Source organism: Magnolia sinica, chromosome 17, assembly GCF_029962835.1.
Source record: "Magnolia sinica isolate HGM2019 chromosome 17, MsV1, whole genome shotgun sequence".
NCBI lineage: Eukaryota > Viridiplantae > Streptophyta > Magnoliopsida > Magnoliales > Magnoliaceae > Magnolia > Magnolia sinica.
Window position 1 is genome coordinate 19,681,813 of NC_080589.1, and position 72,089 is coordinate 19,753,901.

At 39.2% G+C, this 72,089-nt stretch overlaps 2 protein-coding genes across 3 annotated transcripts; one reads left to right on the plus strand and one right to left on the minus strand.

Moving 5' to 3' along the window:
• The first annotated feature begins 10,285 nt into the window (after positions 1–10,285).
• LOC131230682 (protein NETWORKED 3C-like) lies at positions 10,286–21,776 on the plus strand. Of its 2 annotated transcripts, none has more exons than XM_058226595.1 (3): positions 10,286–10,487; positions 15,505–15,619; positions 20,584–21,776. In XM_058226595.1, exons 2-3 carry the CDS (start codon positions 15,529–15,531, stop codon positions 21,216–21,218), a joined length of 726 nt encoding a protein of 241 aa, XP_058082578.1. In that variant the 5' UTR covers positions 10,286–10,487; positions 15,505–15,528; the 3' UTR covers positions 21,219–21,776. The 2 variants fall into 2 exon arrangements, with proteins under 2 accessions (XP_058082578.1, XP_058082577.1); XM_058226594.1 differs by having other exon boundaries at positions 10,400–10,491; positions 15,512–15,619.
• A 12,061-nt stretch (positions 21,777–33,837) lies between these two features.
• On the minus strand, positions 33,838–56,306 carry LOC131231700 (protein REDUCED WALL ACETYLATION 3-like). The gene is made up of 17 exons (XM_058227984.1): positions 56,082–56,306; positions 55,948–55,990; positions 54,463–54,554; positions 49,025–49,162; positions 48,866–48,922; positions 48,703–48,775; positions 47,938–48,096; positions 45,712–45,861; positions 45,338–45,593; positions 45,123–45,244; positions 44,899–44,985; positions 44,693–44,781; positions 44,525–44,587; positions 44,359–44,415; positions 34,610–34,706; positions 34,325–34,488; positions 33,838–34,242 (listed from the first exon to the last, which is right to left on the minus strand). The coding sequence occupies exons 2-17, from the start codon at positions 55,978–55,980 to the stop codon at positions 34,032–34,034; spliced, it is 1,848 nt and encodes a 615-aa protein (XP_058083967.1). The 5' UTR covers positions 55,981–55,990; positions 56,082–56,306; the 3' UTR covers positions 33,838–34,031.
• Positions 56,307–72,089: the final 15,783 nt, after the last annotated feature.

Below are 72,089 nucleotides of genomic sequence, written 5' to 3' on the forward strand. Positions count from 1 at the left end.
ATCAAAGCATGAGATTTCAAGATATTAAAATGGATGCCACTACTCCTAACAACATAAATTGAACATGTGTGTGTGTGGTGCCGGACTACCAAAAAAAATCAAAAGATCACACATCATACATAGTGTAGGAAAATTCAATCATGCATACAATCAATGAAGAATATGTAAAAGTTAGATGCAAGAATGTACATGCAACACAATTCTCATGCCCAAACAATTTGAAAAGCAATCAAAAATCAATTTACGATTTCATGCATAATGGGTATACTTATCGTATAGATTCCTATCTAGGTTTTACTTTAAATTATACATGCACATCAATCTAGCATCCAAAATCATTAAATTTATCCTAAAATTGGTACTTGGCCACCTAGGGATAATGGTTATCACCTACGGATCGTCGAGAGCTTGTGGAATCGACCTAGGGTTACCAAACTCGCGAGTCGATTGTAGAGATCCTGAGTCAAATGTACTTGCATGTTAGAATACATGCAAGGCATAACTTAACACAATGGGTTTCTAAAGAAGAAGAGTGATTACTTACCCAATCATTTGAAAATCGTGCTTGTAGTTGTGGATATGGGGTTTCTTGAGGAAAAAGGGAAGAGGGGTTGCAAGATTCTATCTCCCTTGGGCCCCACCCTTCTCTCCCTTTGTCTCTCTCTCTCTCTCTCTCTCTCTCTCTCTCTCTCTCTCTCTCTCTTCTCCTTCACCAAGGTAAGGCTTGAAATTCGTATGGGAGAAGGGGGTGCCCTAATGAGGCCCTTTTATAATGCCAGATTTGGTGTAAATGGCCTCAAAGGTTGGGTTTTTACTATACTAACCCTATAAGAGGGTTTTTCTAACCTCTAGGGCTCACTATGGGGTGTACATATTGATATACATCGTAGGATAGTTAGCCCTAATGATGATCTACGTATGGACATGATCGGCCCGCCATTTGGATACGCCAATCTACAGATATGATTAGAAGTCTGTTCAACGGTCACTGATGGTCGATCGGGGTCACGGCTATACGGATATGAGTAGGAAAATATCATTAATCGGTACTCCAATTTTGGTTGTACATTGACGGTCTAAAAGCCACAACTTCGCATAAGAGTGGACGACTCAATTCACTTAAGTTTCAACTTCTTCTTGTAGAGTATTTGCACTTCTCATGTACTCGTCCTTCAGCTCAAGTTGAGTGGTTCTGGACACTACCCAGGTCCAACCCCCGCGATGGATGTCGAGCCTAGTAAGACGGACATTGTTCTATAGTTTTGGAACTAGTGGCCCACTAACGAGCGATTTAGAGCTTGTTTGGAAAATCAGGGCATTTCTAGAATGAATTAGGTAGTGAGATTTCTCGTGGGCAATGATTAGAGTTTGGATTAACTATGCTCATAGTGTGGCCTATTTATAACTAGTGAAAGTAGAGATTTGATCATGATTACTTTAAATCGTCTGTTTTAAGCTAAGGCTGGGGCGAGTCTCACTTGGCAAGTGCTGGTAGGACAGCATGGTTCATCCATTTTTGGACATCCTCTGGGCCTGACATCCGCGTAGGACCGCAAGCCCAGCAAGACCCAGGGCCTGGCTAAGTTTCAGAATTTTTGGTCATTCCTTGGGTGATATACGGCATGTTCAGATAATCACCAAGTATGGTGGGGCCATCTGGCTCTACAGCCCGGACACAATTTGATTTATTCATGTCAATGACTTAATTTGGAATTAATTAATTCATATTAGACCCACACGTGCGATCGATTCATTCGGTCCTGGGTCAGTTCGCACATGAGTGCCACGGGACACTGTTCCCTTTTTGGACGGGGCGTTACACAAATCAACAATTCCAAAGGTACAACATGAAACATAAAGGTATGAGGATCGATCTGAAATAGGTCGTCATCCAAACACCGAGTATGATCACTCAGTTCAGAGGTGCAAACTTGTCACAAAAAACTAAATTAACATAAAGGAAATGACCCATCACCCAATTTCATCCATGCACAGGTCGTTCGAATGGCACTCTGGCACGAAACTATCAGCCATGTATTTGACGAGGTTGTTTGAATAACAATCTTTAACTTCCATTGGTGCTCACTGGTCACTACGGGGAACTTCATCACCCTAGCATAGGCCGACAACTCGGACATGGTGTCCCATACCACTATGTCTGACTCATGAGTCTTTGTAGGATTGTAATGCAATAACGATTATAAATGAACTTATCCATAAGAATGAGGTATCCTATATTCAATTTGGTCGTATCATACATGGTGAACATATATGATCAGTTGGCCGTTAGACTAATTTAATTGACCTGAGAGAACTCAGACACAACAAGCATTAGGTGCAAGCATCCTGTATAATCCAGTTACTGTCGGTCGTACATGTTCAACTCGGGTTGATCAAACAAGCATATGGTGGCCGACCTAACTCGAGCCACCCCTGAATTCGATGATTTGTTGATTAAACCGACATCTTAAGCAGTTCTAAATATCAATCAAAGACTAACTATTCGTCATACAATAACAACAAAATTTAACATAAATCTTAAATCTAACAATTTACTCATTCAAGCATTTCATCGAATATGTGAGCATCAATAACACAATGCAATTACTTGGACCTTTTATCGAACATGTGAGCATGTGAATATCAAATAACACATTCACCATTTGGACGATTCAAATCGGGGCCTCAGGTCCATTACAATGGTGGGGATAGAGACCGTGATAGGTTCAAGACCCCCCCATTTTTACGGACGAAGAAGACAGAGAGGAGAGAGAGTCAAGGAAGGGGGTTGGCTCTCACAATGACATGTTGATATATGCCACTTTTTTTCTTTTTTTTTTTTAACACAGTGGGCCTCACCGAGATGACATGGCATATCCATCATGTCCATCAATTTTGCCTAATCATCTTAGGGCATGGGCCACACTAAAGGAAGCAGTGAGACTTGGTTCCCACCGTTGAAATTCAAAAAATCAAATTGTTACTTGACAACCATTGATGTTGCTATGATGTATAAGGCTTTTAGGTTCCCTTCGGATCAACTGAATCTTATCTATACATCCCTTTATACTATGTCCTCTAACCAAATGTATGTATGGTTGGAGAGTACTATTCCTAAATAGATGACTCTAGTTTAATATAATTTATTTTTGCGTTTCTTTCCTTTACAACATTGTAAACATATTTTAAAAAGAAAATAAAAATTTATGTTTAAATATGCTTACCTTAAGTTTTTTTTTTCCACATTACAAATATTTTGAATACGTGTGCTCACTTTTATAGCAAATCTATTGATTAGTTTAGCTTAAGAATTGACCCAACTATTCATTTACGTACTCAATAAAATAAAATACTTTTATTCAAACTTTTTAATGTATTAATTTAACTTTTAAATAATTTCATGCTTCAAATTCTAGTTTGTGTAAATATAAATATACAACTTATTACCGGTAACTAATTTACAAGTTATTCGACATTAAAACTAAGTTATTTGTAAATTCCAGCTTACATCGAAACAAGATTGTGTATGACTTTCTTTTACCAACAACTTAAAAATTTTACAACCTTAGTTTGTTGGATGGTTTAAATAAATTCCTTAGTTGTGTTTTATTTATTTATTTATTTTGGACAGACTTTTTGGACCATGTGTAACGGACGTTAGATTATTTGCCAATCTTCACTAAACGGAGGATATTAAATATAAAAGATACCGTGGAAGAAACGAAAATTTGTTTATGCTTCCCGACACTCACTGCTTAAATCTATTGTTTATTTATCCATGTTTGTATTTGTCCCTGGTTCAATTTCAGGTGGGCCAGAATAAAAGACAATTTGAATATGGACATCTCAACCGTTGAAACATTGTTGAAGCTGACCATGAAGTGTTTTTTTTTTTTTTATTTGTCAACAACCATCATCTCAAACTTTTAAATGATGGGCGTTCAATCCGAACATTTCCACGTGGCGTTTCCCACCTAAAATTTTCGCAGTGCTTTGTTTGTAGACTCCGGTATATTTGGAACTGCCTGTACTGATGAACGGGGTGGATTATGTACAGATATCATAGTGTGGCCCGCATATTTGGACGGTTTACATTCACATTGCCGGAAGTGGACCACTCGTATGGAATACCACGTACGACTAGATTACACACATCTAACAATGCATAAAAAAACATAATAATTAATATCTACTTCACAATACTTCAGTCACGAAATCAGTGGTGTTCTGTGGGCCCCTCCATGGTGTATATGTTTTATCCACGCAGTCCATCCATTTTTCTGGATCATTTTAGGACATGGTCCCAAAAATGAGACAGATTCAAATCTCATGTGGATCACACCGTAGGAAACAGTGATGATTGAACGCCCACCACTAAAAACTTCTAGGGATGATATTTGTGTTTTCCTTTCATTCAGGTCTTTGTGACCTAATCAACAAGTTGGATGGCAAATAAACATTACAGTGGGCCCTAGGAAGCATTTAATGGCGGGGTTCAATCACCATTGTTTTCTTGGGGTGTGGTCCACTTAACATTTGGATCTGTCTCGTTTTTGGACTCTTTCCATAAGATGATATGGAAAATTATATGAACAGCTTGGATAAAACGAATATATCATGGTAGGGCCCACAAGCACTGTCCAGTAGCCACCCCTCTACTGGCAGCATCAGCTGGATTACCTCATTTTTTTGGTTCATAACATAAAACGCATTGAAAAAAATGAATAAACCGTTGAAAATATACATCATAGGAGGATAGGCATGTTTACATTGATGATTGTTTGGTCCCTTAACATGGGCCCTAATTCAATCTAAACCGTTGAAAATATACATTGATAGGATGATAGGCAGGCGGATTTCCTGCAATAGCTTTACATGATCTCCTGGGTGAAGCTTGCTTGTGAGAGATTCACTTCATTCATCTATTTTTAAAATATTAAGTTATAACATGCTAAAAAATGATTGTAGCACATACACACCCAGATCTATAGCTCAATTGACAGACTGAGTGAAGATACCTCATTTCAACACTTGAGGTCTTGGCATCGATCCCTAAGAGAGGAGGGAGGAACACGGAGTGTGTGCTTAACAAGCTAACTCAAAAAAAATAAAAATAATAAAAAAGTGGTTGTAGCACATGGAAAAGGGAAGGGGATTGTGTACTGAGTAAACTCTGTGGGGCCCAACGTCATTCATGCATTGTATCGACTCCATCCATCCGTTTTATCATATAAATTTACAGTTTTAACTCAAAGAATAAGCATATTCAAAGCTCAAGTGGACCACCCCACCAGAAATAGTGTGAATTTCTTGGGGGGCCACAAATGTTTTAGATCAAGCTGATATTTGTATTTTCCCTTCATCCATGTTTGTGTGTTCTCATGAACAGTTTGGATGACAAATAAGCATCACTGGGAGGAATACGGAGTGTGTGTTTAACAAGCTTAACTCAAAAAAAAAAAAAAAGTGGTTGTAGCACATGGAAAAGGGAAGGGGATTGTGTACCGAGTAAACTCTGTGGGGCCCAACGTCATTCATGCATTGTATCGACTCCATCCATCCGTTTTATCATATAAATTTACAGTTTTAACTCAAAGAATAAGCATATTCAAAGCTCAAGTGGACCACCCCACCAGAAATAGTGTGAATTTCTTGGGGGGCCACAAATGTTTTAGATCAAGCTGATATTTGTATTTTCCCTTCATCCATGTTTGTGTGTTCTCATGAACAGTTTGGATGACAAATAAGCATCACTGGGGGCCTTAGAAAGGTTTCAACGGTGGAAATCAATAACTCCACTGTTTCCTGTAGTATGCTCTAATTGAGCCTTTGACATACTTCAATTTTGGGCTCAACCCTTAAAATGATATGGAAAAACAGATGGACGGTGTGGATAGACCGCATGAATTCCCAGTGGGCCTAGCAAAGTTTACTCAGTACGATAAAAGGTTACTCAGTAACTTAGTACGCAATCGGATTTCAGGGAAAAGGTGAGTTAAAAAATGGCTACCGTTAAAACCTTCCCTCCTCATTACATACCATCCGTACCATTTATAAGATTATTCCTATTGAGATGAGGTGAGAAAATAAAATTTAGCTGATTCAGGACTTTGACATACCAATGTTTCAACGGGGGACATTTAATCTTCAGTCCATTTTTGAGCTACGTTAACATTAACAGACGGACTAGATTTCTCACAAAAATGATATTCTAATGACTAGAATTCTTAGAAACATGTATAAGAAAAGCCTCCGGCAGGGAATCCGCGTCCGGATGATTCTAGCCGTCTAAGTCAGTCGCTTTCAAAGTATCGGTAAAATCAAGAACATTCAGCCCTAAACGGTCAGATAATTAATGGGTACCCAGCTGACGTGTTTAAGTCACTAAGTTCTGTGGGTCCCACCATGAGGTATGTGTTATATCCAAACCGTCTGTCCATTCGGCGAGCTTGTTGTAAATCTTTAGACCAAAAATAAGATAGATATAATTATCAAGTGGACCACACTACAAACAGCAGTGGTGGTTTGAACGTCTACCGTTGAAACCGTTTTGTGGGTCACATAAGTTTTGGATCAATAAGATACTTGTTTTTCCACTTCATGAAGTTCTGTGTGATCATATGAACAGATTGGATGGGAAATAAACTTTATGGTGGGCCCTACGAATGTTTTAACGGTTAGAATTATTGTCCCACTACTATTTGTGGTGTGGTCCACTTAAGCTTTGGATATGATTCATTTTTGTGATCTTACTCTAAAATAATCTCTCCAAATAGATAAACGGTGTAGATATAATACATACATCATTGTGGGGCCCATGTAACTTTGATCTACTTTGAACCGTTCGTACAACTCGGAGCTCGAGTGGCGTTAGCTCTCGTCTTCGCACGACACGTACACACACCAGCCAATCCGCTTCCATTATTAAGATACTGTCCATCCCATGTGAACGGCCCCGATTAAAGCATCACCCTGCCACGTCTACAATAGGTAGATGGCTCTATAATCTTCAGTTTCATTCTCAAATCTCAAACTTCCAAAGGAATAAGATATCCTTAATAAGCGTCCATACCGTGATTGTGGATGGTTTTAGATCCACATCAATCGTATGATCTCATCCATCAGATCAGTGGACTTCAAAGACACTACAGCAAACAAAAACAGTTGATGGTCGAAATCAGCCATTCATGACAGGTCCAACTATATGAACGGTCCCGATTGATACATCATAGTGCCACGTCTGCTTCGGATGGATGGCTCTACAGTTTCCAGATTCTTCCGGCTGTGTGCCATATCATGTCTCAGTCATTTACAACCTCACTAAAAAGGCGCCAGCTGGCACAATTTCCGACCGTTACAGGCGCGTATTGAAAGTACTGTGTAACTCAGTACGATAAGCGTACTGAGTAAACTCTGTGGGGTCCACCGTGATTTACGTATTTCATTTACTCAGTCCATCCATTTTAATAGATAATTTTATGCTCAAGCCAAAAAATGAAATATATCCAAATCTTAAGTGGACCTCACCACGGGAAACAGTGAATTGAAATTCTACCGTTGAAAATCTCTTGCGGCCCACAGAACTTTTGAATCAAGCTGATATTTGTGTTTTCCCTTCATCCATGTCTGTGTGATCTCATGAATAGGTTGGATGACAAATAAACATCAGCCATTCATGACAGGTCCAACTATATGAACGGTCCCGATTGATACATCATAGTGCCACGTCTGCTTCGGATGGATGGCTCTACAGTTTCCAGATTCTTCCGGCTGTGTACCATATCATGTCTCAGTCATTTACAACCTCACTAAAAAGGCGCCAGCTGGCACAATTTCCGACCGTTACAGGCGCGTATTGAAACAGACAAAAAAGGATACTTCAAGATATTACACTTTGCTGTGTAATTCTACAACTTGGCATTACAAAATTACCCTTCTTGATGTCTGAAATTCTGGAGCCTGCCACCGATCAAGTCACGTGACATTATTTTCCCTGTTATCGTGTCATTTTCTACATGTGAGGCCATGATTCGGTGATCCAAGCCGTTGACCTTATTAGAAGTATAGCTGATGGGGGATGTCTAAAAAATCTTCGAGATCGGATGATTATAGCTTTTCGATTAATAGGTAGTAATGAGATGATATATTCAATGGAAGGTTGAGATCTACTGAGAGGTTTTTCAGTTTTCCCCATCTACGATGAGCTCCATCATGTAAATGATCTGGATCGCTGAAATATGTCCCCATGTGTATGGAATCAGTTTGGACAAAAGGGATGGTGTAATTCATCTGTGACGGGAGGGTGTATGTATTATCAAGAATTTTGTTAAACACATACCTGAGTGGATCCTGGCCGTCCACATTCAATATCCAAGCTTTCCATCAAATGGGCTAAAACAACTTTATATAAGGTGGGCCATAGTATCCTTGTGTACACCGTAGCGGACGGTACAGGATAACTTGTCCTGCTATGAATACAAAATGGACAGAAGATACACGTATCAAATGATCATGGCAAATCTGATCAGTGGCCTTCAAGGCAACGGTAGAAAAAAAAAAGAAAAAAAAAGAGGTTGATAGTGGAAAAACAACGGTTAGGATTTCCTGATGTGTGATTTTTGAAACATTGGCCATCCATTATATGTCATACTAGATGGACGGTCCCGATTAATACATCAGCTTGCCACGTGATGTGAAGGGTGGTTCTACACTTCTACTATATTTTGGTTCTACAGTCCGTGCATGAAAGTGCTTCTCGCATGGATCAGATCAAATCGTTCGTGATTAGTCTTTAATCCACAATCACATATTTTGTATGAAGGGGATCTTACACACGTCTAGATGGACCATTGGTTACCATCCAACCAATGCATAGATGTAATCATAACAAGTATGTATGAGATCCAACCATCCAAAAGGTTTGCCTCATCATGAAGACCATCGGATGCAAAAATCAAGATAATTCGTTAATCATATGCGCCACACTGTAGAAAACAAGGGAGAAGTGTTAATCGGATCCTAAAACACATCTGGGCCATCTAATAAGTGGATCGGCCTGGTTCTTACTCTAGGGATTCTACAGATCGCGTCCAACCTATCGTACGGTCTAGATGTTATACAAGCATGACACGTTGGCAACGATGCATTGGCTGCACTAGTTGGACGATCAACAATCTGTTGAACTAGTTGTGTTTGAGAACTTTTCTCTTGTAAGATCCTAAAAACAAGAGGAATCAACGGTTCCCAGTCGGCGAGTAAAGGACACGGATTCCCTGCGAGAGCACAATGCATGAAGTTCCGTGGTTGGATGCTTGGTTAGGCCCACCATGATCTTTATGTGAAATCCACTCCGTCCATATTTTTTCTCTAGCTCATGTTAAGAGATTACAGGAAACAGGAAAAGGCCGATTCAAAACTCAAGTGGCCACACGACAGGAAATAGTGTAGATTGAATTTCTATTGTTGAAACATTAATGGGCCACAGATCTTTTGTATCAGAATTATATATATATATATATATATATATATATATATATATATATATATATATATATATATATTCAGTTCATCCCAGTGGATATGACCGTATGAACGGTTTGGATAGCAGATAAACATCAAGGTGGACCCTGGGAAGGTTTCAACGGTAGGCAATTCCTCTCCACTTTTCCCTGTCGCGTAGCTGACTTAGTTTTGGATCCACTTTTCATCTCATGACCTGAAATGAGCCGGTAACGGATGGACGGAGTGGATTTCTTAAGAACATCATGGTGGGCCACACCTAGACTCCCACCTGCGGTCGGGTCCGAAGCAATCCACATCCACTTATTTAGACGGTTAAGATGGTCCAATCAAAGTAACTTTTGCTCAATGGTCCAGATCATGGTACATGACTACACGAGTGCCAATTGCATGGTTACAATCTGCAGGCACGAATCAGCAATTGTACACATTTCATTCATGCAACTGAAAGTATACCGTTCAAGTCGTGGGCCCCAAATCCGATTGAAATCTGAACAGAAGAATCACAAACGGTCGATCGGTGAACATCTGATCCACGGTTAAGGTTAAAAATGCTCAACGGTCCAGAATGGACGGTTAGAATTCACCAATTTACAGAGAATAACCTAAACACATTGGTCCCACTGTTTGGACGGTTGGATTTCGGCTAAATTAATGCCGCGTGTGTAATTACTGAGTGCATGCGTGGGAACCATCACAAAGAAGTTAAAGCCCAGTAAATAACAAGCTCACAAAAGGGCATTCCGGTCATCACGAAACTCCCCCCTCCATCGATTTCCCGAGCTGACACGTGTCAGAATCCTATTGGAGAGAAGCACTGTAAAACCGTAGCTGCAGTCTATTTGAACTACGACTTGAGGAGAGTGCGTCATTTAAAAATCAAACAGCCTCTCGATACAGAGAGAGAGAGAGAGAGAGAGAGAGGCTTCTTTCCTTCTTCCAAGCGAAGGAAAACCAGAGCAGAGCAGGTGCGTTTTCTTTCTTCTTCTTCTATTTCTCCTACACGTTTTTAGATGCTGACGTGGCGTCTTTTCGCCGGTGAAAACAGAAAGGAAAATGGCTTTGTTTGCTGGTTTAGATCTTTGTTCTTGTGTTTTTCCGGTCGTAGTGTCAGATTCCGGCGATTTTTGTTTTCGCTTCTAGTAGATCGTGTTTCTGCGGGATTAGTCATGCCGGGGGGCCGGAACACGTTTCAGATATCAACACGTGTGGCGAGTCACGTGTCTAGACGTCTAGCAAAGAGGAGAGGACGGATGTTTGCTAGACTTCTCCACACGTGGCTCGTCACACGTGTGGACTTGGAGTTCTTCCTTATCAAGATCCGGGCGCGAGGGCACAGGTGTCAAAGTCGAAGAGTCCAAAGCACGTTTGGCTTTTAGTTCATGATCTCCCTACCCTGTTTTCTGGTGTATGGCATTTTCGGTGCACCCTACCGGACGTTGATTAGTTGGGGCCCACCGTGATGTTTGTGAGAAATCCACCCCGTCCAGCCGTTTTGCCAGCTCATGTCAGGACATGAGCGCAAAAACGAGGCGGATCCAATACACAAGCGGGCCACACGATAGGAAATAGCGGGAAGGGAAATGCTTTCCGTTGAAACCTTCCCGGCTCCATCTTGATGTTTACGTGCCATCCAAACCGTTCATGAAGTAATTCCCACTGGGATGATCTCAAAACACATATTAGCGTGATCTAAAAACTTACGTGGCGGCACAAACGTTTCAACGGTGGGCGTTCAATCCCCACTGTTTCCAGAAGCGTGGCCCACCAGGTCCGGCCCACCGTGATGTTTGTGAAAAATCCTCTCCGTCCATCCGTTTTTTCAGATCATGGTTGGACGTGAACACTGAAAAGAGACATATCCCAAACTAAAGTGGGGCCACACGACAGGAAATAGTGAGGGTTGAACGTCCACCGTTGAAACATTCTTCGGGCTACGAAAGTTCTGGATCGGGCTAATATTTTTGTTTTTTCAGCTCATCCCAGTAGGAATGAACGGTGTGGATGGCATGTAAAAGTCACGGTGAACCTGGTTTCAACGGTAGCCATTTTCAATTTTTCATAACCATTTTTTCCCGTCGTGCGCCCACTTGAATTTTGGATCAGCCTATTTTTTGTCTCGTGTACTCACATGAGCTGGCAAAGCGGAAGGTGGCCCACCTACCTTCTGAGCAGACGAACTTCCTGCCTTCGGGACTCGCAGCTGGCGAATGCTCCAGATCTCTGACACGTGTGCTTCCGTCGGACCTCTGACACGTATTCCGCCAGGCAATCTCGATGAATCACGTCACTTATGCATCGGTTTCCGTGCTATTTTGAATCGGGTTGGACTGAAATTACCAAAATGTCCATTTCCTTTCGGGAACCGTGATAAATCTCCTTCTCGGGAGATTTTCAAAATTTGAGTTTTTTTTACCTCTCGAAATTATCTTTTAAAATATTTATTTTAAATTAATTAATAATTTTAAATTTTAAAGATACGTTAATATAGAAAATTTCTTACGAGGTTAAACCATTTTCGAGTTATTTTCGCGATAAAAGCACGGTGTTTTTAATAATATCGTGATATTATCTACTACGACACGTGCTAATCGGAGCAAGTTGGAGGCAGCTCGCCACCCGTTTTCTCAAAAACGGTGATGACCGCGGATTTCCTCCGAAAGCCTCTCGCAGGAAGTTCCTGCGCTGGGATGCTAGGTGGGGCCACTGTAATGTTTGTGAGAAATCCACCCGTCCATCCGTTTTGCGAGCTCATTTTAGGTCATGCGACCAAAAAAGAGGTGGATCCAAAACTCAAGTGGGGCCATATGAGAAGCACACGTGTGTAGCATCCACACCATCCAGATTATGGGTGATGGATCCGTAACTTTAGAGTCACGCAGAGCGAGTTATTTCAACCGTCCAACTTGTGGCTATCAAATGGATGGTTAAAAGCAGTGTTTTTTGGCCATGCTTTAATCCAAAACCGGTTCAACAATTTTGACGTTTTGGATTGCCTTCCAAGTTCCAACTATGCCATGGATGGTGGTGTACGGTCCTGATTTCTGGAGCCTCTGTGGAGTCCACTGCAATGTCCGTGAGACATCCGCTCCATCCATCAGTTTCGTCAGCTCATGTTTGGATATCCTCCAAAAACGAGGGAGATCCGGAAACTCAAGTGGACCACACCACAGGAAACAGGGGATGAAAACACCCACCGTTGAAGCTTTCCTGGGCCTCACCTTGATGTTTAAATGCCATCCGATCCGTTCATAAGGACCACCCCGCAGAATTTAGGGAAAGGACAAAGCATCATCAGAACTTATGTGGGCCCAAGAAGGTTATAATGGTAGGCGTTCAATCTCCACTTGAGTTTTTACTCTACTTTTGAGCTGATGTACTAGCCTATGCTGGCTTAACTGATGGACAGCGTAGATATCACGCACAAATCGCGGTGGCCCATCTCTCCCCAGTGACCGTCTATCATGACACGCTTTGGTAAGCATAGTAGGGCCCACGGCATAGACGGCCCCGATTTGTACCTCACCCTTCCACGTGTCTTGCGGGGAAAGCTGGTCAACCGGCGTTGATGGTGGCAATGGCAAATTGTACACGTGGTTCCACTATGAATACGGAGGTGTAATTATTTTCAACTTCTAGGCCGGCTCCTCTACAAATGCTTGTTGAATGAGACAATGGCTGCCTGTGGGGCCCACCCAACCTGTCTCTGTCCATTGTTTTCAACGGTGTGGTGTGGCCCAACTGTCCTTACTATGGGGCATCCCTTCATCATCAGGGGAAGGGCTCACGTAATGGACGGTTTGGATGGCACATGCACGACAACATCGATCTAACACAGTAACCATCTAGAACCTCTATCTAAATTCACCTGGTGGGCCACCACGTGATGATTGGATCGGCTTGATTTTTGGGGCATCTGAATTTTGTGGTGGAGCCTTAAGTAATGAACGGATTGGATGCCACACCCGCACCCTGCAGGGGAACTGGCATCAAGTGTCCACTGGATTCCATCACTCATCTGGTCCATGAGTATGAACCATCACATATCGCCAGAGTATCATTTTTTCCTCAAATAAAAATCCCTGCACAGCACTACGTGTGTGTTATGAATGACACTGGGGCCACTGAGTTTACTCAGTACGCTTACCGTACTGAGTTACTCAGTACACAATCCGCTTCCATGTACGACACCCAACCTGTCTCTGTCCATTGTTTTCAACGATGTGGTGTGGCCCAACTGTCCTTACTATGGGGCATCCCTTCATCATCAGGGGAAGGGCTCACGTAATGGACGGTTTGGATGGCATATGCACGACCACATCGATCTAACACAGTAACCATCTAGAACCTCTATCTAAATTCACCTGGTGGGCCACCACGTGATGATTGGATCGGCTTGAGTTTTGGGGCATCCGAATTTTGTGGTGGGGCCTTAACGTAATGAACGGATTGGATGCCACACCCGCACCTTGCAGGGGAAGTGGCATCAAGTGTCCACTGGATTCCATCACTCATCTGGTCCGTGAGTATGAACCATCACATATCGCCAGAGTATCATTTTTTCCTCAAATAAAAATCCCTGCACAACACTACGTGTGTGTTGTGGGCTCAAGACCAATGCTGGTCCCCTCATTAGGGCGTGTTTGGGCAGTGGGATTAGAAGGGATTAGGTGGGATGGGATTCATCTGGTCCCGTGCCAATTCCACTCTATGTTTGGGAAGAATGGAAAAGCTTGGAATTAGATTAGATGGAATTGCATTGGGTCCCGTGCCAATTTTACTCACTGTAGGTCCCACCATGATGTGTGGGCTATATATCCACACTGTCCACCCATTTTTAGAGACTATTTTAAAGCATGGGCCAAAAAATCAGTTAAATCTAAAGCTCAAGTGGACCCCACCATAGAAAGCAATGGGGATTGAATACGTTGAAAACTTCTTTGGGGCCACATGAGTTTTGGATCTACTTCATTTTTAATGAAAGATTTAGATATAACACGTGTGTTAGTTTCAATAATTTCAAATGATGGTGGGTATATCCATTTAATGTACCACCATATTACCAACAAAGCATGGCATTAATCTTATCCCATGGTAACAGGGGACAATCTAGCCACGGGTAATAATTATGTTTTTTGAATCCCATCCCACCTAATCCCTTCTAATCCCACCGCCCAAACACGCCTGTGCCAATTCCACTCCACGTTTGGGAAGAATGGAAAAGCTCGGAATTACATTAAATAGATTTGCATTGAGTTCGTGCCAATTTCACTCAATGTTAGCAAGTTGTTGTAGGTCCCACCATGATGTGTGGGCTATATCCACACCGTCAACCCATTTATCGAGATTATTTTAGAGCATGGGCCAAAAAATCAGGTAAATCTAATGCTCAAGTGGACCCCAACATAGAAAGCAATGGGGATTGAATACTTACCGTTGAAAACTTCTTTGGGGCTAATTAAGTTTTGGATCTACTTCATTTTTAGGCCCATACCATAAAATGAGGTTAAAAAACAATTGAACAGTTTAGACATGTGTTATTCTCAGTAATTTCAAATAATGGTGGGTATATCCATTCAATGCACCACCGGATTATCAACAAAGCAGGGCATTAATCTTATCCCATGGCAACAGGGGACAATCCCTGCCATGGGTAATAATTATATTTTTTGAATCCCATCCCAGCTAATCCCTTCTAATCCCACCGCCCAAACAGACCCTTAGGAGACACAATCTGGTTGATTGTGGACCGTTGGTTAATCCTTTCAGTCCACTTTTGATTCTTTCACATGAAATGATGGGCGGACCGGCCTGGTATAATAGGCTGGGCCCGGACACATGACCATCGCGGCTTGCATGTTGATCAGGCAGGTCCCACCATGGCATGGCCCAAAATTGAGGGTGCCTAAGTCCATTTTGGTTTCATTCTCGTGTGACCCACATAATGAACGGCTCTGATTTGTGTCCTTTTGATTGTATGTGTAGGTAAAAGGAGGAAAGGGAGAAAAAATGTTCTTGAAGAAGCCTCCCTCACACTCATGGTGGTTTGATAGCCACAACAGTCCCAGACGCTCTCCCTGGCTTCAATCTACACTTACAGGTTTCCTTACTCTCTCTTCTTAAATATTTATAGTGGTCCACTAGCTTACACGTGGCAGATGGCGAATCCAGACCATCCGCAAAGTGGGTGCTTGTGGCATGCTGGCCCACATTTGAAAATCAAACAAAATGTAGAATCCTATCGACATGAATGGTGGCCTTCAAATGGATGGTTGAGATGAAACAGGGAATCAACGGTACGAACCATCTGATGGGTAGGACCATTTAAAAATAAAACCAAATGGACTATTCTAGCCATGTGGATAGTGGACTTCAAATGGGTGGTTGAGATGAAACTGGGAGTCAACAGTAGGAACCATCTTAGGACCATTTAAAAGTCAAACCAAATGGACTTATTCTAGCCATGTGGATGGTGGACTTCAAATGGGTGGTTGAGATGAAACTGGGAGTCAACAATAGGAATCATCTGATGACTAGGACCATTTAAAAATCAAACCAAGTGGACTATTCTAGCCATGTGGATGGTGGTCTTCAAATGAATGGTTGAGATGAAAGTAGGACTAGGACCCACTTGACTAGGGTAGATTCAATCCCACCTCCCCACCTGACATATATCAGTTTGATTTGGGCCACGAGCACTGAAATCATGGTCATGGAACTAAAACCTCTACTTAGGTCAGGCACACAACAGCTGGATACCGCACGTTATTTTTCCAACCAACATGTCACACGTGCAAGGTGTAGGAGTTTCGCCCCACATCAGACCGATTCACTCATCTCGTGAGCCATCCTGTACGTTGAGTCAGATCCTCGTCCATCTATTTATTTCAATGGTGTGGCCTACCTAGTGAGTGAACCAGCCTGATTTTCCTGCGAATGATCCTCAAGGCAGGGCCCCACTGCTTGGATGGCTTGGATGTGCTGGTCCATTCTCTTAGAAAAAAGTCATTATGAAAATTTGAACTTTTGTGAAGGAATTGGTGTTAAAGACACATGTACGACATCCAGGCTGTTCATCTGATATCCTCCGTACAATCATAATGGTGGGCCTGTGAGAGAGCTTTTGGGTCTCATCCATTACAACCTGAAATGGATTATCCATCCATACAATCATGGTGGGGGTGGGCCAAAATGAGAACTTTTGGCCCTTGAATGTGGACTCTTGGTCTACTTTTCTGTAATTGGTTTCCTTTAATCTCCGTAAGTCCTCTGATCCAATGGCTATGATTGCACAATTAGTTGGATCTTCAATATGGTACTTGATCAACAGTTAATTTTATCAAATCAATGGTTTAGATCTCATACACGTGTGTCATGCGTGGCTAATATCTCAAAAAACAAAAGCGTGTCATTTGTCCGTACAGGGACAAGTGCTAATATCTAGGAAACAAAAGTGTCTAAAATCTCTCTTGGTTTTATCTTAGGGTCCTTTGTTAATATAGCTGTTCTTTGTTTGTATATGTGGCACCATCTAAGCTGTTCATGCTGAGCAAATGTGTGGTGATCGGGACTGTTAATCCTGCAGCCATCCCATGGACGGGCCATAGCCAGAAAGTTGCATTGATTGAAAGATCCAATCATTCTAACCATCGGCTGAAAAATTAGAAGCATGAAAGTTACATTGATTGGAAGGGGCTCCGTGTCGGTGGATCCCTTATTGTGGGGCCCACTGTAATGTATGTTCTTTACATCCACACCGTCCATTTTGACAGGTCATTTTAGGGTATGATCCCGTAAATGAAGCATATCCAAATCTTAGGTGGAACACACCACAGGAAACAGTCGTGATTGAATCCCCACCATTAAAAACTTGATGGGGGCCACCGTAATATTCATTTGCCATCCAACCTGTTGATAAGGTCACAAAGATCTGGATGAATAGACCACACGAATATTAGCTTGATCCGAACCTTTTGTGGCCCACAAGAAGTTTTTAATCATCAATTATCACGGTCTCCTGTACTATGGTCCACCTAAGATTTGGATCTGCTTCATTTTTTAGATTATGCCCTAAAATGATTTTTCAGAACAGATGGACGGCATGGCATGGATATAAGGCAGATACATCAAGCTGGGCGTCAGGGATCCACCCACCTCGTATCCACCCTATAGATCCAAGCTAACAGGATCTTCCAAATGGTTGGATTTTGCGACCATGGTCCATCCTGGCATTTGGACATTTTGGACAGGTGTGGTGATCCATTTGGAGAGATCATTTTAGGGCATGAGCCAAAGAATGAGGTTGATCCAAAGCTCAATTGGACCCCACCACAAAACAGTGGGGAATGAACACCTACCATTAAAGACTTCCCGAGCCATGGGATGTTTTCTTTCAAGCTGATATTCGTGTCTTGTCGTCCCTTCGTCTATGTCTGCATCTATTAGCTTAACTTATTACCGATCTTGTCTTGAGGCTACCGTGGGATCTGCTCAAGGACCTATTGGTTTAGGTAAATATCTAATGTGTTCCCCGACTGGAGAGGTCATTTTTGGAGGAGAAACTATGCGTTTTTGGGATCTCCGCTCCTAGTTGGAACCTCCAAGGGGTCCCGATGGTTTGGATTTGAGTAGGCTGAAAAAAGACATACAAGCTTGGCAAGAACGACATTAGGCGGAGAGATCATTTTACGGCATGAGCCAAAGAATGAGGCTGATCCAAAGCTCAATTGGACCCCACCACAAAACAGTGGGGATTGAACACCTACCATTAAAGACTTGCCGGGGCCACGGGATGTTTTCTTTCAAGCTGATATTCGTGTCTTGTCGTCCCTTCGTCCATGTCTGCGTCTATAAGCTTAACTTATTACCGGTCTCGTCTTGAGGCTAACGTGGGATCTGCTCAAGGACCTATTGGTTTAGGTAAATATCTAATGTGTTCCCCGACTAGAAAGGTCATTTTCGGAGGAGAAACTATGCGTTTTGGGATCTCCGCTCCCTAGTTGGAACCTCCAAGGGGTCCCAATGGTTTGGATTTGAGTAGGCTGAAAAAAGACATACAACCTTGGCGAGAACGATGTTAGGCGGAATATATGATATTATGGCAGAGTAACATTTCACAATTTAATGAATCCTCCACTTATTTGATGGGATGGTTAAGAGATAATTCTATGGTTAAACTCTTCACAACTTATCAATGGATATAACCCTTTTGGTACGGATAGTTTATTAGTTTGGGCATGGATGTTCCTATTTGGGCATCTTGTTTGGGCTACTGGATTTATGTTCTTAATTTCCTGCCGTGGATATTGGTAGGAATTGATTGAAACTTTAGCATGGGCTCATGAATGCACGCCTTTGGCTAATTTGATTCGATGGAGGGATAAACTAGTGGCTCTTTCCATTGTGCAAGCAAGATTGGTTGCATGAGTCCAGTACTCAAAAGAACTCAACTCGACCCACCAAGACTCTATAATATTTATATAGTCTAAATATTAAATTTAGACTAGAAAAACTCAACTAAGTTACTTCACTTGAATCCATAGGCCGAGACTTTTAAAAAAAAATAAAAAAATCTTAATATTAATATTACTATGAATTCATCAAGTTTCTAGCTTTAAAAACATTTTTCTAGTTAAAATAAATAAATAAATAAACTCAACTTAGATAGTTTTTAGCTTTTAATCATATGATGGATTAAAAATAACATGAAGAAGGTTTGATCTTTGTTTTTCTTAATTCAAAATAGTATGATATATTCATCTTTTGAAGTCAACGTGTGTGTTTTCAATCTCAAAACATAAATGGTTACCCTGTAACCTAATGGGTACATCAACACACTAAGGGCGTGTTTGGGCGGTGGGATTAGAAGGGATTAGGTGGGATGGGATTCATCTGGTCCCGTGCCAATTCCACTCCATGTTTGGGAAGAATGGAAAAGCTTGGAATTAGAGCAGATGGAATTGCATTGGTTCCGTGACAATTTCACTCAATATTAGCAAGTTGTGTAGGTCCCACCATGATGTGTGGGCTATATCCACACCATCCACCCATTTTTCGAGATTATTTTAGAGCATGGGCCAAAAAATCAAGTAAATCTAAAGCTCAAGTGGACCCCACTATAGAAAGCAACGGGGATTGAATACTTACCGTTGAAAACTTCTTTGGGGCCACATAAGTTTTGGATCTACCTCATTTTTAGGCCCATGCCATAAAATGAGATTACAAAACAAATGAACGATTTAGATATAACACGTGTGTTATTCTCAGTAATTTCAAATGATGGTGGGTATATTCATTCAATGTACCACTGTATTACCAACAAAGCATGGCATTAATCTTATCCCATGGCAACAGGGGACAATCCCAGACATGGGTAATAATTATGTTTTTTGAATCCCTTCCCACCTAATCCCTTCTAATCCGGGCGGATTGGAAGGGATTGGAAGTTAAATCCCGGGATTGGCCGGGCGTGCCAAACAGACTAGGTGATCTGATCGGATATAGCAATCCCATGGATCTTAAGGCAATTCACTAACAACACCATCATTACCTTTAAATCCCATCCAATCCACCTTAATCTGTTCAAATTTGCCCGGGACGTGTTTGGTTCGAGAGATTGGAAGGGATGGGAAGGTTTAATCCCGGGATTGGCCGGGCGTGCCAAACAGACTCGATATAGCAATCCCATGGATCTTAAGACAATCCACTGACAACACCATCATTACCTTGAAATCCATGCCAACCACCCTAATACCATTCAATCCCTTCCAATCCACCCGGCCAAACGGGCCCTAAGGTTCCATTTCAAGTCCAACATGGGTATGGGTGCAATACGCATTGGTGGGTTATAGGTAGTTATAGGTACAATACCCCAATGTGTAGCCCGAACTCGGCCCATTGACACCTAAACTCATATCCCTTTCTTTATTTTCATGGAAATGCTATTTTTATGGAAACTATGTTTCATGAATTTATGTTTTGACGAATCCAATCATTGTGTCGGGTTTTTTTTTTTTTTTTTTGCATTTGCTCAAATATTGGCGATGGTGTATTTTCCCTCCTCAGAGCTGGATGAGAAGACAAAGGCGATGCTCAAACTGGTTGAAGAAGATGCAGACTCATTCGCCCAACGTGCCGAGATGTACTACAAGAAGCGGCCGGAACTAGTCAACATGGTTGAAGATTTCTACCGTACTCACCGCTCATTAGCCGAGCGATACGACCAGCTCAGATCAGAAGCAGGGCCAAGGCTCACGTTGACGCCATCCATCTCCCCTTTCTCAGCCAAAAACCAATCACAGAAGCTAGGAACGCAGTCTGACAGATCCTCCTCTAGATCCTCCATAGCCTCCTCAGATTGCTTCGATTCGGAGGAATCCGAGGTTGACGACCCCGATGAAGAGGAGACCCAAGTTGGAGGAGGGGATGTAGAGGAAGTTTCTAGCAAGGATGGGGAAGTGAAGAAGATGAGAGGAGAGATTGACAGACTTAAAGAAGAGAATAGAATTCAAAAGGCAGAAATGATGGAGAGAAATGAAGAGAAGAGAGAGGCAATAAGGCAGCTGTGTTTGGCTATGGACATATTGAAGGAAGAGAATGTTAGTTTGCGGAAATGTCTCGAAGACTCAAAGAAGAGAGGTGTGTTTGAATTCAGCAAATGGAAAGGGGTTTTCTCAGGGAAGTTTTTTAGTGGACGATGAGGATTTGTGGTGAGTCTGAACAAAGTGTAATATTCAGAACAATGAGGATTTGTGGTGGGTCTGAACAAAGTGTAATATTCAGAACAATGAGGATTTATAGGGATAGGGTGCTGATGCATCATCATACAAATGGGACCGATGGTTGGTTGATCGAGGCTGTTGATTTTATGGGACCTGCCGATGATTGGTTGATCGATGCCGTTGATTTTATGGGACCTGCCGATGATTGGTGATGACCCAAAACTCTTCGTAACTGTTTCTCCTCCTATCAACTGTCTATTTGTATCCTGCCTATAACAAAGGGTTGTGAACTAGTAAATCTGGGATAGTTTTGGGTAATGGCCAATCCCACAATAGGGCCCATATGAGCAGTGGTCTGGATCATAAAACCATGGGACCATTATCAGAACTTTATATTCCTCTTAGAACATAGGTTGTATTTCATGATATACATAGGTAGGTTTATATGAGCAATATTTTTTTAGGATTTGGATAGTAATGTTGTAATTTTCTGACTTTTCTCTCTCGTTAGTACTAGATAGAGCAAATTTTATTTTATTTTTCTAATTCAATATGAGATTTCTAATTAAGAGTTAATCTAATGACCTCCTTTTGTTCTAGCTCTTGTTTTAAATAAGCTTGTTTGGTAAAATCACTTTTTTAAAATCAAAGAAATCTCTAATTTGAAGTAAATATTAGGCAAAATATTCAAATAAAACTTTTTTTTAAGAGTGATGTTGTCATTTTTAAAGATTACATAGGTAGGTTTATATGAGCAATATTTTTTTAGGATTTGGATAGTAATGTTGTAATTTTCTGACTTTTCTCTCTCGTTAGTACTAGATAGAGCAAATTTTATTTTATTTTTCTAATTCAATATGAGATTTCTAATTAAGAGTTAATCTAATGACCTCCTTTTGTTCTAGCTCTTGTTTTAAATAAGCTTGTTTGGTAAAATCACTTTTTTAAAATCAAAGAAATCTCTTATTTGAAGTAAATATTAGGCAAAATAATCAAATACAGCCTGTTTGGCACACCCGGCCAATCCCAGGATTTAACTTCCAATCCCTTCCAATCTGCTCGGCCAAACAGGCCCTTGGTGGAACTTAACATAGATGCACCCTGCCCCAAATGGCAAAATAATGGCTAGCTACAATCTTTATGTTTTAAGACATTTGGGTCATCCATTATTCCGGACATTAGATATGAATTGTCTGTCATATGGACCCCACCTTTAACGTAGAGTCCAAGTGAACCAAACCTTCAAAGTGGGTTGTCCATCATGTAAAGCCCATCTTCAATGTGGACCTCATCATTAGGGGTTGAGTTTTGATGTTGACTGTCCAATATATGGGGCCCACCTTGATGTAGGCCATCCATCATGTGGGGCCCACCATCAATGTTAATTGTACTTTTTGTGGGCCCCTTGAGTCCATTACTCAACACACATCATGTGGACTCCATATTTGATGTTTCTGTTGGGTGGACCCTACCTTCAAAGTGGATTGTCCATCATGTGAGGCCCACTTTTGACATCCTCCATCCATCATGTGGGGGGTGAACCTTCTATGTGGATCCATCCGCCATGTGGGCCACTTTAGATATGGGTTGTCCATTAGGTGGGGCCCACTTGATCTGAACCATCCATCATGAGGGGCCATATATCATGTGAAGCCCACTCTATCCATTATGTGGGCTCACCTTGATATGGACCATTCGTTGTGTGGGGCCCACCTTCAATGTGGGCCCATCTTGTCCATCATCCATCATGTAGGGCCCACCTTTGATGTGAACAGTGCATTATGTGGGCCCACATGTGGACCATTCATCATGCGGGGCCCCACTTTTAATATGGGCCATCATGCAAACTCGCCTTTAATGTACACCATCCATATGTGGGTCCTGCCTTTGTTATAGACCATCCATAATGCAGGGCCACATTTTGATCTAGGCCATCCATCATGTTGGACCCACCTTTGATGTCCACCACCCATTGTGTGGGTCCCACCTTTGTTGTAGACCTCCATCATATGAAGCCCAACCTTCAATATCGATCATTGTACATGTGGGCCCACCTTTAATGTCAACCTTCCATCATGTGGTCACACATTCAATGTCCACCATCCGTCATGTGGGACCCACCTTTGATGTGGATCGTTCATCAAGTGGGGCCTGCTTGATGTGGATTGTCCACATGCAGGGCCACTATTTGATGTTGGCCTTTCATCATGTGGAGCTGCACTTTGATGCAGGTCATCCATCATGTGGGGCCTACCTTTGATGTGGACCATTCTTCTATGGGGCCCTACCTTCAACATAGGTAGTTCATTATGCAGGCCTACCTTGGAGAGATGAAGATGAGTATTACTTGAAAAGTTCAAAGACAAATTTGTCCAAAAGTGGAATACCAATGGGCAGTTTCCTGTAATGAATGCCCGTTTGTTGCGGTTCCGTTAGCCTCCGTTTCTGTCGTTAACAGGTAAACTCCTTTTTCAATTTTTTTTTTCCTGAACTCTCTCTCAATTTTCTTACCACCTGTCTTGCATCCTAATTGTCATCCACTCACAGAATATCTCATTTCCTTTATTTTTTTGATCAGGCCCTCAACGACACCCACCTCCGCCTCTATCCAAATCAAGTTCGCATAATAAGTGAGAGGGGACGTATTTAAGTCTTCGTTTCAAAGGATTTGAGCCCATAGCTCAGCAGTAGACAGGGTGCTGTAAAGTTTGAGCTTTCTTTTTTTTTTTTTTTTTTTTTTCAGTAGACAGGGTGCTGTAAAGTTTGAGCTCAACTTTTTTTTTTTTGGAAAGGTAATACTATCAGGAATTGAACCTACAACTCAAGTTCAAGCCCAGCTTGCCTAAAAAAATATAAATGAGAATCACATTTGAGTTCATTATCTTGTATGAGATGGTTCCTATTACCTTTGAAGTATCATTTATCTCTTTGAGCATAATTGCATAGTAAGCTGAATTCACCTTTTTTACTTCAACAACAGAAGGATGCCTCTCCTGAAAAATAAAGCAACAAACTAAAGTCTAAAATAACCAGTTCATTAAGACTACATTTGGATGATTGAATTGCAATAACTACTTCAATAAAGTGGAAATGATCAGATTGGAGTTACCCTCCTCATCTTGATATTGAGGGCCTAGATTCCATATTGCGATTACATTTAATTTCAAGTAGGACTTGATGCTAGCAAATGTCCATACCATTTAGTCATTTTCTCTTTATTGAACTTGAAGTTTGCAATTCAATTCAGTTTCACGTCCAAAAGTAGTTGAAGAAAACTATTTAGGGAATATTCTATCATCAATTTCTAGTTAAACTTCTACCACTTCCGGCATATTTTTCCACTTTTGAAATCCCCTTTGATCAATCTCAATCTGATCCTCATTGTTGTAGATCTTCTTAAAGCTTTCCCTACAAAGCAAACATAAAATATGAAGAAAGCCTAATTTCTATATAAAATGAATTTCAGTAATTTTCATCAGACTCTCGTCATACTCTAGAATGCCAAATAAACATAAAATGTGAAGAAAGTCTAATTTGTTAACAAATAACAAACACACTTCCACGCACTTGTAACATGATCTGCTTAATTGAATAGATTTAGTCATGTCAAGATCGCAAACATCTGCCCCACCACAAACTCAAAAATTCTGCTTATCTATATGTATGCTTCAAATATGCAATTACTCAGATTAAAAGTGTTAATCCACCATCGCCTCTTAGATAAACTGTAATCACAAACATGCACCCCAAAAATCAAGTCCGTTTTTCGCCTGTTTATACAAAACCAGGTCCTCAATTCCTCACTGCCACATTCTCCTTCCATGGGAACGTGCCATGATCATTTCTCTTACTCTTGGATGACCGTGGAATATGAGGGTGGCATCTGAAGTTTCAAATCACCGTAAACCGGACTTGATGACGCTCTTTCCACTTAAGAAAAAAGTTATTGCCTAAGAGTTCGAAAATATGATATGTTATGGTAGTGTCCTAGGACTTTATGCTAAGCTTAGAATAAGTGGGTTATGGCTTTCATGATGTAAGCACAACCTTGCATTTTGTTGACCATGTCCCTCTATCCTCATCACTGGGGTTGTTGTTTATTGTCCTATTCGTTTCTTGTATAAAATATCAGTAACTGATACCTGTACGTTATCTGAAACCAAGTAGAACTAGAACTAGACTAAGATGTGATCTAACCAAATAGAATTTTAAGGAATAATTGTGGAATAATTATCTAAAACTTCAAGGAATTCAGAGGAAGGAAACTAGGGATTCGGAGGATCCACTTGTAGAGATCGGGAGATCTTATGCCCTTCAAAAATTATAAAAATTAAACCGAACTTCTTGATGTAATTTTAAAGAGATGAAAGGTATATGAATTAGAATGGATTCCAAAACTAAACCATGCCCGTGAGACAAAGTTAACAAAAGAATTAAACTAATTACCAACCAATCAACATGCTATGAAGGTCAGGAAGGGTACTGTCATCCTACCATGCCCATGGAACAATGATGAACAACAGGGCTTCCTGACTTCATAAACATAAAAAAAGGGGGGAAAAGGAAATATTCAAAGCCACAGCAGACCCATTGTAATTTCAGTCACAACAGACCATTAAAGACTAAAGACATTCCTTCCATAATCTCTAAAAACCAAATTCAGTCCATTAAAAACATAGAATAGAATCTCCCATCTCACTAATGGCTTCACCTCTTAGCCCTAGCTAAGGGGTTTAGCCACATATGAAAGGGCTAAAATAAACAAATAAACAAAAGAAAAGAAGGAAAAAACATAAGTAAAGAAGACAAAAAGAACTTCTCTTCTCTTTCTCTCTCTCTTCCGTTCCAGCTTCCCTCCCCGCCTTCTCTGCCTTTCAACTCCCTCACATCTCTCTATTTAATATCCTAAGATAGGGCGCTCGTTTGAAGATTTACGCAGCAACAGCTCCGGAGGAAATCGTGCGTAAGGCCAACGCACGTTATGCAGTGAATTCTCCAAACCACCTGCGTTTGGATGAATGATCGGGACGCTGACCGTCCCAGATTTTGCAAATATCTTCATGGCTAGGGTCAATCCTGGCTTGGGCATCATCTGGACGGTTTGGATCAGCGTTTTGATCAACACCGAAATCATACAACAGCCCGCAAAAGTCGGCCTGCGCCCGGACGCGAAAACAGGGACTGCGTATTCATTACGCTGTGACGCTGGTGGGGTCCATACTCAGATTCAAATGAGAAATCCAAGCCGTCCACCAGATTGCTCTCGGAATTTCGGTCGGGAACGGAAGGTTTTTGGCCGTCCGTTGATGTGGCCCGCAGAATTATCACCTGACCGCTCGCACCTCGTCCGAACGGTTGAAATCTGCTCCATACTTCTTCTAGGAAAAATTCCACCTAGGTGTGGGTCACGCCCTCCCTCTGGACTCAGTGGACGGTTCAGATGGATGATTTGGATGCTGAATGGGCCCCACTGCACGAAACCGGTGGATCTCGTGCGTCCGTGCTTGAGAAGGAGAAGGAGACGGGTCTCCCTTGTTGACCGGGAGACCTTGGTCCAGTGCACAGCGGGCGTACGCCTGCTGTGTACACCGGCCATGTAAAATGGGCCTCGCCTTGATGTTTTAATGAAATCCGCTCCGTCCATCTGACTTCTCATCTAATTTAAGGAGATGAGACCAAAATCAAGGCATATCCAGAGATCAGGTGGGCCCCAAATCGCTGTTCTATGGGCTGATCTAACTGTTGGGCTACTTCCATAGTGATCTGAGGGCTAAAATTTGATATGTACGGTTAATTTATGGCCCTCAGGCCATGCATGCAGTTTTGAGCCAATCAGATCGCGGGAACTATGTGATCTTGCATTCTTCACCAATTTCGGGCCTCTTTAACGTGAATGACTTGATTTTCTCGGATCCCTGGCATGTGAATTCTTCAGTCTTGGTTCTCCAGAGTGTGTCCCTTGCTTTGGTGTCATTAGAGCGTTAAATCCATGCTTTTAGTACCCTTTCCCAGTCCAGACTCGTAGATACGCCCCGCATCACAAACATGATTAAATCGGCCATTAAACGGAATTATGCTTGTAGATCCAAGTAATAACTGGGGTCTAATATACAATATTTGACCCTGACCATATCCCTCAATCCTCATCACTAGGGTTATTGTTTATTGTCCTGTCCATTTTCTTGTATAAAATATCAGTACTAGCATCTTCTGTGTAAAAAATAAAAAATAAAAAAATAAACCCGCATTAGTCCTTGGGCCAAGTTTAGGTGCTAAATCCTAGATGTATAGCCTATTGCCGGCCTTAGTACACTGATCAACATGCCTGTTACTTCACTTCATGGTCAAGACATTTTGTTTTTCCTTTATTTATTTATCCAAAAACCTACACAACAATGATATCTTCCATTTGCATTAGCCTTGTAACTATGGATATTCATCTCTTGAAATTTAACCAACTGAAGGTTCAATAAATCTAAAAAAATATGATTTTCATTTCTTTGGGTTAGCATTTGAATGATTCTGACTTTACTCTGTTTTGTGATTTTTACATTTGTAGGTAGTGAAATGGATGATAACGCTTTTAAAAGTCAATCATTTTTCAACCATGTCGGAGGTTAGAATTTGATATTGAAATATATAATCAAGAAGCAAGCAAGCAAATAGAGGATCAAGAAGCAGGCCAGCAAATAGAGGATCAAGAAGCAAAATAAGATGCACTAGTCAATGCATATGAAAAGTTTGATGAACAACCAAACGAATGGAGTTCACTTCTAACGAGAGTGCATATGAGTATTACAATAGTTATGCTGGGAAGATAGGATTCAATGTTCGAAAGGATTGGGTAAGAAAATCAGATGGGGTCATACTTCAAAGAAGATTTTGTTGTTCTAAAGAAGGTCGAAAATATGAAAAGAAACAAATCAATCAACTGAAGTTTAATCGTCCAATTACAAGAACTGAATGTCAAGCAAGCATGAGTTTGAAGCTTCAGGCAAATGGAAAATATTGTGTAACCGGCTTTGTGGCTGAGCATTTCCATGAGGTTGTTTCACCATCAAAGGTACTTATTGTAAGATCACAAAGGGGCTTGACTTAGCTAAGGATGTCGATCATCGTGCATATATGCATAGAAACTGGTACGGAATGGACTGGGTATTACAAATATGGTGGTCGGAAAAATCTGGGTTTCCTACCCATTGATTATAAAAATTACTTACGGAAGAAGTGGATGAAAACAATGGAAAAGGGTGATGCAGGAGCTGTTTTAGAATAGTTTTAGAAAATACAAGTAAATGATCCATTTTTCTTTTATGCAATACAAGTAGATGAAGATGATCAAATTACGCATATGTTCAAGGCAGATGCAAAGTCAATAATGGACTATAGCATTTTTTGAGATGTGGTTTGCTTTGATACCATATATAGAGTAAATAGTTATAGGCAGCCATTTGCCCCATTTATTGGGGTAAATCATCATAAGCAAACTATAATATTTGGCATGGCTTTACTATACGATGAAACAATTGAATATTTTAAATGGTTGTTTCAAACATTTTTAAGTGCGATGTCTAGAAAACAACCAATAACAATTCTAACAGATCAAGATGCTACAACAGCTAATGTGATAGCTTCAGTGATGCCAGAATCATATCATCGTCTGTGTATATGACATATTTACCAAAATGCTGCCAAGCACCTTAACCATCTATTTAAAAGTTCAAAAGGTTTTAAAACTGATTTCAGTACGTGTATATATGATTACGAGAGGGAGGAAGATTTTATGACTGCATGGAATGCTATGCTTGAGAAGTATAATTTAATGCAAAATAAGTGGCTACATGATTTGTTTAAAGTAAGAGAAAAATGGGCTTTAGTTTATGGACGAAATACATTTTGTGCTGATATGAAGAGCACTCAGCGAAGTGAGAGCATGAATAGTTTATTAAAAAAATATTTGAAATGTAAACACAATCTCTTGCGTTTCTTTACTCAATACGAACGAGTGGTGGCTGATCGAAGATACCAGGAATCCATGGCTGATTTCAGAATGAGGCAAAGTACCCCTGTAATGTTTGTTGATGCAAATATGTTAAAGGAAGCGGCAAAAGTGTACACTCCAGAAGTATTTGATATATTTCAAAATGAGTATAAGAAAATTCTTAATGCCGCAATTTATAAATGTGGTGAGTTCGATACAGTTACGGAGTTTCAAGTTATTTATAACAACAAAGATGAAGGACGGACTGTTAGATTTGATTCATTAGACAGTTCAATGACATGTAGTTGTAAGAAGTTTGAGTTCGTAGAAATTTTATGTAGTCATGCATTGAAAGTTTTAGATTATTATAATATAAAAGTGCTTCATCCTTATTATGTTTTGAAGAGATGGCAAAAAGATGCAAAGGTAGGTGTTGCTAGAGATCATAATGGTTCAAAAATACAAGTAAGGTCCAATATTACTTTAAACAAGCAGTACCAATATTTATCTTGTAAGCTTTTTAAAATTGCAGCAATGATTGAGGAACATGACGAGGTTCTCAAAGTGGCTGATAGATATGCAGATAAATTTCATGATGTAGTGATAGAATGTATAAAAGGAATCAAGGAACCTCCATTAAAATTGTCTCAATTTATTGATGAAAGTATAGATACTGAATGTGCATGCCTTCAGCCGACTGAATCTTTACATAATAAGCAAGCATGCCATGAGCCGATGGAAAAGGAGATTACTTTTGTTGATAGTCTGAGTTCACAAACCGTAAGTGGAATTAAAGTAAAGCCTAGAGTTGGGGGCAACTCTCGTGTGTATAAAAATCCGCTAGATAAATTAAAGAAAAAAAGATCCCGACATGAATCTATGCAACTACAAGAAAATCGAGAGAGACAAGAAATGGCCCAAGCACCAAACATCATGCACCATTTTTCGTTCCAACCTTCTCATTATACATTTACAATCCCCCAATTGCATCATTTCAATCAGGTATTATAGAAAACATATTTACTAAAGCTTGTTATATCATATGTTATTGTTGTTTAAATTTCTTATTCTTTTTTTTTCTTTATTAGGGATCACAAGTTACGGTGGCGAGTCCTTTTGAATTACCAAGTGGATCCCATGCAGGACATGGTCATAATACGGTGGTGGGCTACACTTAATGTGGGTACCAACCACCTCATATTAGCATGTTTCAACATAACCCTTTGACAACTGGAAATCAGGTAAACATGGCTTTTAATGTAGTTGACTTGTTATATTACATTTAGCATTTGTATCACTTATGCTTATTGAAACTTCCATTATTATGTTTTTAATTTACTAGAGTTCGAATGTTACCGGACTCAAAATACCTGAGAGTGGCCCTAGTGGATTCATGAATGTTCCTTTGGTTACTTCTGGCTACCAACCAAACATCAACTTATACCAACAAATTCACTCAAGCAACCTGCAATTTTTACATTTATGTCAAGACTCATCTCAAGGAAACATCGTGGTTAGCCAAGTAAAATTGAAAATTTCTAACTCCTATGATATTTAATAAACCTTATCAATTTAGATATTGCAAAATATGTTATTCATTTAAGTGTGAATTTTGTTATGCAGGACAATGACATTCATTCATGAGCAATATATATGGAGCTTCCGTTGCCCCAGTTTTTTTTATTGGCGCACATCGAAACCGTTAGATGAATGACTCTTTTTGTGCAGCTTTTTTTTTGTTGGATATATTTAATAAGTGTGGTTCTTTTTTTTTCTTTTTTCTTTTTTTGGCGCCTACCTAAAAATTGGATTGATGGTTCATTTTGGGTAATTTCTTCAATTATATTATTTGGTGGGTCCACAGGCTAAAATGACATGAACAAACAAGTATCTATAAGCCCATGTGGCAATTACTTGCACGTGGATTTCTCTCTAGCCATTAAGCAGATGGAGAGATTGTCCACTTTGGTGCTTTGAAAAATGTGGACAATCAAATCAGCCATCTAGACAGTATTAAAATCACTTTTGCATGGGCCATTATGAAAAATACACTATTAGAAGACCCCATAGAAGATGTGATCTTAAAACATTGAAGCACTTCTCTAGAGCTCTTAGATTGCTGTGAAACTTTGATTTCTCATTTTTCATTAGGTCACTTATTTGCTACACAAACTATGGATGCATGTGTACAAGATGTGGGGCATTGAATAAGTTGGATGAACAGTGAGTGTTCCTTTGTCCAAAAAGGTTTGTCAGCTTAACTAAGTGGACCACCCATTCAAGTTGACAAACACTGCACACCCAGTCAAAAGATAAGCAGTTTCACAATACGCGCTTTATATAATATTCGGCTCAAGGAATACCCAACTCTGACACATGAACCAAACAACTGAATTTGAGCACATCAATGTTAAAATATGGCTAATGTCTAGCTAATCAATTTTTAGCAATAAATTCAACCCGGCAATATGTTAATAGTCATTGGTAGCAATAAAAGTTGAGCGCACAATTAAGTTTTTTCTTATTTAGGCCTTGTATATGCCTTGTTATAAGTTGGGTATCACAGTCCTGAAAAAAATATAGACATTCTTGATTACTCCGGCCACTAAAACCAGAGTCATCCTAGTCTCATTTACTTGATGAGAATAGCTTGAATGAGACAATTTCACTTGCAAGAGACCATTGGTGTGAATTCAATCTGCTCCCTGGTAGAGTAAGCATATTCTAAAAACGTTGCAAAGAAAGTGCAAAAAAATAATGCGGATATAACACATACATGCCATGATAGAACCACATGAGCACTATACTTGGTACACTGGTTTGTACAAGTGGGGCCCACAAATGGGAAATCGAGACCATTAACTCGTTGGTTTCTACCATGGATGGACCAATTCCTGAAATAATCCTCCATCAGATTTTCATAACATTTGGATTTGTGGCCTACAAATAAACGGTGAAGACAAGAAACCAATGATATTCCACATGCAAATGAAAAACGGCCAAGATTAGTGGTTTTGATCTTCTAAACCTGGAAATATTTCAGATCATTTACACTTTCTATGTGAACCAAAATATCAACAGCCCGGATTATTACTGAACTATGGGTCCAATACTACAAGCTCAAAGCCTTAGTATAGTATGCATATCCTGGGTCGAGGACCTATGATTTGGATAAAATTGAAAAGTGTCGCGGACGGTGGTAAAAAAACTGAGAGAGAGTGAAGGAATATAAAAAATAAAAAAATAAATAAAAACTGAAAAAGAAGTTTACCTATTCACGGCGGAAATGGAGGCTAACAGAACTGCAGTAAACGAGCATTCATTACAGGAAACCGCCCATTGGTATTCCACCAACGAAAATTTGCCATGTCACTTCAGTAGCCAAAAGGCTACTGAAGTGTTCAGTATCAACATAGGTAGTTCATTATGCAGGCCTACCTTGGAGAGATGAAGATGAGTATTACTTGAAAAGTTCAAAGACAAATTTGTCCAAAATTTAGCCAAAAATGTCTACCCAACTCACTTCAGATAAATAAGCTCTTAAAAAATAAGTGGCCTTTCTATTATTTTCTTTTAAGAGCATTTTAGCTAGTTTCTAAACACTTAAGTAATAAAATTAGAGTTTTATCAAACAGTCTAATTTATAAAAGTAATTTCATTCATCAGCCAAGGTTTTGTGAACCTCTTCTCCCTACATCTATAAAACGATCCAGGTCATTTAGATGGGACTCAATGGCTAGGAGGTCCCTCTAGGGGGGATAATGATATTCCATGGGGGAGATTCCTTTTCCTTTTTCGCCCTCTCCTTATATCGTCCCATAGCAAATGGTTCCATGCAGGTTCCCTTTGGATGGCTAAAAGTTCAGCCCGTGTCAAGCATGCATTTTTTCGCTTGAATGTAGATCAAAACATTATCCTAGATTGGGTTATTAGGATTTTTTTTTTTTTTTTTTTTTAAGGGTGCTTGAATGCGAACCGTTGTATCATATGTCAACTCCATACTTGCAAGCAAAAAGGTGAAGTTGTCCTTTGAAGGAAATTTCTTATGGTCCATCCCAATTAAGATTTTTTATGATAGTTGTGACATCCACTCCAGACATCTGTTGCACCTGTATATGTTAGGACATCAATCCAAAACAATACATCTAAAACTCAAGCGGCCACAGCACCAAAAGAAGTGAGGATGGGTCGCCCATAGTTGAAATCTTTTGATCACTCCTTTCTTTGCCTGTGTAACCACATCCTTTCCCTCTCTTCCTTTTTCCCTCTCCCTTTCTCCGTGCGGGTTGAACGTTCCATTACACCTAGTTTTATATAAACTATGATCTCTAATAGAAAATTAGGGTAAAATGAGACAATCATTTTAAGTGGCAACCAAGCAGGCCTTAGCGTTCATATTGAAGGACTGAGAGAGAGAGAGAAACTGCAAATCCCAGGAAACATCATCCATATTTGCCAATTTCTTGGTTAAACTGAATGTTCACTATTCATTCCGCTCTTGCATCCAAACGCCAGCTTAGGGTTTGGATGTGGCTTGTGGCTTCTGGCTAGGGTCTTCCTCAGCCATTAATTACCAGTTTGGAGGAAAGAAAAGAAAACCGACAGAGAGAGTTCACATTTACCTCGAATCTAGAATTTATTAGATATCACAGGAAGCATACACATGCATGTAACACAAACACCAATTTCTCTCAACTTCTCATTAGAAAAAGAATAACAAACATCAACAAAAAGGCCTTCCCCAAGAATTTAAAAATCAAATCTGCCCCCATCATTACCCATATCTCCTTCCAGCCAACCCAAACCATCTTCTATCCACTTGAAAAGAGATCTGCTCCCACAAGTGCCACACGAGCTCGCAATTCAAGAGCTTCAGCAATTCTTTCAAAAATGGAAACACAGCCCCTCTCAAAGCATTTTTCCTCAAACAAAACCTTCACCACCGACCCGCTTATTAGCGGGTATCTGAATTTTTCAGCCCCAACAAGTTGTCTTGTCTTAATCTTCTTTGGGCCACAATCTGTCAGGTCTGTTCAGTTGCATCGGTTATTAGACGTGGATGAAAGGGCAGTTGTATAGATAAACAGCAAGAAAGGTTATATAGCTTACCAGCAACCGAGGAATCTGAACAAGAATCAATGAAATGCAATACAAAGAGATTGATATCAAGGCTCCAGCGATGAAATTGTACAGCAGACGCTTGTTTTCTTTATTGGGCACAAAGGCTGACTTGAGCACATTTGTCAGATCAAATAGCCGGTGCGATATCTGCAGAAGCAACTCCAGCCCAATTAAAAAGTGTAGACACATTTGACAATGTATAGGGCCAAGCGACTGGTTTTTCTTCTTTCTTCATATTGTCTGAAGGCCAAAAATAAGATTTGCTTACCAGGATATAAATGGCAGTTGTAAGCATGAAGTTCAGCAAGGGATAGTCAGGAATGAGACAAAGTAGCCATTTGGGCTGTCCATTGGGCATGTTAGATCTGCAAATTTGTGTCAGAAAATCATAAGATTCATGAAATTTATCACTGCACTCTGGGTTGACTGCTATATCCATGTAGGTACCTAACATGAATATGCAGACAATACCCATATCTACAGAAATAAATTATGTACAAGATAACAGAACATGGAGAGGGGGAAATCCTGTCTCAGATGCATTGCCATGTTGATTCATGCCCAATTTGCATTTGTTCTGATTATGCATGGAGGTACCTTGAGAATAGAGTCGGGGATGCTTTTCTGCTAGAAATAATATTCTGTGTTTCAAGCACTAGTTGCAACGAACATAATGTTATTTTAGGGGAGATGCATATCTTTTTTCTTTTCTTTTTTTGGTGTAACCCCAAATGCTCAGTCATAGTTCAAAAACCCAAAAACTCGACACAACTCAATTTCCAGTTGGGTTGGCTCAACCCAAGACTCGACTTCAATCGACTCGATACCTAATTTGTCACAAGAACAATGTATGGAAAGGCAGTTACAATATGTGCACCTTGGTCGTGAATCAGGTGTTTGAATCTTAATTCCCAATTCTTCGTTTTTGTTATTAAAAAGACATTTAACTCAACGAGTGACTTGATTTGAGTCCTACCAAGTTTCATCGAGCATTCCAAGTTGGCAAGCCAACTTGATGAGTATCCACAAGTACTCAGTTAAAGGCACTAAGCGGACCTGCGTTGTAGTGCTGGGAGCACCTGGAGATTCCATGCAAAAAAAATTTACTTTTACATTTAAAAAATAATAATATTTAATTATTTATAGATATAAGTCGTTTATTTTAAATAATCAAAGTCAATGCCATCCAATTCCTCTTAACCCAAAGCCCCAATCCTAGCTAAAATTTGTAATTCCCCCAAAATCCCCAATTCACCTTAAATATCTTGTACGGCACCAACAAAAGCTTAAAATGCTTTCAAGAAGTTCAATGTGATGACCTTAACACACTATTAGAAAAGAAAGAATCAAGAAAAAAGAAATTACAAAAATTGCTGAAAGTTTGGGAAGAATATCTCAAGCTTTAATCTCAAAAGAAATGAGAGAATTGTAAAATAATGAGCTTAAAAGCCCTTTCTTGCCTATATGAACCTTAATGGGTAGCAAACTGCCCAAAAAGGGTTACCTCATGTAAAAAGCCATAGGTGCTTCAGGCGCGCCTAGGTGCACCTTGGTTCAGGCGGGGTGCAACAGGCCCAAATCGCCTAGGAGTGCACCTAGAACACCATTGACTACATTGTTGACAAGTCTTGGCAAGCCAACTTGACTCGAAACTTGGCCTGGTCAAAACCAAGCCTCGCTTGTCAGAATGTTTCTTAGTGACTCAGCTCGGCTGAGTTAAGTCACAAAGTTTTAGAACTATGCACTCAGTCAGCTCAAAACAAAAACACCCCACCAACAGATTAGACAAAAAAGTTGATTTGACAACAATTCCGAACACTTGTTTGAGATACAATTTAAGAGGAAAACTTCCACTACAGAGGCCACAACAATTTCTAGGAAGCAATTGATGGGAAAGTATAAAGACGAGAGGAGAATTTACACATGATTTTTATATATTTGGAAAAAGCCTACAATAGAGAGTACCTAAAAGAGCTAATGTGGTGGGTCACGAGGAAAGGCGTCCCAGAAGGATATATCAACATCATTAAGAACATGTGTAAGGGTGTTGTTACAAGAGTAAGAACAACATTGAGGTGAGGCTCAAGATGTGTAAGGGTGTTGTTACAAGAGTAAGAACAACATTGAGGTGAGGCTCAAGATGTGCCAGGTGTTGGTCTACAAGATGAGAAAGCAGAAAATTGCTAAATTGGGGTTTTGGAGGAAGAGTCTAGAGCTTAGAAGCTTAAAAATCAGTATAACCAAGATTGAGTGTTTGGGACAACTTTAGTAGAGCAGACGTAGAGGCGAGGCTGTTGTTTAAGTCAATGGTCAAGAGATTCTTTGAAGTGATGTGTTTCATTGCCTTGTCTCTATTATTCAAAAGGATGGGGACATTGATGAGGATGTTTCCAATAAAACCAGTGCTGTGTGGATGAGATGTGTGGGATTTTTATGTCATTGTCACGTAATTTTGACACGAGCGTTCGGCAGTTAGAAAGCAGGATGAGCACAAATTGAGTTTTGCACAAATGAGGATTGCTTGGATGTGTGGGAAGACTAGGAAGGATAAAATTAGGAATGAGATCATTTGAAGCAGCCAAGGAGTAGTTGCAATAGAGGCTATAAGGATGGAGACCAAATTGATATGGTTCAGTCATATCCAACAAAGAACAGAAATCCAGTAAGGAGGAGAACATTGATGCAGTCACATGCTTTAAAATATCATCTGATACCAGTCAGTTTTGCCTTTATCACATTGGTTTTGGCAGTGATCGCGACAATACAGAGGCCTGAAACTGGAAACACTCCTGATTAGGTCCCACTCATCCCAAATCACAGCAGGTCACAGCAAGTGGACCCAATTTCACCCAAATTGTACCAACACGCGACTTGTCGCATAGTTCATGCTACTCGTCCGACACATATTTAAAGTTGTGTTTCTTCCAAAAATCCCCATTTTACAATAAATTTTTTTTAATAGCTTGGAGAGGAGAAAAACAAATTTGGTGGTGTTCATTGTTGTCCTTTTCAAAGAAAACACAAGTGTTGCTTCATATTTGTGATTCGAATCTTCTTGAAAAGTCTAATGGGGCCAGTTTAACAGCAGCACGCAGTGTGATTCTCAGATTGGGTAGCCTCTCATGATTTGATCGATTTTCCTCTAGGGGGAGGAAAATTCACCTAGACAAACAACCAGGCAGAAGCAATTCTTTCGCATCATGATAGGTTTCGCAAGATTGGCTCAAGAAATTTCCTCTAGTTAATCAACGGGTTGTCGAGACCATTTTTTTTTAATCATAGACCGATCATTTTGGAGATGACTGATGTAAATTGGGGCCCAAGTCTATTTAGATTTGAGTTGGCTTGGATGGAAATTGAAGGCTTTTAGAATTTGGTTACAGAATGGTGGACTTCTTTTGAAGTAGATGGTTATGCAGGGTTTAGATTAAGGCACAGGCTTAGGATGTTAAAAAGAAGAAACAAATATATGGAAGAAAGACTCTTTGGGTGCTAGAGAAGCAGAATTTGAATCTATATTAATAAAGATTCATGAGTTTGATACCAAAGAAGTGGGTCAATTGTCAGAGGGAGATGGGGAAGAAAGAACAGCTTTATTTGCAGAGTACGCTTCATTTTCAAAAGAGGAAATCAGATGGCGGAAGCGATCTAGAACTTTGTGGTTGAAAGAAGGGGATAAGAACACATGTTTCTTTTATAGTATGGCTAGCGCAGGAGCTCAGGTTAACAGAATCAGCAGCTTGGTCGTGGATGCTTCTGGAAATTTAGAGAAGGGGTAAATTTAAGATTCTATTGTCTGGCTTTATAAAAATCTGTTATCTTGTGATCAATGGAGGAGGCCGAGGTTGGATAACTTGAAATTTCCCCGCTTATCTGTTGAGGAAGCAGATTTCCTTAAGAAGCCAATTTCAGAATAAGTCATCAAATCTGCCCTCAATTCGATGTGTGAATGTAAGGCTCCCAGTCCCGATGGTTATCTGATGATGTTTTTCAGAAGTTTTGGCCAACGGTTAGCAAAGATATGATGGATTTTATCTTAGAATATATATATAGAAGTCTTGATGCAGGACAATTAACCACTTGCTCTAAAAGCTCGAACCGTTAGAGCATGGTGAATTAATCCTTTTATCTCATAGCCCAAGCCCCACATCGCATGGGTTAGGACCTCGGCTGAACTCCCCTCATGGGCCCCAAATCACATGGGTACCGCCTCACACGAGCCACCCACCTCTCACGGGTGGGGCCCGCTTCACACGGGCCGCCCACCCCGAGTGTGTCCCCGCATCCCACTAGCTACCCCACTCGAGCCCGATGTGAAATACCCCTACATTAATCACCCTTGGTAAGAAGTCTCGAACACGAGACCTCCCTCGTGGGCCCCAAATCACATGGGTACCGCCCACCCTGAGTGTGCCCCTACATCCCACAGGCAACCCCACTCGAGCCCGGTGTGAAAATGCCCCTGCATTAAGTCGCCTCTCTAATGACTTTTTTTTTAAATTATTATTACACGCACTCACACCCCACACACACCCATGCACTCACACCACAGTGGATTTTCACCACAATGGGCACTCAAACCCATGACCATAAGAGTGACCTTTATAGCCCTTATCTCCGAGATTAAAGGGGTGGAATTGTTGAAGACTTTAGACCTATGAACCTTATTGGGAGTTCATATAAAATCTTAGCCAAAGTTCTTGCTCTAAGATTTACAGTATTCTATCCAAGATTATATTGGAAAATCAAGGAGCTTTTGTTGCAAGTAGACAGATTCTGGACAACACCCTCATAGCTCACAAATGCATTGATTTCAAGCATAGTGAAGGGAAGAGCAGTTTGGTTTGCAAGCTTGATATAGAGAAGGCCTATGATCATGTGGATTGAGGATTTTAGACTACATGCTCAAGAGTCCTGGATGTAGCCCCAAATAGAGAGGTTGGATTCAATCTCTGCTTTTTCCCATCTTGATCAACGGGTCCCATACAACTCCTTTAAAGCTTCTCGGGGCAGCTGAAAAGGAGATCCTTTATCCTCATACCTTTTTGTTGTGGTCGGAGAAACATTTAATGTGATGCTCCATAAACCTGAGAAAAATGGTTAAATTTCTGGTTTCAAGGTGGTGAATGTGGGAGTACAAATTAGTCATCTTCAATATGTGAATGGCCCGATTTTTTTTGCGATGCAGACATGACCACGGTAGATAACTTATGAAAAATTGTTGTTTGTTTTGAAGCGATTTTGGGCCTAACGTTAACGCTTCTAAAAGAAAATTGTTGCGGATTCACATGAATTGTGATGAATTATTGCAGTCAGCTAATGTTTTTGGGTGCAAACGCTGAGTTTTCCCTTCTACTTATCTTAGGCGGCCTCTTTGTTTAGGAAAGCCAGTGAAGCACTTATGGGACAAGGCCATCGAAAGAATTGAAAGGAAGTTGTCAAGTTGGAAACACATACACCTTTCATTGAGCAAATCATTTTAACTCTTATTAAAGTGGCCTTTTCCATCATACCAGTTTATTTTATATCTCTATTCGAATGCATAAAATCATTGTTGGATAGACTTGATAAGTTGATAAGAGACTTCTTGTGGAAAGGGGTCGAGAAAAAGTAGTTCAATTTGCTTAAGTGGGTGGAAGTCTGCAAGCCGTTTAACGAGGGAGTCAATTTGAAAGATTTAAGTCTTATGAATATAACTCTTCTTGGAAACTAGCATTGGAGGATTGGTTCTAAGGTGAGCAAATTATGAAGGGAACTCTTAGTTTCCAAAGACGGCACTCAGACGAGTGATTGGAGCATAAAATCTCTCTACTGTGCATCTAACATGTGGAAGGTGATTATGTCAACCTAGTAAATGTTTTGTCAAGGAATTTCTTTTTCATTTGAAAAGGGGAATCACATTTGCTCTTGGGTGTACGTTTGGTGTGGGGATCAACCATTACAAGAGCTTTTTCTCAAGAATCGCTAGCCTTGCCTCGGACCTATTCATTCTTGTCGATCATTGCTACTCTATATGTGGCGGGTATGTGGTTTGGTCTCCTCCATGTCAGAGGAATTTATTGGATGAGGAATTTGAGGAGCTTCTTAGCTTGCTTAATTATATGAAACTTTTCATACCCTCGCCTCAAGAAGAAGATTTGATGGTTTGGAGAGCCCATAACTTGAGTAGTTTCTCAGTGCGCTCGTTTTACAATTTGATCTCTAAACCATCTAGTTCGCCTTCCTGTCCTTTTCATCAGTGGTCTTATGGAGCCTCTCTTAAGATTGGTTTTTGTGTGGCTGGTGAGGAGGAAGAGAGTGTTCACCATCCACAATCTTCAATGGAGATCCCTTATTCTTCCCAACATTTGCTTGATGCGTGAGGGATGAGGAATCGATCAACTATCTCTTCCTTCATTGTCCCTTCGCTCGTAAAGTTTGGGAGTACTTCATTCTTCTCTTCCATATCTCCTAGGCGATGCTGAAGTTAGTTGACCATCTTTTGTGGGCTTGGCACGGAGGTGTAGTGGGTAAATCTTGAAATTAGTTTGGAGGCCTGTTGCAATGGGAATTTTTTTGGTTTATTTGGAAGGAACAGAACAGTCGGTGTTTTGTTTTCAAAACAAGGGTTCTTCTACTGAAGAAGTCATTTGTTTAGTGAAATTTGTTTTTTGAAATGGGCATCTTATGCTAAAGCAGCAAAATCTGCTAACCTTTCTTCTTTGTTTTTGTTGTAGTGTTGAGTTATATTCTTTCTACGCTTTTTGGCGGATCTCTTAATAAAATTTCAGTTCTCTCTCAAGGCCATGAACATTGGCCTCTTGTGAAATGGTTTTGCTGGTTTGGGGAAAAAGAAGAGAACAAGCAGTCCCCGATGAATATGGGATCCGACATGGTGGATGATTTAGTAAGGAATTCTCTCATGTATAGAGCTCGAGAATGTGGAAGGCAGTATCAGGTGGAAAGCCTATTCTGTACGGAAATCAAGATTATTACTATTGATGTGGTAGTGAGCTCAATTTTGGAAGGATGTATGGTATGGTGACTCCCCCCTCAGCTACAATTTTCCTTGTCTATACACAGTGGCAGTAGAAAAGAAACTGTGGTTCCCCAATGCTACAATCTCATTGGAAATCAAGCAATATGGAGGGACCTTTAGGTGGAACCACCACAAAGACAAAGTTGAGAAATTCGTCAATCCTCAGTCTAATGCAGTAGCTTAAAATGAAAGGTCCTCTTGAGACTGATGATGGAAATGGATCAAGGAAAACTCTATACAGTTGTTGGTTTGATCATTCTTACGCCATGGTGCTAGGAGAGGGCGCTAAGCAGAGGCTGGCCCCTACAACCTCATTATGGTCGTATAGAAGCCTGCCTAGAGTAATTGCATTCAGTTGGTTGGAAAAAAGATATGGTGCTCGTCATTGATCACATGAGAAGCAGGGAGAGTGATTCCCCAACCTCACTATGGTTTGCTTCCTACGCCTTCGCAACACAGAATTGAACCCTCTCTTCATGCATTGTGAGTTCCCAAGGCTCTCCGGCAGCATTTCTTATATCTTATTGGAGTCACTTGGATCATGCCCAGTATCCATTGACTGTTTCTATGAAAGGAGCAGAATAATGGAGCATTCCCCAGGCATTGCAAGGAGCAGAATAATGGACCATTCCCCGGGCATTGCAAGGAGAAGTCTTCCAATTAGCATGTGAGAGGGTCACGGTGTAGGCAGGTGACCTTCAGGGATTCAAGGGTGTGGTAAAAATCATTTTGTGGGTAATTGGGGAGCGGATTCTACTTTGTTTCTGAATAGAAGAACCATCAATGACCATCCCTTTCAGTTTTTGTGTGTAGCCTATCTATGAGGCTTGTATCTTTCTTCTGATTTTAATAACACTTATGTTGCCCGGTTAGTTGGGAAAGGGATAGGATGATATGGCATAGGGATAAATCTGGGTGCTTCTCGATGCGTTCTTTTTACACTGATCCACGAGCAAGAGATGAGTGGGGATTTCAAGAATACAAAGCATGTTTGGCTCTACGGGGAGCCCCCAAAGATTACGGCCTTCGGTTGGCTTGTTGGTAGGTGAAGGGTGTTAACGGTGGATAACCTCCGGAAACACGGGATGATTCTTCCAAATGCGTGCTTGATGTGCATGGCCTGTTTGGAGTCGGTTGATCACCTCTTCCTCCATTGTTTGTTTGCTACAGTGATGTGGAATGGCTTCCTTTCCAAGTTAATGTCTCTTGGGCTTCGTTGAGATCTATTGCTCGATTCCTCGAGAACTGGTACAGCATGGAGGTTGGGAATGATTTGAGGGCAAGTTGGCGTTTGTGTTTATTGGTGGGCCTATGGACGATATGGAAAGAGAGGAATGGGAGGTTTTGTCTTCAAATGGGTGTGTGCATGTGTGTGTGTTGGGGGGAGAGGGGTGGGGGGTGTTACCTTTGAAAAAAAAAATTTCATTTCTCTTTAAAAAAATCTTATCTTCCAGATATTTTTCTGATTTATGTTTTCAGATCATTTTTAATATTTTCAGTATCAGTTGCCCGACTCTCCCAGTTCCAACAGGTTTTAATGAATTTGGTGGTGACAATGGATACAAAAGCTTGTTCACTTACCAAGGAAAAGATAGACCGGTGAAAAAAGATTCATAAAGCTGACACCAATTAATTAAGATAAAGCTTTGATGATGATGAATTGATGAAATGTAAAAAGGCGGATTAAGAGCATCAATGTTGTGTCCAGAGTCGAATGCGAAGCTTTTTCTCGATCTCAATCCTATTTCACTATAGATTGGGAATTGTAGGGTACATCATAAAAATAACATAGAAAGGGACATCTTTGACTCACTAAACTGATTTTTGAAAAATAACTAGAAAAATAAAAGGTAATGTAAGCAGGCTAGCACTCAAGTTTCCCAGATTATGTAGGCTGGTTAGAGAAAGGCACGTTTCAGTGAAAGATTGTTTGGATTTTATTGGTGCTAACCTCTCGTGGAACATTACCTTTAAAGAAACTTGAAAAAAGAGAAATCAGAGGATTTCCAATCGCTCTTGGGCTTGTTGAATGAGGTTAGGTTGTCGCCACACCCTGATACATAGCTCAAGCGGTAGACTGAGTGAAAGATACCTCGTTTCAACACTGAGGTCATGGTATCGATCCCTAGTGGGGGTGGCTAACAGTGAAGTGTGAACTGACAGTGGGGTGTACTAACAAGCTAACCAAAAAAAAAAAAAGGGTTAGGTTGTCGCCTCTGGAAAGGGACGAAAGGATTTGGAAATGGGATCGTTCAGGCAAATTCACAGCAAAGTCTTTCTTTAGAATATCGGCATATGGTCTTAAGTCGGTGTCCGCTTCTTCCTTGTGGAAAATCTTAGCTCCCCCAGAGTGTTGGCTTTCATGTGGCTCACTTTAAAAGAAAAAATCCTAATAGTCGATAAGCTTCAGCACTGGGCATGGCTATTCCGAATAGGTGTATGTGCAAAGCAAGCAAAGAGAACAGCCCTCACCCTGCTCTTGCAAGTCCAATGGCCTCCAAATTTTGGAACTTCTTCCGTAATGAGTTCAAGATCTCCCTCCCCAGCTGCTTCAAGTTAGAGGATCATTTCATCAACTGGATCAACTGCCCTTTTGGTGAGAACAGATTCAGCTTGTGGAGCATTGTCCCCTTTACAATTTGTTAGGATATTTAGAATGAAAGGAACAATAGGATCTTCAAAGACTCTTAGACTCCTTCCTCAGTGATAATTGACAAGATCAAAGGGTCGATCGTTGAATGGGCTTCTTTATCCTCTAAGTTTGGAGGAATGTTTCCTTCAGGTATATGTAATGAATGGTCAAATATTGTGGTGTAGGGTGGTCAGGATATGAATCCAAATTAAACACTTCATTTAATCTAGTCCTTTCCTGCCCTCACTAGGTATCATGGCCTTGAGTGTTAGTTTGTGTATTTTTCTTTCTCGGATCTTTGAATCCTTCATTAGTAATAAAATTTCAGTTACTGTTTCAAAAAAAAAGGGTAATGTAAATATCATACCTCAGCCAGATGTGGATCTGGGAAATATAGGTTTCCAAAGTTATCTTGCCAAGCCACCTACAAACCGGAAAAAGTCAGAAAAAGAAAAACACTTCTTGAGAGAGAGAGAGAGAGAGAGAGAGAGAGAGAGAGAGAGTGAGAGGGAGCGAGATCTGAAGGAAATTACGCAAAGAGAGTCAAAGAGAAACTTCGGAGATGCTGTGTGAAATTCCGCAAGCAAATGTAAACACTGGAGCACAAGTAAAAGAGAGAATCTGTTAAGAACTACTCAAGACTTCACACTGATAATCAAAAGCTGCTTACATATATACTACAAAAACTCCCCAATACGCACGTTATGGGTATCCATGATGTGTAAGGATGGAACTTATTGTATGTGACTTTGTCCATCTTGTAAATATGTTCAAACCACAAATAACCAGCCTACAAGAATTGGAAAATTGAGATTAGTCCATTCCATGTTATCAAAGAATAAGGTAACAATATCTACAAATTTTGGAGATAAACTGATTTGAGCCATCACTAGAGCATGCAGCTCACCAATAAGGAAAGAGTCACGATGATAGCTTTAATCGACAATCTTTGTTTGGTTTCAGATTCCTCTAGTTTCTCCATCCACCTTTCAACCTATATGATGTTAAAAGGCTTCAAAAGTTTAGAAACAGGCACGTCAAGAAAGTATTCTATTCAATCACATCATATTCAAGAACAAGAATGACTCTGGTACTTATAAAACAACTGGAGTCAGCGTTCAAGAAATTTACAGTAGGGTGATAGTAAGCATATATCATTCCAATGATCCAGATATAGCGATCAAGGCCCGATCTGAAATGCCATTCATGCAAGCGCGGAAATTTTGCTTTTGAAGGATCTGGATCTTGGTATCCTGCATTCGAGAAGTATTTGTTATGATCATGAATAAGCCAATTGCCGTACAATGTGGGGTGGCTCGTGTAATAAAGTTAAGTAGGTTACTGACCTAGTAGGAATGTCAGAGGACTCCATAAAAGATCAAAAACTCCAGGAACTTCCCAAAACAAAATAACCACCAAAAAACATGCGATGATCTTCACAGCCATCACTGACCCAATCTCGTTATACTTGTTAAAAATGCCAAGTGCTCCATACACCATGAGAGTGAAAAGCGTGTGCATGGGACAGATATAATACAGCATATAGTCATTATTAAGAACAATGCAGGAGAATGTCACCAAGAAATTCAGCCGCCACATCATCTGCATTGGCACAGACAAGGAATATGTATCTCTCATATCCGTCACAGAATTAAAGACAAACTGAAGAATACTTATAACAATAAATCAATGAGATTTGCTGAAATAACCATAAAGGCACCTGAGCAAAGCGCCCAAGGCTAAAATCCTTTCGAATGTAATAATAGGAGAAGTTCCCAAATCCAGTCATCCAGACATAAGCAGCAATGAACACACGTATTGCGTTATATATCTCTGTTGCAGCGAAGTAGTGGTACATTAAAAATAATACCTGGGGAAAGAAAGAAGGAAATGAATGCCTAGTCATAGAGAACTATCAACGCAAAGTCAAGAGTTATGTTCTCAATGCATATAAACAACTGGTGGATGTAGTTTAGCAGTCTGCACCAGCACAATCCAACAAGGGTCTATCCAATATTTTGTATTACAATGCAACCCACACTAAATAGCATTAGTATAAAACTACAAATCAAGCCAGACAGACTACTGTGCTCACAAGCATGGACAAGAAAGACAGGGGGACTCTTAGTCTACAAAACCTTACATGATATCTACGATATTCCTAACATATCCTGCAATATTTACCATTCTCAAGGTGTGATATCATGTGCAGTAAGGACATCTAAAACCTCGTTTTATACTAAACCCTAAACTCAATGGAATCCTAACTCTTCCTTTGATCTAATACCAATCATCATTTTTTTAAAGATAATCCTAATCATCATTTACTGGAAAAAGTTTTTTTTTTTTTTTTAAGCCTCGACATTTCAAAAATGGAACAATTTTGTTTCTTTTAGCAATAACTAAAGAATGCCTGCACTAAGGTGGGGTACATAATTACACTTTTCCTTCCACCATTTGAAGAAGTAGAGAACCAGTCCTTGGCTGTAAACTTAAAGGATGTCTTCTTTTATGAACATCCATAACATGTGCAACGTAGAAAGCAATAATTTATTTATAATCTTATCTTATCAGTAGTAAGGTTAGAATCTTCTCTTCTTATATTATTGTTAGCATAAAATGTGAAGTGAATACTTGTTCAATGTAAACGGGATACTTGTTCAGGTTCTGTGGCAGATCTTATTAGCAGCAGGGGGTTAAATGCTTTGGAAAATGGCATGTCATGCAACTTTATGGGTTATGTGGCTCAAAAGAAACATGAGATTGTTCTCTGGTAAAATGTCTCAAGCTAAAGATTTAACTAGCAAGATTATCCAATTGATTCAACAGTATTGCAAAGGTAATTCAATCCTAAAGAAAATTCCTCTGGTGCTCTTCATGGTGGATTGTTCTCCAGTGGAGTCCTTCAATCGAATCATCCAAGATAATGTGGAAGCCAACCCTGGCTGGGTATGTTAAAGCCAATTTTAATGGTTGCTCATAAGGTAATCCTGATTTAGCCGGTATTGGGGGCTGCCATCAAAATCATCCTGGGGAAACCCTCTTGGAATTCTCTGGTCCCTCTGGATTTTGTGACTTCAACATTGTTGGGGCAGCAGTGGTCCTGCTAGTGATCAAATTGTTGGTGGAGGAGAATCTGTTCCCAGCAATAGTGGAAGGGATTCCAAAAATGCAATAGCCTGGCATCTTCTGGACAATGCTCATGGAATCTATCAAATACCCTGCATGAAGCCTGGGACTTGTGCGTAGGGAGGCCAATTGCTTTCATCCATGTAGGAAGTGGGGTGAACGAGGCAGCGGACAGCAATTCTAAAAATGGGGTGCTGAAACAAGGGCTTGTGATCTTTGATAGAAATCAGGGAGCTGGTGGGGAGTGAGAGTTGGAGTTGGTGTAGCGTTTAGTCCCAGCATGTTGTGTTGTGCTGTAGATGGGTGGAGGTTATGTTGCAGGCCAACTTTCTGTTGTATTTTATTTTATTACTATTTTTTTAACATTAACTTTCTGTTGAATTTGTAGATCTTATCCTTTATATATCCAATATTATCCTTCCAAAAAAAAAAAAAAAACTTGTCCAAGGTATGTCAATCACAAGTTGTACTTTATCCATCTATCAGCGTAGTAGTTCTTAATTAGTTATTTTGTCCTGTCTAATTAAAGCTATGTGTAGACCTCCTGCATGTGTAATTATTGCATTTGTAAAAGTCATCACTGATTGAACTGGCAAGTTATTAGGAAACATTATACAATTTTCGTTGATTAAGAAAATGGAATAATAGAAAAGAAGTTATATCACATCCACTAAAAGGCACAATTAGTCATCACTAATTGAACTGGCAAGTCACTAGGAACATTATACAATTTTAATTACTTACGAAAATGGAATAATAGAAAAGAAGTTATATCACATCCACTAAAAGGCGCAAGTTTTGACTAAGAATACTTAACCTGCATCCATCCTTTCCATTCCTCGGTTTGATGCCGATTAAGGTAAAGTATGGATTTGCCAGAGAACGCTGACTTATCATGGTGCTTCTTGAGAGAAGTCATAGCTGAAGCTATGATAAGCAGAACGTAGAGAAAGAGGAAAAGGTCCCGGCTGTAGTTCTGTCAAAGGAAACAAATACATTACAACATAAATAAAATAGCCAAATGAGCATTTAATAGTATAATAACAGAACATCTTTCTGCCAAATTATTCCTTCCACAGCATATTTGAGACAACTTTTACTATTATTGATGCAAGGTAGAGAAGTGGCTGAAACACTAAAGCACAGTGGCATCAGAACATCAAACACTAGCACCGCAAAAAAGAAAAATAGATAATAATTCCCTTTCTATTTGACGGGATGATCTGCCGAAACATAAGAATAAGGCTCAAATAGAGATGTAAACATCAAAATATTTTGCAGATACTCCATTTCTCCCCCTTATAGCATGCAAATGAATTTATACTTGTGCATCTCTATCCTTAACTGAAATAATGGACATTTGCACAGGCCCTACTGAGTATGCATTGGGAAAATGAAGATTTTCAGTTAGGTGCCACTTCTAGTATCTTGAGATTCATGGTTTTTCAGTTACGTGTTTGCAGCTTCTTGAAATTCATGGTTAAGGAATTATTTGTTACAAAAGGTATACCTACAGTCCAACCATCATAAAAGAAATTCTAGACATAGAACAAAATAAGCTAATGAAAGAGAACATAGGCACCTTTTTAGAGTCTGAAAAGACATTTGTCCGATCACATATGTAAAAGTACATCAGAAGTGCCCCAAATTCGGACCTACACAATATTGCATGACATATTCAGAAAGAAGGAAGCATGAACTTATAGCTACAAGTGATCACAAACAATTAAAAATAATTGGCTTACATGGCTCTTAAAGTTGCTCGATTCTCAAGCAAGAAGGGCTCATCCATTGTTAAGAACCTAGAATTTTAAGGCAGCTCCAGGAAAAGTAAGAAAGGCATATTGAATGGGCATAAGAAGAAAGTACTACAGCAAAAATGCAACATCAACTGTCCTTACTACCTGATTAGGTTAGCTCTAACTGATGAACTATGAAATCTAGCAGAAGCTGATTTTGCAAGTCCTCCTTCAACCAAGATAACCCGATCATCTTCCTTGATTGTGTCATTTCCCAATTCAACCAAATTGATGTCCGAGTGACTGCAAAGCATTAAAAAATGATTGTGCGGAGTATGGAAATGGAGAAAGTATGCATTTGACAAAGAACAGATATGAGGTGCCTGCTCATTTAGATCATGAGACTGAGACCCTCGAAAACCTATGTTCTGATAAAAGCATTACTCCAGAGAGTTCCTGTTACCCTCTTTTATTAGACATATTGATGCAATGTACCACCAGTTTTTATTCTAGTTAATGACCTGAGCATTTCATTGTAGTTTTCTTTTCTCTTCCCTCTTTGTTCTTCTCAGCAATATTTTCCTCATCTTGCAAGAGTTTTAGTTTGTCATGCACATTGATGTGTTTTATTACCAGTTCTCATCTGAGTCAATGACCTGAGGGGTTTCCTCGTAGTCACTATTTTCCTTTCTTTGTTCTTCTCAACTCTATTTTTCTGATCTTGCATGATAACTTGTCTCCCATTTACGAATCCAATAAATAAATAATAATAATAAACATTTTATCTTCCACTTGTACATACAGCTGTACTACCTTGCCTCCTCTCATATTCATTTAGAACCTAACATATGTTAATCAAATCTACTGCCATGACGCTTAGCCCCATCCGTTTCAACAAAAGTAATCTTCTTTTTCATTCCATACCATTACCAACTGGTTTGGGTACTCAAATGAGGAAAACACAGATCTGGTTTATTCCACACAAATGGACCCTCCAGGAAGGTCTAAAATTTGGACATCATCACAATCTGGGAACCCAATAGTTTAAGGAGATTTCAAAATCTGGTCAAATGGGCCTTTTTTATTTTTATAAATGGTCATATGGGCATTATCAAAGAAACACATAGCAGTCACATGATCCTGTCTCATTGAAGAGATCTGATCTGAGACTTAGCATCTATGCTCATCTTTTTACCCGTGTATGTATAAAGAGAAGCAAATGGCCCTGCTAAAATTTTGACTTATCACAATCTCGGAACCTGATTGTGTAAGGGAGATTTCAAAAATCTGGTCAAATGGGATTTTTTTTATTTTTTTTTATTTTTTATGGATGGTCAAATGTGCATTATCAAAGAAACATCGAGCAATTAGATTATCCTCTATCATTGAAGAGATCTAGCACTTAGTATCTATGCTCCTCACATAGTGGGTGTGTGGATAAAGGAGAAGAGATCAAGTGATATGATCAATGAAAGTCTGAATAAAGTTTGCTTACAAAGCTCCTAGATATGACTTATGTAAACCCTAAGCCCCAAATTCATAACTTTGCCAAAATAGTAGACATTCTAAAAATAGTAAGCGACTTCTAAAGTAACACAAACTCCTTCCCATGACTTAAATAAAGACTTTAAGTTATTATAGGACTCTTGAAAATAGTAAAATTAACCCCTAAAACAACCTATTTTTGGAAAAGCATTTGAGGGCCAATGGCCTTTGGCATTGGCTAGAATGTAGAGCTCTTCGATAGCTTTCCAACGACATATTATATGATTGAATTGGATAACCGGTCGCAAAGTTATGGCTGCTAAAAGCTATAATGCACACTAGACCTTGGATCGAACCGGATCCGATTCGGGATTGAGTCTGGGACACCTAATCCGAACAGACCCGACGCACTGTTTGCCTGACCCGAACCAGGTCCAACCCTGTCAAGGAAACCGAGTTGGATCGGGTTGGTTAGATTTCGGATCAGGTTAGATGGAAAATAAAACGTTACAGTGGGCCATACGAATTTTTAATGGTGAAAATCATTATTCTCGCTGCTCTGTGTGGTGTGGTCCATTTGATCTTCAGATATGATTTTCTTTTTTTTTTTTATAATACTCCGAAATGATCTCAAGACATGGATGAACGCTGTGGATATAATAAATACATAACTGTGGGGCCATGTAACTTTTATCTCATTTAAGCCGTTCGTACAACTCGGAGCTCGAAGTTTGTCGCTGCTTCTCTTTGCACGACACGTATGGTTGTCACAATCTAGTGACGTGCTGGGCACAATATCGGTATAACCCTACAGGGCTACTTTTGGACACGGATTAAATATAGAGGTTTTGAGTTGGCGTCACCAAGTTCTGTGGGTCCCACTATGATGTATGTGTTACATCCACACCGTTCATCCATTTTTAGATATCATTTTATGGTGTAAGCCAAAGAACGAGGTAAATAAAAGTCTGTAGTGGACCACACTAAAGAAAACAGTGGGGAGAGTGATTTCCACCGTTGAAACTATCCTAAGGTCCATCATAATGCTTATTTGAAATCCAACCTATTAAAAAGTTTTAGAAAAAACATGAAATAAGGAAAACACAAATATTAGCTTGATCTAAAACTTTTGTGGCCCTTAGAAATTTTCAACGGTGGGCTTCACTGTCCCACTGTTTTTTGTGTTGGGGTCCACTGGAGCTTTAGATTTAACTCGTTATTTGGATATTGCCTTAAAATGATCTCTCCAAATGAATGGAAGGTGTGGATACAAAACATACATCATGGTGGGGCCCACGGAACTTGATGACGTGTTGTGCACGCAAGTGGTTGACGTGCACAGCACGTCTCTTAGTAAACTATGTTGGGGCCCACCATGAATGCATGTGGTTTATCCATGCCGTTCATTCGTTTTCTCAAATCATTTTAGTGGTTGAACCCAAAATTGATGAATATCCAAAGCTCAAGTGGACCATACCACAAGAAGAAGTAGAAGTATTGATTTCCACCGTTGAATCACTCCAGATCGAATCGGAACGGTCTGGATCGGATCCATTCGGTCCGGATTTCGGATCGGAACGATCCGATTTCGCCATGATCCGACCTCGATCTGATGAACGGTCGGATCTGACTAATTCAAGCCAAACCGCACCGATATAAGCCTTCGAATCGGGTCGGATCGGCTAGGATCGGGTCGGATCCACTGGATCGGACCAAAAATGCCTAGCTCTACATATAATTGGATAACCGGTCGCAAAGTTATGGCTGCTAAAAGCTATAATGCACACTAGACCTTGGATCGAACTCTCTAACCTGATTACCTTCAATCCTAGCCGTCCATGTGATTTCACTCAACTTGTCATAAGTCAGACCCTTCCACTTGAAAATTTAAACCCATCCCCAAGTTTAGAACTATAATAGCCAATCGCAATGACCTGCTTTTGTAGCACATCTTCTTTGTTTTTTACAGCAATTGATGGGGAAGGCCTACATGTCGGATTGGAGTTTTATACTAAAGATGGAACTTTAGAAACAAAACCCCGCCTTCCGTTTTCTTTACAATCCTTCCTATATGGGGTATCAACTTCACATCTTTTGTAACAATGGATTTGTGATTGGTCGCTCTTAATTAACGTCGACTAGCCACGTTTTTGTTGCCATCACTTCTGGCCTTCAATGTATGTGCTTTAGTCATTATGAAGAAGTTAGGAGTGTAATGACATGCTTAGAGCTTGACGAGGTGATCATAAAAGTATCAATCTCCTTAGACATCGAGTCATCTGCATCCCTCAATCCACAAATCCATCCACCAACTCTAGGGTTTTGACTCAACTGAAACTTTTTATAGACCAATCTTCAATCCATCTGTGGATCCATCAAGCAATCCAACGATGAATCCCACTTGGAGTGATGGCATATGTTGATGCACGTCTAAAGCAGTTGATCCATTCATGGATTCATCAGGCAATCTTACGGTGGGTTCCTCAAGGTTCCTCAAGAGGAACTCCTTCATCTGCATTCATCCACTCTTCTTCTTCATCCTGCAAATTTTAATCTCTTCTTCAACATTTGATTAACTAAAAAGCATCTGACTTCCTGAGTTAGCTTCACCTCCATAGGATTATAGCTTATGATTTGGCATGGATGTTGTACTCAATGAACTCCGCATTGGCTAAAAGCGAACTCCTTCGACAATCATGGGTTATTCATTGCCATGATTATATTTTCGATCCAAGGCCTTAGTCAACCGATCCATCCTTGCTCGTGACTCCTGCATTGAACGATCGAATTCCCGATAAAAGGTCACAAACTCTGCGCTCATCAATGCTTGCCTCCCTGGAACACCGCCAGTAGAATTGTCACCACCGATCTGCTATTGGATGCCATAACTCGAGAAGAGACCTCACTTTGATACCAAATAACGTCATTGGTGAATGGATAAAAGAAGAGATTTCCATCTTCTTCTTAGAAAATAGCCCTTGAATCCATATGAAGAGAGAAATCTTTAAAAAATGAGAAATAAAAGGGATATTATTGATGAAAGTTTGAATTAAGTCCATTTACAAAGCCCCCTTATATGACTTATATAAATCCTAAGCCTTAAATTCGTAATTTTCTGGAAACAGTAAATTTACTTAAAAGTAGTGTTTTTTTAGAGGTAATTTACTTAAAATAGTCAACTATCTAAAAATAGTATATGACTTCTAAACTGACTCAAACTCTTTGACTTAGACAAGTACTTTAAGCAGTTATAGGACTCTTGAAACCCTAAAACAACCTTAAAATAGCAAAACTGGAACTTACTAAGAGTAAAATAAGTAAATTTTAACTTAACACTTAAATTTAACCCCTAAAACAACCTAGTTTTGGAAAACCGTTCGGGGGCCAATGGCCTTTGGCATTGGTTAGCATGTAGAGCTCGTCGATAGCTTTCCAACCACATTATACGCATGAAATGGATAACCAGTCGCAATGTTATAGTCATCAAAAGCTATATTGTGCACTAGACCCTTGAATCAAACTCTCTAACCCAATTTCGTTCAATCCTAGCCACCGATGTGATTTTCCTCGACCTTGTCCTACATCAGCTCCACATACTTTTACCCGTGTATATATAAAGAGAAGCAAATGAATCTGCTAACAAGCCAGCCCAAAAGGGAAAAAAGGTATCGTTTTGATGCATGCGTAACACAATGACCCTACAAAGGAACCTCTTTGTTATGGTTGAGTTAAACTTGACACTGACTAGCAAAGGAAGCTTACGTTAATTAACAAAAGGTGTCATCTAATTTAGAACTCATACTGATCCATCAGCCACAAAAACTAGACTATAGAAATAGAATGCTTGATTCTTCAATAGTGGAGGTATTTTGCTTATATACACTGTGAGCACAAATTCTTTGACAAGTGAAATGCATTTAACCTCCCTGAAAGATCTTAAACATGCATGACTTACATCTGGTTCATTTCATTATAAAGGAATGACAGTACGATCACCTGTATCTAAGTTAACAAATGTCAGTCTCTCAAGTTGTGCAGACTATGTTACGTCATGGTACAAAAGCATAATAGACCATATACAATGTTATGAACTCTCCATTTTGTAATAAACAACTTACACTTTAGAATGAGATGAAGATTTCTTATACTCCAGTATCTCAGAATATATCCATGCTATAAAGACAGGGGCAATTCCAAGCAAGAAAGAAACCTGAAACAGAATCGAAGTTTAACATGAATTTGAAACAAGCATTAGACAGAGTAAGATGCTCTCATAGGATGCATGGAAACACGGGATTTTAACAGTATACGACATTGAGTTGTTCATACATCTCATTTAATGCATAGTAATGTTGGAAAATGTGAAAAAAAAGAAGAAGAAGAAGAAGAAGAAGAAGAAAAGTGTGCATAGAATGAGAGCCAATCAAAGGTGTTCACTGGCACTGTCAGATGAGAAAGGCATTACCTCTCATCATCACAGAAGAATAAAGGTGCCATGGTTAAAGATGCCTGAGTTTTTTTTTTTTTTTTTGTTATATTACTATTCCCTTTCTTTACTTGTGAGATAAGTACACGCATTTAAATATTGCAGTTGGTGGACAACCAAACTGTAAGCCAGAAGTTATTTCCACATCAACCAACCAAATGAGCCTGCCCTTCAAACCAACATTATTAAAATGTATACAGTGGGCATTACTTTCTAGTTGTTGGCATACGTGACTAAATTGCAAAGGAAGTCCAAACAAAGTGCAGCACACTAGTTTCCTTATCCGGCGTGCTGCACTCAATTTGAGACACAGCACAATAGTCCACGATCTGGACCATTCATCAGGCAGGTCCCAACTTGGACGGATCACTGTCCTTTAAATAGCATGCATTGGGTGATCCCACTGTCCAGTTGTTGGACCCAGAAATTTACACATTCAATAAAGGCCATTGACAACATCCATTCCTCCCACACATTTCTAGGCCACCAATTAAATGGTTAAAGATCATCCAAACAGCAACGATTTTCTGCCATGACTGATCAATGATGAAACCCAACTGCAGAACGGTCTGTTACATGGTCTGCTACCTATGTGCTGAATTCAAATGGGACCCACCAGATGAGGAAATCGGTGCTCCTGACTCCGGTTATGACCCCCAAAATTGAAAACCCACTTCCCTTAACACTGGCCATCTTCATTGAATCGAATTCAACTTCAAGGACAGAGAGACAGTGTGAGCAAAGGAGCATTGGAATACAAGGGGAATTCCCAATACTGTAAACGGCATTCATCAAAACCAAAATGAACACTTGGGTCATGCATTACTAGAACATAAACGACCAAATGACATTTACACTCCCCGAACCATCCCATCAAATCAACACAGCAAAGCGAAGCATCCACAATACAATCCAAACCCAACCAAAGAGAAACAGCACAAACAGCAAAAATTCACCAACAGTAGGCATCAGATCACCATCACAGATCCAGCTAGAAATACCCATAAATCCACGTGAATTTCAACGAAAGTTACTATAGAGCAAGAATCCAAAATGGAAAAAATTCTCAAAACCGTCGATTTATGAGAAGAAGGAGAGGGATAAAAAGATCACGTACCTGACCAGGCGTCAGCGGGCCGGAAACCACCATTATTTCTTCTCTGCAACAATCAAGAAAACAAGAAGAATATCAAGAACTCCAAGAATGTAAGGAAACAGTTCGATCAAGAGAAGATCGATGGGAAGTTTCACCTCGTAGAGAGAAGAGAGAGGGATCTTGTTTAAGGTGAGCAGTCGAGAATCGACATGGATTTAATGCCTGGAATCTGGAAAAGGGGAAAGGATTGATGAGATCTGAAGCGATCGATTGCTAGGGTTTTGCTTCGGAAATAGGGAAATCTGGTAGAAGAGACGTCCTTCTCCAACAGAGAGAAGGGAACGGTTGAGAAAAGGAAAGAGAGAGAGCAGCTACCGTCTTTTATTTATGATTTTGTATTTACATTTCGTCGTTGGAGGTTGGACGCTGGGTGACGCGGACCGTGAATGTGGAGCTCACACGCAATACTCTGTGGGGCCCACCGTCATGTGTATGTTCTATCCACACCGTCCATCTGTTTTTAGAGATCCTTTTAGTGTATCATGCCAAAATTGAAGAATATCCAATGCCCAATTCGACCACATCGCAGGAAACATTGGGAATTGAATGCCTACCATTGAAAATATCTCGGGGCCACGATGATGTTTATTTTTCATCCAGCATGTTCATGAGGCCAGGGGGAAACACAAATATCAGCTTGATCGAAAGCTTATGTGGCCCAAACATATTTTCAACTAAGGGCTTTCAATTCCCACCATTTCCTGTGGTGTGGTCCATTTGAGATTTGGATATGCTTCAATTTTGAGCTCATGTTAAGAAATGGGCTCGAAAAACAACCGGATGGCATAGATAAACTATATACATCACGGTGGTCCCCTCAGAGCTTCCACATCAAACTATAGTGTGGCGAGCTCCTCGCAGTGTGATCGGCATTAGTGGGCTGTTCCTCGGGAAGACCTTTGGGGCATGGTATTAGATAGAATTAAGTAGGGTGGATTTGCATTTAGATGCATGCCAATTTCAATGGAAGATAGGAAAAGCTTGGAATTAGATAAATGAAATTGCATTGGGTCTCTTACTAATTCCATTCGATGTTAGCAAGTTGGGTAGATCTAACCATGATGTGTGGGTTATATGCACGCTCTCCATCCATTTTTTGAGATCATTTTAGAGCTTGGGCTAAAACATTAAGTAGGTCTAAAGCTCAAGTGGACCCCACCATAAAAAGCAGCGGGGCTTAAATACCTACCATTGAAAATTTCTCTGAGGCCATATAAGTTTTGGATCTAATTCATTTTTAGGCCTCTGCCATACAATGAGGTTATAAAACAGATGAACAGTTTGAATATAATACATGTGTTATTCTCAGTAATTTCAAATAACAGTGAGTATATCCATTCAATGTAACACTATATTACAAATATAGCATAGAATTAAACTTATACTACGGGATAATAACTGCCATATGTAATAATTATGTTGATTGAATCTCATCCCACCGAATCCTTCCTAATACCATGCGCCAAACACCCGCTAACCGATACCTGGAGACTAAAATGATTCTGCAACCGTCGCTTGTGGGGCCCAACGTCTGTGTGCAAGGCATCTAACCTGTCCATAAGATTATTTCTACCGTGGAAGTTGGGATCCCAAGAAATCAGATCGATCCAACCATTGTCTGGGCCACCGAATGAATTTGCAGGTTTTTGGACGGTTGTAATTGTTTTACGTGACGTGTGGCCCACGTAATAATTACATAGGCATGAATTTCGATCATTCTCCCATGAACGGATTGGATGGAAAACGCACAAAATGGTGGGCCCCATACAGGTGTAAGCAGTTGAAAGGACGAGGTGATGGCAGGTGAGTAGCTTTCTGCACACAAGTGAATCTCTTGCCGCGGAATCACGAAAAACTAATACGATAGTTTACCACCATAGAAAAAATAAATAAATAAATAAATAATCAGAGTGACTCTTAACCGAATACATGGCATAGTTTTGTGGAGATTTAGACCGTCCAAATTGTGGGACTAACTCTAGACGGATTATAAATGAAAAATTACATTGAGATGAGAATATCAACTATCTGATTTTTCCCTTCAAACTCGGACCACTCACCGTTTAACTTTTAACCATCCATTTCGTGGCCATTAATCGGACGCTTCTGATTGCTTGGTATATGAGATATAGATATATCCCATTCCCGATGGGACACATTTGGATTGTCTGGATAACTATATGTCAGTGCCACCATTGAGGAGGACCAGTCTCTACTGTTTTGCAAAATGGTGCTAAACTGACACAGTAGTCTTTCGGTTGCTTTCCACGGGGGAGTTGTTTGATACTCTGGCAGTGGGTGATGGTTGATCCGCCTGGCATTATTAATTCAAATTAAATAAGCCAAATTGGGTCTCATCGTAAATATTTTATCCTGCAAAAATTAGATTGATGGAATCGTCTGAACCTCTTATTAATGGATATCTGTTGGACCGTGGAATATTTTCCACTTCTACTGTTCATTAAACATCCATCAGTCAACAATTTTAAGAACTTAAATCAGGTATATTTTCATATATTATCCATCTAAACTGGGTCCCACAGTTTCAACGGATCAATTTGAGTTATTTATATTGTTGCCTAAAAGTTCTTAGAGCCAGTGTATCAATCATTAGACTTCGCCAGAGTACCAACGGTTTTATCTTACGTATAACGGGATCATAAATCGAGGAATCATAGTACATCTTTTTTTTTTTAATTACTTTATTTCTATTGCCGGCATCTAGCATATGTTTTTACAAGTGGATCCCATGGTTTGCTGATCACGACCATTGATCTGTTTTATCCCAGAGTGGATGGATGGATTGTTCCTGAAGTTCTTCACGATCTGATGTTCTTAACCGTTCGTTTTATGGCCTACAAATAGATGGTCTAGAAGAGAACAACCCACGCGTATAACCGAAAAAGATCCTAGCAGGAGTCGGTAGGTTCTTCCCGTCTGTGTGATTTTTGGAGACGCGGATTCTCTGTAAACCGGTCATCAGGGATATCCCTGGTGACGCTAATATTTGGGTCCCACCATGATGTATTTTTTTCATCCACGTCGACCATCCATTTTTCCTAATCATTTGATGCCATGAGCCCAAAAATGAGGCAGGTTCAAAGCTCAATTGGACCACACCATAAGAAAAAGTGGGAATAATGATACAGACCGTTGAAACCTTCCTAGTGCCCACCATGGTGTTTAGTTACCATCTAACATGTTTATACGGTCACACGGACCTGGATAAGTGGAAAACACAAATACTAACTTGATCCAAAACTTTTGTGGGCCCCAAGAACCTTTCAACGGTAGCCGTTAAATCCCTACTGTTTCCTATAGTGTGGTTGCTTTGAGCTTTGGATCTGCCTCATTTTTGGGCACTTGCTATAAAATGATCTGGCAAATCAAATGGACGGCACAGACAAAACACATAAATCACGGTGGGCCCCACATAATCAGATCAGTAGCAATCCGCGTTTTTTGGAGCATTCTGCGTGTCATTCACGGCCAGCGATCTGCGTCAGTAAAACATGTTCCTATTGACTACACGTAGAAACGTGTGTAACGGGACAAAAATGCCTGCCACCCATGTAATGCTTCATCTTCACGGACGAGCACTTGTTAATGGGATTCTCGCGCGTGGACAGGCCCTGTGGAGTCGTGGCTGAGGTGACTACGCATCACTCGTGTTTGGGATCAGGCCGTTCATGGAGCGGCTGCCCTCGTGCATTCCGTGGTCTACTCCTTAAGTGGACCACATGTGTGAAGAAACAGGCAGTTGAAAACGACTTAACCAGTGGTCAATATCTTGTCACCTGATAAGCGGACAGGCCTGGGTTTTGAGCTGAGGCAGATAAGCCATGGGCCCAACTAATGAACAGCTTTCATCCGCTCCATCGTTGGTAGAGCTGGTACAAATGGTGTAGGGTGTGTGAGTGGTCCAAGATTCGATATGTCGTTGGAGCGAATATAGAGGAATAGAATCGCTGTAGGAATTGGAAACGGAGTGGATACTCCCCCTGCCACTGGCCCGGTGGCTGGTGTTCGGTGATCTGTGGGCCCCACTATGATGTATGTGTTTCATCCATTCTGTTCATCCATTTTTACATATCATTTTATGTCCTTATGCAAAAAATTAGATGGATATAAATTTCAGGTGGACCACACCACAGGAAAACAATAGTGATTGGATATCCACCATTTAAATCTTCCTAAGGCCCATTGTACTTTTTATTTGACATCCAATATGTTGATCAGGTCATACAGACCTAGATGAAAGGAAGAAACAAATATCAGCTTGATCCAAAACTTTTATGGCCCCCAAAAAGTTTTTAATGGTCGACATTCATTCAAAAATGTTTCCTATGATGTGGTCCATTTGAGATTGGATATACCTCATTTTTGGTCTGATAACCTAAAATAATCTAGAAAAATAGACAGACGGCATGGATGAAAGAATCATGGCGGGGTCCACAGAGCACCGACAGAGGGAGTAGCCAATCCATTTCCGTAGGAATTTACTTTTAATGCCCCATGGGTAGACCCCATAAATTGACTTAATCTAACTTTAGTTAATCAGAAATATTACCTCCTAAGATAAAGGTAGTGCATACGGTAGGTAAGCAATTATATTAAAAATAATCAAATGGTTAGGTGTGCAATTATATTAAAAATAAGTAGATGGTTAGAAAACATCATAATACAACGATATTTAATTTAATTTGAATCATTAAAAAAATGTAAACAATGACAACGTCAAAGATGAAAATTTTAAATTTGATTATAGAATTTAGAAATTAAATAGCCAGCATGAATAGACCCAAACATGTGTTTGTGTGTATATAAAGTTATAGATTACAAATTATAGAAATGCTCATAATCATAGTTACAATACATTACAGTATATATATTAATGCCCTCTCTCAATTTGAATAAGAGTAGAACAAATGTTCGTATTGTCACGAAGTATGTAGAACCATACTGAAGAAAAGCATTTTGTAAAAACTTCTACAACTTATTATTTTGTAAGAATATATCTAACCAAAAGATTTCTAGTGACAACTTCTTTTTTTTTTTAACGTAAGAAATAAAAATCGATTTCAATATATTTAATTTGGGCACTAAAGATTAGATTAGTAATTAAGTATATTACAGTCGTATTATCACAAAATATATAAACAAGTCAAATAAACGAACCTAAAGGTCTCAAAGAAGTGGATGAATCAAAATTGTTTCAACAACAATGTAAGCGATCACACAATACTCCATTTCAATACTAAAACATGGGACAATTGGTTTTTAGTGTATTTGGCTAAAATATTTTTTCTAAGGAAATTATAATTTCCTAAGGAAAATATAATACCCACCTAATATCTGATCACCCAACCTAATCAATGTTAAAAAATGCTTTAAGTAAAAGACTATTAATATGATGAAGCATGAGTCCATAATTGATACATTTGAGATACTTGAGAATGCAGTTAACACATTGAAAATGAGGCTCTTGTGGAGCATTCATGAATTGTTACTCGTCATTGACAATGAAGGCAATGCTAGGTTGTGTAAACATTAAATACTGTAATATACTAATCAAAATATGATATTGGTTAACATGTGGGGTGAAAGTTTCACCCCGCATAGGAACATATTGGGAGGGTTGAGAAACACTCAAGCAAGGGTGGAGGGACACTCAAAACATAAATGACCCTCCATGGGATAATATATTAGGGAGGCATATTTGCTGCTCACGGAATTTGAACACAAGATCTTTTTGATCTAATGCCATGTCAAAAGCTACTTTCTCTAAAAACTTAAGCCATCAGAAAATGGCATATCAATATATATTAAAGGACTTTAACACTCCCCCGCATGTGTGAGGTGAAATTCCGCATGGGAACACACTGGACAAAGGTGGAGGGACATTCACACCGTAAACAATATCCCCCATAGGGGAATATATTATGGAGACATATATATTCATTGCTATCTGGATTCAAATACATGACTTCTGCTCTGATACTTTGTCATATATTAGGGAGGCATATTTGTTGCTCATAGGATTTGAACATAAGATCTTTCGATCTAATACCATGTCAAAAACTACTTTCTTTAAAAGCTTGAGCCATCAGAAGATCAGAAGATCTCATATCAATATATATTAAGGGGCTTTAACACTCCCCCACATGTGTGAGGTGGAACTCCACACAGGAACACACTGGGCAAGGGTGGAGAGACATTCACACTATAAAACATTCACACTATAAACAATATCCCCCGTGAGAGAATATATTATAGAGACATTCATTGTTCTCTTGATTTAAACACATGGCTTCTGCTCTGATACTATGTCGAGCAATTACTTACTCTAAAAGCTTGAGTCATGAGAGCATGGTATATTAATGTACATCAAGGGACATTAACAAATATAAAGTTGGATCTGATAAAAGTTCTCCACTCATTAATGAAAGATATTATTTCGTATTGATTAGTGTGACAACCAATTTGTAGGAAGACATTATTCCTCTAAAAACAACTTGTTGATGTATTTTGTTTGAAAAAGAAAAGGGCAACCTGGGGTAAGTAGCTTAATGCCAAGAAAATAGTAAAGACTTCCCAAGTTTAAATTCAGCTTACAATTGTTCGATAAGAGATGTTAAAAGTTGAAGACATGATTCAATAAGGAGGATATCGTCAACATAAAGTAATAGAACAAGCATCTCTCGATTTGAAGAATAAATAAACATTAAGAGACGATCGTACTATAATGAAATCCATGCTTAAGAACAAAACCTGGTAAAACGTTAAAACTAAGTTGGCGGAGCTTGTTTTAAACAATATAATGCACTTTATAACTTGCAAATATAATTTAGATAATCAGGATGCACAAAACCATAACGTTGTTTCATATAGACGTCTTCATCTAATTTATTGTGAAGAAACTCATTCTTCGGGTTAAGTTCGTAAATGGTCCACAGTCAAGATAAAGTCATAGTAAGAATGATAATATAGTTATAGGTTTTATGATAAGACTATTGGGGAACTGTGGAAGCACATAAAGATGAATCAAGCAAAGTACACGAAATAGCACAACCAAGTCCAAACACAAACAATTCGAAATTTACGTGGAAAAAACCACGGCACAAAGCAACATGTATGTACTATGAAAGTAGAATTTACGAGAGATAAAGTGTTATCAATTCGAACAAGCCTTAAATCCAATTCACAAGCCCTAGTTATGCCCTTGACACCCTTATGAATGATTTAGAAAGTCCTATAACTCCTCTACTTCTCTTAAATTCCAATTACACCCAATAAATAAAGTATCACAACCGGAATAAGAAATAAATCTCACACTTATGTAACTCTGCATGCGCACTCGATAGGACCTTCAATGGAACTTCGATAGCTTCGAAAACTTTCGATGACATCGAATAGCAACAGTAAAACATTCTAGCAGCCAATATTATTTTTTTAAATTTTTTCTGATGGCATCGAGTATCTATCAATGACATCGACATCTACTCAATGGCATCGACAAACCCTGTTGCTTACAGATTTAATACATCAATAATAATCTCCACCATATCTTCAATCTACATTGTTCATAGTCCTTATCCTCATCTCTAATATTGTCTTGCATTATAGCTCCAGCATTGCTTCTCATGTACACTCCATCTTTTATTTATGCCTTCGCCAAGTCTAGAAAAGTTGCACAGAACTTGAACTTCTTTGTGGTAACCACTTTCAAGCATGTCAGTCGGGTTCACACTCATGTGAATCTTATCTAAAGTCACATTTCATTTCTTAAGTACTTGTCGAATAAAACGATGATGCATATTAATATATTTAGTACGTGTGTGATAAACAAAATTCCTAGTGAAATTGATCGCGCTTTCATTGTCACAATTGACCGGCAGGACCTCCTACTGAAGCCTCAAGTAATTTATCGTCCCCTTAACTCAATACATTCATTGAATGCTTCTATCACTGTCATATACTCAGCTTCAGTCGTGGAAAGAGGCACTCAATAAGACTTTCGATGACTTCGAAAACCTTCGATGACATCGAATAGCAACACCAAAACATTCCAGCAACCAACATTGATTTTTTAAATTTTTCTGATGGCATCAAGCATCTATTAATGACATCAACATCTACTCGATGGTATCGACAAACCCTGTTGCTTACAGATCTAAAACATCAACAATAATCTCTACTATATCTTCAATCTACATTGTTCATAGCTCATCCTCATGTCTAATATTGTCTTACATCATAGCTCCACCATTGCTTATCGTGCACACTCCATCTTTCATTTACGCCTTCGCCAAGCCCATAGAAGTTGCACAGAACTTGAACTTCTCTATGGGAACCACCTTCAAGCATGTCCGTCGGGTTTACGCTCATGTGAATCTTCTCTAAAGTTACACTTCATTTCTTAAGTACTTGTCGAATAAAATGATGATGCACATTAATATACTTAGTACGTGTGTGATAAATAAAATTTCAAGTGAAATTGATCGCGCTTTCATTGTCACAATTGACTGACACGACCTCCTACTTAAGCGTCAAGTAATTTATCGTCCCATCAACTAAATACCTTCCTTGAATACTTCTGTCACTGTCATATACTCAGCTTCAGTCGTAGAAAGAGGCGCCATAGACTGCAGCTTCGACATCCAACTGATCGCTCCACCTGTTAGCACAAATGAATAACAGTAAGTTAACCTTCTATTGTCCACACTGTCCACATAATCAGAATCCATATATCCTATTAAATTGTTTCATAAATTCTCAAATGATAAGACGTAGTCCTACGTACCTCGAATATATCGAAGTAGTCATTTTCACTGCTTCTCAATGTAGCTTGCTAAGGTTAGACATGTATTTGCTAACAACACCCATTGCATGTGAAATATACAGTTATGTACAGACTATGATATACATCAAGATGCTAACTATACTTGAATAAGGCACACGATACGTATCATACTTTTCTTCATCGGTTTTAGAACATTGTTAAGAAGATAGCTTAAAAATGAGTTGCATGGAGAATGTTGAATGACTTTGCCTTATCCATCCCATACTTCATCAATACATTCTCAGTGTATTCTATCTAAGATAACTATAGCATGTTCATTTTTCCTGTCTCTGTTGTAACTCCAAAATATTTCATCTTGAATGTCCCTAATAATTGAGTCTTCAGTAAGTCGACTCAAACATGTTATGATTGACGATAAGCATGTCATCGACGTACAAAATCATGATAATGAATTTCTCATCAATCAATGTCTTGTAATAGACATGATGATTATACTCACTCCTAGTAAACCTCTGACTCATCATGAAAGAATTAAATTTTTATACCACTGTCTAAGCGATTGTTTCAGGCCGTACAATGATCTCTTTAACCTACAAATTTTGTTCTCTGCTCATTTATTTCAGAACTTCTTTTTGCTTCATGTAAATCTATTATTCTAATTCTCCATGCAAGAAAGCAACCTTCGCATCCATTTATTCCAGCTCGAGAATGTATTGGGCAACCAGTGCCAATACGAATTTGATAGATATTTACTTTACTATCGGCGTGAATACTTAAGTGAAGTCCATATATTCTCTTTGAGCATATCCCTTCATTATCAACCTTATCTTTGTACCTATCATATTTCTTTTTTAAAATCCACTTGCACTCGATTACTTTTCTACCGATGGGAAGCTCCACCAACTCCCACGTCTCATTCTTGTAAAAGGAATCCATCTCATCACCATTGTTGCTTTTCACTTTTCAGCATCTGGCTCATTAAGAGCCTCCTAAAGAGTACATAGATCCATCTAATCTGTAATGAGGGCAAATACGACATTTGAGTCATCCATGTATCTCATTGGTAACCTACGATCCCTTGGTGAATTCCTTTTCACAGGTGGCTGCTCCACATTTTCATGTACATCCATCTGTGTCTCAGTATCAGCCTGTGTCTCATTTCTATCTAACTGAACATATACAACCAACTTTTCTGCTTTCTTGTATTAATCCTCACAGAATAAGGATCCTTCGTCGAATTTGATGTCACGACTAAGGATAATTTTTCGTATGACCTAGTCATACAACCTGCACCCCTTCACACCATTACCACAAGAGACAAAGATGTATTTCTTAGCCCTTTGGTCCAGTTTATCTCTCTCAATGACGGTACATGAGAGTAAGCATCGCAACTAAATACACGCAATCCCGAGTAGTCTATCTGCTGACCACTCTACACTTCCTCTAGAATTTTACATTCAATGGTCATAAAAATTGGTTGATTCACCAAGTAACAAGTCTTGTTAATAGCCTCAGTCCACAGTTCTTTGCCTAACCCAGCATTATCAATCATACACCGTGCCCTCTTTAAGAGAGTTTGATTCATCCACTTAGCTACTTCATTCTGCTCTGGTGTGTAGCGCATTGTATTATGTCTTACGATCCCTTCATATTTATAATATCAATTGAAATTTTCAAAAATGAATTCTCACAATTATCTGTCCTCAACACTTTCACATTTCTCACTGTTTATTTTTTCCACCATTGCATTTCACTGCTTGAAGTTGCGAAAATATCAAATTTATTTTTCATAAAATAAACTCATACTTTTTTGAAATAGTCGTTAATGAATGTGACAAACCATTATGAATCTCTACCAGAAACCATGGGCGTCATCCCCCATACATTGAATATATATAATCAAGAACACCCTTACAAACATATTTTCCATACTTGAAAGATAAGCTTTATTATTTATCATATATACAATACTCGCATATACTACTGAGATCAAAACTTTTAAAAACTGGAATTAAACATCAGTCAGAAAGTACCTTCATACCTTACATACCACATATGTGCATACATGGAATCCGCTACGGATGTTGTAGCTCCACTCGATGAGTACTCTTTATCAACCTGTAAAGGTTTTCAGATGAATCCATTGAAATAAAGTAATTTGAAAATATATCTAACAATTGTCATCGTGTACCGTGAATCCATAATAATTGCAATGGCCATTATAAAATGGCGGTCAACCTAATACTTATCGAATTTTATTTGCATTCTAAGAGCCATTACTTGTAAAAAAAATCAGACTCTCATCAGCATATTTTTTTAGAGTGTCCATAATGAAAATAATATCTGAAAGAAATAAATTTGTTCTAGGATACTTGTTCCCATAAAAAAATCTTCATGCAGTAATAAAAAACTTTGAGAAACTGATGAACATATTCATCTTTCATCCAGTCTTCATCACTAGGCACACATGTGTATAATTTATCATGCATCGCAAGTTCAAAGAATGAAACTTTAAATTATAAAGCATTATCCAACATTTCATAAGTTAAATTCCACCGCGTGCAAACATCCAACTTCAACTGCTTTTTATATTTCAAATACAAACATTGGATTATATTATTTTACGTACTCAGTCATGAAGGTAACACCCTTATATATTTAACGTTACTTCATATGTTTGTGATCATAGAGACAATTGCTTTCAGTCATTCTTGTACAATCAAGTTTAATGTGTGGGTACAACAGTTGACTTGAAATATTTTACCCTTAAAGAATAAATTTTCAGCAACATTGAATTGACTATGTAAGAAAGAAACCAAAGTGACATTGGAAGATGCATTATCTAAAGTATTGAAGAGATTTTCTTTTCAATGCCCCACTCAACAAGATAATTGTAAATGCAGTTCGACATTACCACACCAGTATAAGGAGCAGAAACGTAGTGAAAGTTTATAATCTTCTTTTGAAGTTTCCAATCTGCATCAACGAAGTGTGCAGTTTATGACATATATCCCTTTCTTTGATTCGATGTCATCCACATATCCGAAGTCAAACTTTTTCTTGATACGGATGTTAGAAGAGCTTTCAAGTTTGCTTCCTCAATCGCGTACATCTCCATACATTCTATTTTCACAGTAATACAAGAGGCCTTCTTACATTTGGGATTAAGAAATTTACAAAATCTCATAAAAACTCTACTTTTACCATGCAAAAGGCTTCTCATTAACTATCACCAATCTTGCATACCACACTTTCAGTTTTTCTAGATCATACTCATAGGTGGAGAGTGTAGCCTGAGAGTCATCATTTTCAGAAGTAAAAAATGAAAGCAGCTGCTAAACTCCACCCGTCGACGTTCTTCGTCTTTTCGCACATTTATCAAGATGCTTTGATAATGAGTAGTGGAAGAATCAGAATGTTGTCGTAAAGAGTTTTACAATACTTGCATATAATATTAATCAAACCATCTAGTAGCGTGACCTTACCAAAAAAATTCTATATCGCTGCCTTTTTTTCCTTTCACTGAACCTGAAGTTGTTTTAACTTTGTTTTCCAATATTTCCCTCTACGATAAGAGGAGATGTGACTAACGCACTGGCACTGGGGGTGGGTGCTCGGGTTTTCCTCACTAGTCATTTATAAATTAAAAGATAAACAATAATAAGGTAAGATCATAGCTTTTACAGGTTGAAATAATTTATCAATCACATTTATATGTGTATATAAATATACAATACAAATAATATTAGGTCACGTCTATAAACTACAAGACACAAATGTCTCAAATATTCCCATAATAAATAAATCTATCGAGATATATACATATATATAACTATAAATTGTCCCTACTTGTTTCAAATTTTGTTTACTAATTATTTCTAAATGTCTAAATCTATAGGTGTTAATTGTCTCTATCTCATTCGGTAACATACCAGGGACTGTCCTCACACAGTTTACATACGAGCCGAAATTTCGACAGCATCTCCCCATATTCTCCAGATATATATAAAATTTAATACTGATTAGTTGCCGCATGTAATCTATTACATATGGATGGAGGAAACCAATTAGTAAAGAACCACATATCTAAAGAAAATATAAGAAGACGCTACCGAAATTTCAACTACATGTAAATTAAAAACGACGACAACCTAATTACATGGTATGGTACCGAACTGTCTAAAATAAGACAATTTAGGAATCCATAAAGAACAAACATTTTTAGTCGAATGATTATACATGTTCAATATAAATTCCTAAATAGGGAGATACATTACTAACCATTAGATGACCTAAATACTAATTAACAACATCAATTAACAAATAATTATAAGCATAAATATTTAAAGAACAAATATCAAAATATAAGAAAAGAATAGGATAATGATTTAAATGTAAGTTAAGTAACTTCAATTAGTACATTTATAGTAGGTAAGTTATGTTAGTGCATTTAATTCATATAACTATAAGTAAAAAAATTTATTACATCTTTCATAATTTTAATATTTTCAAAATTTTTTTGTGAGATGATTTATATGGAATACCCAAGATCTTATAGAATAAGGCGAGTTTGGAAATAAACTTTAATGGCTTCTTACTAGTCAAGCTCGGCCCTGCTTCAGTGTTATGTTGTTATGGAGAACATCGTTGATATTTAGATGCCTCTGCCTCTTCCTTACTTAACTTCAAGGCTATTTTTAATTAATCTTCTTCAAAAGTTCTTAATATAGCTTCATTCTCCTCTTCCTCTTCCCTAATAGTCGTATTAATCTTCTATTTCAGATTATTCATCGATTAAGATAAGTCTGTTATGGTATATCTTGTGGCTAGCTATATTCGGTGTAGGGGAATGCGTGGAAGGCTTCTTGTTGGAGTCTATAAGAGCCTGAAATAAAACTCGTACCTCTCCTGATGCTTTACAACACTGTTTTGCATCTCCCTCCTGACCTGATAAGTGTAATCTAAGCTGATTTGTTTTGTTTACAAATCTGGCCCCACATAAATTGTATTAAATATTCATTATTCCAGAGTCTAAGGAGTAGACTTGGGAACCATAATCCCAAATGATGGTGGATGGATCATCTGAAGACATTGTGCATACCATTAATTTTGTAAGAGAAATATTATTATAAGAAAATTAAAGAAAATCATGTAAATCTAATCCATAATATCAATTCACAATTACAAATTTACAATTTAATAGTTTCAACTTTCAATTTTAGAAAATGCAAATCTAATTTGACGAACTCCACCCGACCCAACTCAGTGGCCACCCCTACTCGACTCAACACTCAACATCCTCAACCCGACTCAACTGACCCAAACCGACCACCCAATACCTAACTTGACCAAACTGACTCAATAAACCCAACCCAGCACCCAAATCCCAAATCAAATATTCAATTATATATATATATATATATAAATTAGATAGATCTATAGATGATAGAGGTACCTTTATGGGTGCTGAGATAAATGATAGAGGTACCTTTATGGGTGCTGAGAGAGAGGGAGAGAGAGAGAGAGAGAGAGAGAGAGAGAGAGAGAGGTCGGGCGAGTGGTCGAGTGTAGGCCGTGCGGTGGACATAAGTCGGGAAGACACCGAGTTGAGCTCGGGTGTGTGTGTGTGTGTGTGTGTGTGTGAGAGAGAGAGAGAGAGAGGATCTCGGGCACGGAGAGTTGGGTAAGGGAAATGGAAGGATGGTCGGATAGGATTTTAACTTTTATATATATATATATATATATATATATATATATATATATAAATAAAATATTCGAGTCGAGCCGAGCTGCACTATGCTCGACCTTGGCTCATTTTCAAAATAAGTTAGATCATATGAAGCCTAGATCGCCTTGATTCATCCTTCAAGCTGAGCTAGATCGAGCCAAGCTGAATGTGCTTTTCAAGTTAGCTTAGCTTGTGTATAACCCTATTTAAATGCCTACCATTGGAAGTTAAAATGAGCCTAGGGCCCACAATAATGTGTACATTAATTCAACCCATTGGTAATGTCATGCAAACATAGTTGATGAGAAAACACAAAATTCAGCTTCATCCAAAACTTTTGTGGCCATAGAGAAGAAATATGAAAGTCAGGGCGAAAGAGTGCGCCCTTAGGATCTGACGGTCTACACAATATGGGACCTTGACAAGCCATGGATGAACAACATAGGTCCAGCGGTCTGCCTAACCACTACTGGAGCAGACGGGTTTAACCACCCCTCTGATTTTACGATATAAATGGCATCAAATTTCGATATACGGCTTTAGGTGTTTAAGGAACGGGCCAGATGGACACAAACTCACTATCTCTTCTTCTCTCCTTAAGGTATCTCATATTCGTAATTGCTTGATCTCATCGAATGGTATTTTTCACTACTTATAAAATGATGGATTAAGAGATAACGGATAAGATTGGATAGGATAAAGTTTATCCCTATGTAAACCAACCTCTTCCGTATCTCTATCTCATCGAAATTTCAAATTCTTTTTTAATTTCAAAGTCCCGAACGAGAGAAAAAGCAAGAAAGGTATGTGGGACTCACCCACTAGTGGTTGCCCACAAGTGAGACCCACAGGCCCATGTCCAACAAAATGAACGGTAAGCATTCAATTCCCCCTATTTCTTGTGTTGTGGTCTACTAAAGATTTGGATCAGATTCATTTTTAGGCTCATGCCCTAAAATTAATGGGAAAAATGGATGGATGGCACAGATCAAATACATACATATCAATAGGCTCCACAAGTTTTAGTGAGAAAAGGCTCATTTCCTCAGTCGTAGCGCAGCAGCTTTTACAACAAGCTTTCTATAAACATCAAGTTAGCATTAAGAGGCTGTTGCAGAAGATAAATACTAAGGTAAATAATAATTATTTATTTACACCTTATCTACTTTGCAAATTGAAAAACAAACAGGCCATAGTGAACGTATTGAAGGAAACAAGTTGAAAGATTGCTAGATAAGAATATTTTACATAAATACCTTTCAGGAGTTGAAGTTGAATCTTACTCCTTTCATCATGTGGTTTTAAATGTATGGATATAAAAAATTCATTGTGGGTTTTTAAAGAAGGAGAAGAATATGATTTAGAAAAAACAAGAGTAGAAAGTTAATTCAATAATAAAAAAGAGTAGAGTCTAATCATGGACCTTAATTAATAGTAAATCACTATTAGAATGTAAATTAAAAAACTTACTAAGAAAAATAAAGAAAATCATTCCTTGTTGATTTAGAAAATTGTCGCAAATTATTAATTAACTTGGGATGAGTTTTCATGACTCAGTAGATTCGCGAAGTC

Excerpts from the sequence above, each read along its gene's own strand:
- LOC131231700 (XM_058227984.1), bottom strand. The coding sequence starts at position 55,980 with ATGGTGGTTTCCGGCCCGCTGACGCCTGGTCAG. Across the intron at positions 49,163-54,462 it reads TCTTCATCTCATTCTAAAGT|TCACTCGGACATCAATTTGG; the intron begins GTAAGTTGTTTA and ends AATGCTTTGCAG. Across the intron at positions 44,986-45,122 it reads ATGCTTACTATCACCCTACT|GTTGAAAGGTGGATGGAGAA; the intron begins GTAAATTTCTTG and ends AACATCATATAG.
- LOC131230682 (XM_058226595.1), top strand. The coding sequence starts at position 15,529 with ATGTTCTTGAAGAAGCCTCCCTCACACTCATGGTGGTTTGATAGCCAC. Across the intron at positions 15,620-20,583 it reads GCTTCAATCTACACTTACAG|AGCTGGATGAGAAGACAAAG; the intron begins GTTTCCTTACTC and ends TTCCCTCCTCAG.